At 42.5% G+C, this 72089-nt stretch overlaps 1 protein-coding gene and 2 long non-coding RNA genes across 4 annotated transcripts; 2 read left to right on the top strand and 1 right to left on the bottom strand.

Moving 5' to 3' along the window:
• Positions 1–38434: 38434 nt before the first annotated feature.
• On the top strand, positions 38435–41277 carry LOC309689742 (uncharacterized protein; the record flags this gene model as incomplete). The annotated part of the gene is made up of 2 exons (XM_082506363.1): positions 38435–39243; positions 40322–41277. The coding sequence occupies exon 2, from the start codon at positions 40570–40572 to the stop codon at positions 41275–41277; it is 708 nt and encodes a 235-aa protein (XP_082362489.1). The 5' UTR covers positions 38435–39243; positions 40322–40569.
• A 7219-nt stretch (positions 41278–48496) lies between these two features.
• On the top strand, positions 48497–52362 carry LOC309689641. 2 transcript variants are annotated; one of them, XR_014271478.1, is made up of 4 exons: positions 48497–48516; positions 50565–51175; positions 51822–51902; positions 52077–52362. It is a non-coding gene; the product is annotated as an uncharacterized lncRNA (long non-coding RNA). The 2 variants fall into 2 exon arrangements; XR_014271479.1 differs by lacking the exon at positions 48497–48516 and having other exon boundaries at positions 49749–51175.
• Positions 52363–57447: 5085 nt separating this feature from the next.
• LOC309689642 lies at positions 57448–59093 on the bottom strand. Its single transcript, XR_014271480.1, has 4 exons — positions 58701–59093; positions 57848–57956; positions 57604–57774; positions 57448–57524 (listed from the first exon to the last, which is right to left on the bottom strand). It is a non-coding gene; the product is annotated as an uncharacterized lncRNA (long non-coding RNA).
• Between the last annotated feature and the right edge of the window lie 12996 nt (positions 59094–72089).

Genomic DNA, 72089 nt, shown 5'->3' with positions numbered 1-72089 from the left:
CTCTGGCAGATAGCTCCATGCCCTCCTGGGTTTTAATTGCACCTTAGAACACACATGCATCAACACTACAATGAGCGGGTGGAGGGAGGTTTGGAGTCTTCTCTCACCCCCATTCTCTGCGACCTGCTGGAGCGGGGGGGCTAGGAGGAGTTGGCCGTCCGACTGCGGTCTGGGGTGTGGGGCCTCCCTGCTGCTACGGAGTCGGGGCGGTCTGCCTCTCCCCACCGCAGGGAAAAGGGTAACACCACCTGGGTCTGGGTGCAGTTTCCCCCTCCGAGGGCAAGGGTACCTAGACCCGGTTCGTAGAGTACGCTTGGGGAGTGTGATCGTGTGTCTTTATGTCTGTCTCCACATTGGTTGAGTGTGGAGTAAGTGCATATGAGAGCATGAGGGTGGGAATGGATGTTTGTGTCTGTGTGTGCCTGTATGTCTGTGTCTATATGTCAGGTTGGGTATCAGACGCCACCTCTCTGGGGACATCTCAGGCCCTCCAAGGTTTGGAGGCCTATCTCCACCCACCACCACTTCCCCTGCCAGTGGCGGACTCCCTCAGGTATCGGTGCGTTGGTGGTTCTTTGTGTCTAGGGGTGGGCGTCCGGGTACACACCGGCTCACTCCTTGGCGGCCGCTTATCGGGGCCTGGAGCCTGGGGCTCGCTGGGGCCACTTCGGAGGTGGGGTGCCCCCGGCCTCTCGGCCTGGGGCTCGGTCACTCAGGCACAGCTGGCTGCCGGCGGAGCTCACGGGCACGTCACTGCAACCCCCCCCTGGCTTCTGCTCCGCAGCTGCTGAGTGAGCCCTCATCTGGGACTCTCCTCAGCTCTTACTGGGACAGTGGCGCGGCTGCCCCTCTGTTGGTCTTCCTTGGTCTCTTGTGTTCTGGGGGCCTCTGGATGTCTGGAGTTTTGATCTCCTCCATACCTGCTTCATACCCTGGAGGACAGGGCTGTGGCTCCCCACACCCTCTAGCAGATCGTTACATGGAGAAACCTTTGGAATGCAAGCATGCTGATCCACACAGGTATGCACACAGGTGTACACACGGGTATTCACAGACACGGACTACAGCTTTCTTGGCTGCTGCCTCAAAGCACATTGTGTGCTGTCTATCTTGCGTGCTGCACAATATCGTTTATTATTTAGTATCTACTGATATCTACTGCTAGCTAGTTTATTGTGATGGTGCTGTTTTTTTTATTATGTTGCTCTTTGTTGTTTGCTTTCTCTTCTGTTTTTTTTCTCCATACAGGTGACTCAGGTGTTTTGTTTGTTTTTTTTTGTTTTTTTTCTTTCTTCCCCCCCCTTCTCACCGTCTCTTCTCCCCTTTGGTTTTCTCTCTCTCTCTCTCTCTTTCTTTCATTCTTTCTCCCTGTCCTATCCCCCAGTCATGTCTGTCCCGTTTGTAGCAACTGAAAATAAAATAAATTCATAATTATAATAAAGGTCAATCAAATGGACCAATATGGCAAGGCCATGATGATCCACTTGGTAAAATAAATCCGCTTGGCATCTTTCTTGGCCTTAAGACAACAATTCTGATGGCTAAAGATCCAAACGGGACACAAAAAAAGAAAAAAAAAAAGAAATGTGTTTTGGAGTTTGTACGTGCTTTTTGGAGTTTGTATATGCTTTAGAGCTTGTACGTGCTTTGTCTCTAGGGCCATATATAAACATATATAAATAAAACCACTTTTTTTACATTAGTAATTCCTTTTCTGCATAATTTTATATTATTGTTAATGATAAATTAATTAAAGCAACAAAACAACCCTAAAAGCCGGTTCGGAGCCGAAAGAGCTGGCTCTTTTTAGTGAGCCGAGCCGAGAGAGCTGGAAATCCCATCACTACAGGGAATGCAGAATTATTAGGCAAGTTGTATTTTTGAGGAATAATTTTATTATTGAACAACAACCATGTTCTCAATGAACCCAAAAAACTCATTAATATCAAAGCTGAATGTTTTTGGAAGTAGTTTTTAGTTTTAGCTATTTTAGGGGGATATCTGTGTGTGCAGGTGACTATTACTGTGCATAATTATTAGGCAACTTAACAAAAAACAAATATATACCCATTACAATTATTTATTTTTACCAGTGAAACCAATATAACATCTCCACATTCACAAATATACATTTCTGACATTCAAAAACAAAACAAAAACAAATCAGCGACCAATATAGCCACCTTTCTTTGCAAGGACACTCAAAAGCCTGCCATCCATGGATTCTGTCAGTGTTTTGATCTGTTCACCATCAACATTGCGTGCAGCAGCAACCACAGCCTCCCAGACACTATTCAGAGAGGTGTACTGTTTTCCCTCCTTGTAAATCTCAGATTTGATGATGGACCACAGGTTCTCAATGGGGTTCAGATCAGGTGAACAAGGTGGCCATGTCATTAGTTTTTCTTCTTTTATACCCTTTCTTGCCAGGCACGCTGTGGAGTACTTGGATGCGTGTGGTGGAGCATTGTCCTGCATGAAAATCATGTTTTTCTTGAAGGATGCAGACTTCTTCCTGTACCACTGCTTGAAGAAGGTGTCTTCCAGAAACTGGCAGTAGGACTGGGAGTTGAGCTTGACTCCATCCTCCACCCAAAAAGGCCCCACAAGCTCATCTTTGATGATACCAGCCCAAACCAGTACTCCACCTCCTCCTTGCTGGCGTCTGAGTCGGACTGGAGCTCTCTGCCCTTTACCAATTCAGCCACGGGCCCATCCATCTGGCCCATCAAGACTCACTCTCATTTCATCAGTCCATAAAACCTTAGAAAAATCAGTCTTGAGATATTTCTTGGCCCAATCTTGACGTTTCAGCTTGTGTGTCTTGTTCAGTGGTGGTCGTCTTTCAGCCTTTCTTACCTTGGCCATGTCTCTGAGTATTGCACACCTTGTGCTTTTGGGCACTCCAGTGATGTTGCAGCTCTGAAATATGGCCAAACTGGTGGCAAGTGGCATCTTGGCAGCTGCACGCTTGACTTTTCTCAGTTCATGGGCAGTTATTTTGCGCCTTGGTTTTTCCACATGCTTCTTGCGACGCTGTTGACTATTTTGAATGAAACGCTTGATTGTTCGATGATCACGCTTCAGAAGCTTTGCAATTTTGAGACTGCTGCATCCCTCTGCAAGATATCTCACTATTTTTTACTTTTCTGAGCCTGTCAAGTCCTTCTTTTGACCCATTTTGCCAAAGGAAAGGACGTTGCCTAATAATTATGCACACCTGATATAGGGTGTTGATGTCATTAGACCACACCCCTTCTCATTACAGAGATGCACATCACCTAATATGCTTAATTGGTAGTAGGCTTTCGAGCCTATACAGCTTGGAGTAAGACAACATGCATGAAGAGGATGATGTGGACAAAATACTCATTTGCCTAATAATTCTGCACTCCCTGTATTCCCTACAGTGACACTATCAACAGGACTTCTATCGTAATTAATAATTTCATCATTTTCAATGGTTTAGAGAAGATTATTGAAGATTTTTTAGGTAAGATGATTTACGACAGTTTAAAATTGTTGGGTAAGATAGTTTTTCTATTTTCACTGAGTTTTATTCAACTTCTTTGTGTTTTTGCAGCATTGTTCTATTTGCTGGTGTTTTCTTAGGTTGCAGTGTATTTGACCTCTAAGTTCCACCATAAGATACTGACACGATGTTCTGCGCAAGAGTTGAAAGAGGTTCTTGTCAGTGTACTTGGTATAATGTTTTCTTGCTCTCCAAGCAGGTTCTAGAAGCAAGTATTGGAGTCATTTATTACTCTAATGCAGAATCATGTAAAATCTATTAAACCTAAAGTTAAAGGCATTACAGATGTCCCAACACTAGAGGTGTATGTAAGCCTGGAGGGTATGATCAGACAAAGGACTTCCTTGTTGATGGATGAATGTTCAGTGTTGGGAGCGAATTCATTTTGGAATGGTTTTGACATTAATGTGTATGAAAGTGGAAGGTTCATGCCCTATAAATCAGGGCTGATAACGTTCTAGTGGGATAAAGTGAATATTTATATAAACCTTTTTCACGTTTTAACCTTCACGTCTGCTAGGTCCTCTAACTTTACTGCAACTTCTCTTTGGCACGCCCCCTTCCATTCGTTCCTTGCTGCATCTTCATTTTCCCCTCCATGCCTCTTCGGTCAGCATTCTTGCTCTGCACCAAAGTCAAACTTACAGATACAGTTGAGATAAAGCTCCGAACCATGGCCCACCATCTGTCCTTCTCTCATTAAAGTAGAGCATATGTTAATGTAGCCACTCTGCAGCGTTCATGTGCTGCTGCTAAATCAAGGACAAAATTGAATTGCTCCAGGAGATTGCATCTTCCCATATGCTTGGCATTTCCACAATGTAATGTCCCCTCACGCCTGTCTTTTCTCTTGATCATCTTCGCCTTTTGCTCTTAAATATTCCTGGGTAATTGAAAATAATACTTTTTTCCCCTCAGCTCTCATTTTCTTATCTTACTTACTTTCCACAATTGCTCTGCAGGCCATCTATCTTCAGAACGGTCTTATCCCTGATTTGCAATGACATCTGTGGTTTATTGGTGACACTTTAGTGGGAGAAGAGCATGCTTTTTGCCAGGAGCTGCTTATTATGAAAGTGAAAGAGTTTTCTCATGAGCCAAGACACTGCTCAATCCCACAAGCAAGCCTCAGCATCAGCAGTACTTCCAGCAATTGACACAAGCTTACAGCATGTGGGCCAAGCACAAAACTCATTGCAGTTTTACTTACTAGGCTTGCCATAATGTTCCAACATCTTGAGGACCAATTATATGCACATGAGCGCCTCTGTTTTTGACAACTTTCAGCCGCCTTCAAAAACAAGCCTCCGATGTTTTGCAGTGTGGGTTTTTTTCCTCAGTGGCATACACCTTGCTTTTGATAGGGCATATAGATATAAAGCATATTTTATATATATTCCCGAATTTCAGTGCCCCTCCCGAAAATCTCCCGGAGCCACCATTCTCCCGAATTTCTCGCGATTTTCCACCCGGGCAACAAAATTGAAAAACCATATCGCAGAATTCATAGCGCGGCCCAACCAATTCCAGTTTCCAACAATGGCGGCAGCTACTTAGTTTTAATATTACTCTTGTTTCTCTTTCTGCAGAGTTTCACTCCACCGAGGGAGCTCGTGACATACTACCCGGCTTTCTTTAGACCACGAAGGACGGGTCCTCAGGTGGAAGCAGCCTCTGAATTTGGACACCCCCGCTGTTTCCGGGCCGGTCAATAATAACGGTGACATTTAACGTATTTTATCCGATAAATAAACACTGTAAAATGTATTTATCACCCCCCCCCCAAAAGCCCTTTTGAATGTCTCCCTAATTCTGAGGTCTCAAGGTTGGCAAGTATGGCCACAACACCTCACTCTTGGAGCACTTTTTTATCACATGTATCGCAAACCACGTCTCAGCTGTTTGTGGAGGTAAAATACGTCCGCACAATTACGCTCAGCCATTGTTGTGAGTGCTGTTGAAATCTCCCAATTCTTTTAATCTTTGGGCTGAAGGAAGGACAATACTCGGTGCATAAATGCTCAATCAACAATCATTTATTTCCATACAATTCAACACTTAAGAGCATTAGAACGTCCGGACGGGAGAGATGCTTGCAGAGGGTTACCGCATGTCTCAAAATGGTGACGGGTCACTCAGCTTCTTATAGCCTCTAGTGGCCCCCACCTATTGTCTTTATTTCACGGTTCATCTCTCTGATGCATCAGTTTTTATTAAGTAGTATCAGGCCTGACCCCAAAAAACAAGGTTGCAACATAAATTGTCCCAAGATCGCAGAAAAAAATGTGAATCCTTTAAAAAAAAGCAAAACAAAACAAAAAAAAAAAACATGGAAATCGTTGTATCCTTCCATCCTCCAAGGTAACAGGTGGCCTTCAGATTAGGAGTATCCTTTGTAGACATCTCGAGTGACATCCAGTCCTTAGATGACACCCCTCAGTCCTTAGCAGCAGATTTCCACCACATAAAAAAAAAACAAAAACAAAAAACAGCCAGGATATTCCTCACAGAATACGATAACTCCTTTGGCCTAACACGTTACAGGACTGAAACTGTCATTATCCTGGGTCTTTTGACCCAACGTTTTAAGTTTGAGTATATTTTGTTCATTATCTAAGTTCATTTGTTTATTAGATTCCCCTTGTGTTTCCAACCCCTGTTAAGTCTCCCTTGTCTTTCATGTGCTTCATGTCTGTTTTTCTTATGTTGTCATATTTGCGTTTCATTATGTTTCCCATTTTATTTTGAAAGAGGTCCTGTGTTCCTGCATTTTGTTTTACTCTTCCCCTGTGGCATTGTTATGTTCATGTTGTGTCTACTGTGCTTTTCTGTTCCATGTTTCAGGTCCCTATGTTCTGTCTCCCCAGTCTGTTAAGTTTACATGTCTTGAGTTCCGTCAGTGTGTTTCCTGTTTTACTTTCACAGTCTGTCCTATGTTAATGTTTCTAGTTTTGCTTCCCTTGTCTCGTCCTGCCTAATTACTCCCAGCTGTGCTCTCCTCCTGTGGCTCATTCCCCCTCGTTATCCCTCAGTGTATTTAAGCCCCATGTTTCTTTGTCAGTGTTGTGTCCTCCTTCATAGCTGTGTGATTTTTTCCCTGTGGCTTCTTGTGCTTTAGTTTTCCCAGTTTAGTTTAGTTTAGTTTAGTATTGTTTTTCGTGTCCCACTCCACGCCAGCAATAAAGCTGTGTTTTTTGAGTTTACTTTTCGTCTCTGCGAGTTTGCGTTTGGGTCCTACTCTTGCCTGCACACAGCCGTATTGTGACAGAAACTCACACAACAGTTTTGTGCATCTACAAAACAAAATCATTGCTCAAAACCACAATTCATGGAGCTTTTCTACCCATTAAGAATGGGGCAATATACAGAGAAATTTGCATGTGCAGACAGATGCAGTAAAATAAAATTACCTGGCACTGAGCAGAGCTACTGTGCATTCATAGTACATGGGGAAACTCAATACTCAACAAAAAAGTAACATTTAAAATAAAATAAAAAACAAACTAAAACACCATTGGCAATAAAATAACCATGGGTTATATAGGCACTGATTTGACCAAATCATGAAGGCATGAAAAGAAATTTTAGACCCTGTATTTCTAACAGCCTTTACTGAAAGTGATCTCACATCCATATAGCCAGTGAATTACATGGCGATGCATCAAAGGCTCTAATACAGTGGCTTGCAAAAGTATTCGGCCCCCTTGAACTTATCCACATTTTGTCACATTACAGCCACAAACATGAATCAATTTTATTGGAATTCCACGTGAAAGACCAATACAAAGCGGTGTACATGTGAGAAGTGGAACGAAAATCATACATGATTCCAAACATTTTTTTACAAATAAATAACTGAAAAGTGGGATATGCATAATTATTCAGCCCCCTTTGGTCTGAGTGCAGTCAGTTGCCCATAGACATTTCCTGGGGTCCGTTCTTCGTACCTCGCTAAGTAAGTTAGCTGGATTTGATTGTTGACGATTTCGCGTGATCCTGGATCGTTCGGTTCCCCGAAGCTCATCCGGGACTTGCTGTCATAGCAACAGATCCCTAAGCGTAAACCTGCTCGGGAGCAGGTTTACTTTATGTAAACAAGATTAGATCGCGGCCACTCTGGTATGTCCGCTTCATTTATACGAAAGCAACAGCGATATTTTACCACTGTTTTACCATAAATAAATATTATCAATGTAACTAAAGATAATGCAGTACTTGATCCTTTTATTGATTTCATACAGATACATACAGGTCATTTCCTTAAAAAAGGGAAATGTACTATTAATCATTCTATTACATGTATTTGATTATTTCAGATGTAATTCATATTTTAGAGTAGTAATAGTAAATTACTTCATGTAAGCAAGATGAGAGACCACGGCTATAAAAGCGAAGGTGGATTTGGGAAGTCTGTCGCAGCCATGTCCTGTCCGTATACGCGAGCCACCCATTGCGGAAGGTGCGAGATTGATAAGGAGAGTTTTCAGAATTCAGCGTATATTGCGGGATAGACAGGATCCTTTAGCTCAGCGCGACAGTGTGCTCATAGAGAGATATCAATTTTCCCGTGAGGGTATTATTTACTTAACCAACTTGTTGACGAGGAGGTGCAGGACCACCACCTGTCTTTTTGTGCTCTGCTCTTTTCTTGGTTGCTGTTATAAACAAACAAACAGATCATTTCAGGGTCTCTTTTCAAGAGACTAAAAGCAATATAAGTGATAAATATTACCATTCTGTAGAATATTCTTATATTTCACTTTTACTTGTTCCCATGTTCTAGTGGGTCCTGTTGTGGCTCTAATGTGAAAGAGGATATAATGTAATATAATATAATAAATTTACCCTACCGCCTACTGGTGTTGGCCAGAGGGGCCGATGGCGCGATATGGCAGCCTCGCTTCTGTCAGTCTGTCCCAGGGCAGCTGTGGCTACAACCGTAGCTGCCTCCACCAGTGTGTGAATGTGAGAGTGAATGAATAGTGGTATTGTAAAGCGCTTTGGGTGCCTTGAATACCGCTATATAAATCCAATCCATTATTATTATTATTATTATTATTATTATTAAATTACTTACGAGTTTAATTTGTCAGCAACTTTCTGCCAGCCCTCTCTCCTTGCTTTTGCAGCCTTTGCAGTGTTCCCTTGCGTTTTAATTAAACTCTGAAACTCCTGAAATCCCTCAATCAAGAGTTCTTGCTCTGCTGCCGTAAAATACTGAGCGCGCTCCTTCGACATTTTCGCACTGCACAAAGTTGACCTTTATGGAAGTGTGGCAAGAAGAAAGCCATTTGTAGCACCCTCAAGGATTGACGTACGCACGATGTAGTTATAAAACAGGGTTTATTCTGGTCTTGGCAACCCGTGAGAACTGCTCACGGACAAAACAATAAAACAAAAACATCACATCAAAATGCGCTCTTGTACGTAGTGTCAATCAATCAAAAATCCTTAATTACAGAAAATAAACATTTAAAATACACAAACCTCGTGAGCTGACATCCAGGAGGTGCTAAATAGTCCCTTATGGCCTTATTGCCTTATCTTCCATCTTCTTTGTCAATTATTTCCACTCTTTAAACGATAATTTCTCCATGTGTGGAGCTAACTGAGTTGCAGCATGCGGACACCATGTGCGCTAGCAAAAGAAAAGTGGCTGGGTGGAGACCCAAACAGCAAAGCTGTACCCTACACAGTTCACCACCAGAGGGCGCAAAGGAACAAAATCCAGACATACAGCTTAACAAATATCAAATGCAACAAACATCAAATGCAACAAACATCAAATGCAAAAGACCGTTACACTCCCACCAATCACTTGTGATTAAAAAGAATAAAGTATTGCCTATGAACTAATGAACGGCTTTTGAATGAACTATCATGAATTATCCTTCAAGCAGAGTGCGGTGGAGAATCTTCTTCCGCTTCCATCAGAATCTTCTGAATGGGTCTTTCCAGGTGCACAGGTTTGGAGGTACGTTTCCCTGCTCTATCCAGGGTTGGATCACTCAGCAGCAATTTCACCTTCCTCACTTTTCCATCCTTTCCAGGATACACTTCAATGATCCTTGCCAACTTCCACTGGTTGCGTGGAGTTATCTCATCCTTCAGGAGGACAACATCATTGATCTTAGCATTTCTGTGCTCTTTGGTCCACTTCTGTCTGCCTTGAAGATTTAACAAATACTCCTTTTTCCACCTTGTCCAGAAAGTGTTGGCAAGTAGTTGAAGACGACGCCACCTCTTACGGAGATAAAGATCTTCTTTCACAAACCTTCCTGGAGGTGGAGAGATGATTGTGGACTTCATGGTTAGTATGTGATTCGGTGTCAAAGGTTCTGGGTTTGATGGATCACATAGGTGGTCAGTAGTCAATGGTCTGCTATTAATCACTGCCATGACTTCATACAGGAATGTCCTCAGAGAGGAGCTGTCGAGTTGTTTGGCTGACTGTTCCAGAATGGACATGAGAACACTTCTTATGGTGCGAATTTGTCTTTCCCAGACACCACCCATATGACTAGATGCTGGGGTGTTCATGAGAAACTCACAGTCCAGTTTCCCTATCTTGGCTTGATCCATTTCCTTAAATGCTCCAATAAACTCATTTCTAGTGGCGACAAAATTAGTGCCTTGATCGCATCTTATCTGGCGAACTGTACCTCTGATGGCCATGAATGCACGTAAGGAGTTGATGAGGGAATCTGTAGAGAGATCGTCAAGCATTTCAAGATGCACTGCTCTGGAGCACATGCAAGTGATTAGCAAGCCATAACGCTTTAGCTCCTTGCGGCCTTCTTTGACATAAAAAGGACCAAAGCAGTCCATCCCACAGTAGGTGAATGGCGGTGTGGTCTCCATCCGATCCTCTGGGAGGTCTGCCATCTTCTGCTGCTCTGTGCGCCTTCTGAACCTTCTGCATTTTACACATTTATAGATGTAAGATGACACAATCTTGCTGCATCCAAGAATCCAGAATCCGTTAGCTCGAAGTTCATTCATGGTGATCCCTCGTCCTTGATGGTATGTCTTCTCGTGATAATGTTTGACCAGTAATGCCGACACGTGACTGTCTCTTGGCAGGATCGCAGGATGCTTGACATTGGGGTGCAAAGCTGCATGTGTTAAGCGTCCGCCTACCCGAAGAATGCCTTGGTCATCAAGAAATGGACATAACTTGTGTAACTTGCTAACCTTGTCTTTCATCTGCATCACATCATGATGTTGCAAGGTTTTTATTTGCTGAGCAAAGGCTGTTTCTTGAACCATCTTTATGATTGTTAACTCTGCTTCCTTTCTCTCTTGTAGGCTACTGATGTCGTGTGATCTACTCTTGTGATCCTTTGCTTCTTTCACATAGCGCTTGAGCAACTGCCTTAATCATCCTAGACCAGTCGGAAAACTTGTGTAAGCGATCTAACAGTGACCTTTGTTCCTCCCCTTGTATCTTGTGGACTTGAACCTTCTTAACCTCCGGGTCACTGGTTGATAACTCTCCCACCTTAATTTCCCCACTGGGTATGACCTTCTGCCAAAGGAGGTCTGGGCCTTTGAACCAGTTTGATGCTACAAGTTGTTCTGCTGTAAGACCTCTTGAGGCGTGGTCTGCCGGATTATCTTCGGAAGTTACATACCTCCATTGGGTTGAATCTGTGCTTTGTTTGATGCGTTCCACTCGGTTTGCAACAAACACATGAAATCTTCTGGCTTCATTGCTGAGGTATCCGAGTACCACCTTCGAGTCAGTCCAATACCTTTCTTCTGAAATTTCCATTTCCAATTCCTTTTTCAGCATGTCACCAGTGCGCACAGCAACAACGGCCGCTGACAACTCGAGCCGAGGTATAGTTGTGACTTTGGTTGGTGGAACTCTTGATCTTCCCATCACCAATGAGCAGTGGACTTCACCAGTTGTGCTTACTGCTCTGAGGTAAGTGCACATTCCATATCCAGATGCACTTGCATCAGAAAAATGATGAAGTTCGTAGTGCCGTGCCTTGAAGTTCGAAGGAATGTAGCATCTGTGAACCTTTACGTCTGCAAGGTTTCCCAGATCACGCAACCAATACTCCCACTGAGGTCGAAGTCTGTCAGGTAAGTTATCATCCCAGCTGAGTTTATCTCGACACATTTGTTGCAAAATCTGCTTTCCCAGCAGAATGAAAGGTGACACAAACCCAAGTGGATCGAACACAGAGGCGACTGTGGCCAATACTCCTCTTCTGGTGAGTGGTTTGTCCTTAACAACTACTCTGAACTGAAATTGATCTGACGCCACACACCATTGTATGCCAAGTGCTCTTTCCATGTGTACTTCACCGAGTGCCATATCTAGCTCTTTGGGAGCTGCAGCGCATTCTTCTTTCGGAAGCGAAGCTAGAACTTTGGTGCTGTTTGAGATGAACTTGTGCAACCGAAGTTTGCCCATGCTGCAGAGTTTGCGTGCTTCATTAACCAGCTGTATTGCCTGATCTTCAGTGTCAACACTTGCTAGTCCGTCATCAACATAGAAGTTGGTTTTGATGAACTTGATGGTTTCTTCATTAAAACTTCCTTCCCCTTCAGCTGCAAGATGCTTGAGGCCATAGTTGGCACAACCTGGAGAAGATGCTGCTCCAAATAGGTGTACCTTCATCCTGTAGACAGTGAATGGAGTTTCAAGGTCACCGTTCTCCCACCACAAGAACCGTAGGTAATCTTGGTCACAAGCATGCACATGGAATTGGTGGAACATGCGTTTGATGTCACACATGAAAGCCACTGGGCCTCTTCGGAAGCGACACAAGACTCCGAGCAAGGTGTTTGTTAGCTCTGGACCAGTGAGGAGATGGTCATTTAAGGAAGCGCCTTGGAACTTGGCAGAGGCATCAAAGACGACAAATCTTTCCGGGTTTTTGTGGATGATACACACCATGGTGTGGGATGTACCAAACTGGTGTCTTGTCAATGTCTTGCTCTGGGACCTTTTCAGCATCTCCATGGGCTAGGATCTCATCCATGAATTTCTTATAGTCCATGTAGTACTGCTTGTTACTCTTGAGCCTTTTTTCTAAACATTTGAGGCGATGAATAGCACATATCTTGTTGTTTGTCAGGTTCGGCCTTTCGCTCTTAAATGGGAGTGGCATTTCAAAATGACCATCCTCCTTGTGCCTAATGCCGGCCTTCATCCTTATTAAAAATTTGAGATCTTCTTGAGAGACCTTTGTGTCTTCTGGTGCTTTCTCAACAAAGTCAGACTCCAACATCTTTAGGACCTCTGTGGGAGAGATCATTTCCTTTATTTGAGTTCTGTAGACATAGTGAACCTTGTTGGTGAGATTTGAAGAGGGATTAATGTCAGGCACCACTTCCTTCACAATGACTTGGTGACTTATTCCGAAGGCGTCTCCATAATCGAGACATGGATTGCCATAACCCACAATACTCCATCCCAGATCAGTTCTTTGCGCAAACGGCTGATTTTCCTTTTCAGACACAACCTCACGAGGAACAAGTGCTTGGGGGCAGTTGTACCCAATCAGCAGACCAACATCACAACTTTGTAGTGGAGCGATCTCACTTGCAATGCATTCAAGATGAGACCATGCCTTAGCTGTTGCAGGCGATGGAATGTGATCTCGGTTTGCGGGAATAAAGTCTCTGGCATACGTCACTGGTAGGGAAATGGTCTTATTTGAGTAGAACCCTCTGACTTGTAGACCTGAGAGCTTGCGACAGGACACAACTGTGTTTCTTGAAGACATAGTAGTGAGCTTTAGCTGAGTCGATTCACCTTTGATATGCAGAGCTTGTGCCGTTTCTTCAAGAATAAAGGTCGTATCGCTCTGTGTATCAAGGAGCGCGTACATAAGAATTTCATGCTCTGGCTCACCTTTGGTTGACACCCATACTGGAATAATGGAAGATGTGTGAGTGTCGTCAACATTCTGTGTGACTCTGTTAGAAGTTGCTTCACTTGTTGTTGGTGTGACACTGTTGTCTTGTGAGACATCTGCGTTTGTTTGTCTTGTCCTGTCACTGTTCTTGTGTGGATTTCTCCTTGTTCTTTCTTCCTTCGTGCGACTGTCATGAAGACATGTTGGATGTCTTTTATTACATGTGTCACAGGTTTCTCTCCCTTCACAATCCTTGGAGCGATGACCAGAGTTCAGACAGCCAAAACATAACTTCTTGTCTTGAACAAACTTTAGTCTCTCAACAATGCTCTCATTTATGAACCTTCTACACTTAAGTAGGCTGTGACCCGACCTTTCACAGTACACACAACTAGCACTAACAGTCCTTTCATTTGAGTTAGTTGCTAGCACCTTTGCTCCATTGCCTCTGTTCCTTGTTGTTTTTGCCCCTTCAGTTTCACTTGGCTTCAGAGCAAAGAGAGATGTTATGGGATTACAGGCAATTTTGGCTTCCCGTGAGATGAAATCTACAAATTGGCTGAAGCTTGGAAAGGTGTGAGTCTCTTCTTGCACTTCTGTAACCTTTCTGTTCCACCTTGAAGTAAGCCAATCTGGAAGTTTTGCGAGCATTTTTTGGTTTTCATTCCAGTCATTGAGCACTTCAAGCCCCTTCATTTGCGACATGGCTGTCTTACAGCAGCAAAGGAAGTCAGCAAATGCTTGAAGTTCCATACCGCCTTTAGAGCTTATCTTAGGCCATGCGTCAAGTTTGTCTCTGAAGGCCTTTGCTACAAGGAAGGGATTGCCATACCTCTCTTCGAGAACTGTCCATGCTGCATAGTATGCAGACTCTGTGCCAAGCGGGAAGTAGCCTTCTATTGCCTTCCTTGCAGGTCCACTTACATATTTCCTCAGATAATAAGTCTTCTCTTCAGTTGGTATATTTTTCCTGTCAATCAGAGTCTGAAAGGAAATTTTCCAATCATTATATCTGATAGGGTCGCCACTGAATATTGTTGGCTCTGGTACCGGAAGACGACTTGCATTAAGAGACACTGCAAATGCTTTGACCAGATCTTCTGTGTTCACCTCTCGGTGCGGTGTCACATTTCGTGGCGAGGAACACCGTTTCATATGCTGGTCATTGTTTTCAGACTTGACTTAATTTTTCTTATCAGATCTGTGGTGAAGTAGGTTGTATATTTCTTCATCTGAACATTCACTTTGTTCATACACCCGCTGTCGAGCCTTTGCTGCATTCAGCTTTTTTACAGTCTCAAGTCGCTCTATTTCTCTGCGCTTAGCTTCTAGAGCCTTTTGTCTTTGTGCTATTTCTGCTTCTTGCCTTTCAATTTCCTTCATATGGATTTCTTGTTCAAGCAGAACTTGGAGAGCAGCCTCATTTGCTGCAACTTCAGCAGCTGCATCTTATCTTTTAGCCGAGAGCCGGCTGGAGTGTCTAGAGGAAATCCTCGAATGAGAAGAGAGCTTAGTGTGGTGTGACTTAACACTCATCCTGTCTGAGGCTTCTAACTTAGGCATAGACTCAGTCTCCTTCCATTTTTCATCCCTTTGACTTTTCACATCTGAGGCTACGGATTTAGATGAAGACTCAGCGTCCTTCCAAAGTTCTTCATCTCTTTGAACCTCCGCACTACTTGGGCTTGGACACTTTCTTACAGATTCGATAATTGTCTTTGTTATGGCTTCACACGTATCCATCCTTCGTCTTGTGTCACTATCTGGAGATTCAATACGTCTCAAGTCATCATAGGCTGCATTCACATCCTTAGAAGCACTCAAAACCTTGGAAACATGTTCTTGTAGCAGATCCTTTGAGCATTGACCATCTATAGCTCCTTTGGCATCCTTAATGACAACCTTCCACTTCTCATAGCGCACACTGAAACGATGTGCAGCCTTCTTTATGTGCTCACCGTACAGTTCTTTGCCCTTTTCCGTCAATGTACAGACTCGTTGGCTCTGTCGTGCTCTTTGTGAGGTAGTAGAAACATCATCAGCTGTGCCTTCAACTGCTTGTAGTTGCTCATCTGCAGAGAGTTGTTCCACATCACCCTTTTCACTGACTTCTGGATTAGCCTCAAACTCTGCCATTGTTGGAGGGGTTTGGGTTTTTTGTATATCTTACTTAGCCTTAATGTAAAGGTGCAGCAGCTTAAATTTGATTTGGTAGTTGAGGAGCAAATTAATATTAATCTACATTTACTGTTACAACTTTAAGGCACAGTAATTACTATTACTCCTTAAACATCACTTAACGTGTATACTTAAGTCACATTACATATCTTGTCCAAGCCAGTAATACTGTTTCATACAGCAACTGCTGAAGCCCACCATATGCACAATACACAGGTTACTCATCACAACATTAACTTAACACTGTATGAATATCAGTCACTTGAACAGCAGAAATGTAAACAATGAGAAAGAAAGAAAAAAGATGAAATATTCCAGTCCTTTGTTCATTTATAAAAGGAAACTTATCTTAATTATTTTTACATTCCTTTTCCTTTTTATTTCTCTTTCTTGTGGTTAATTATATTCAGTCCTTTAACTGAGGCAACACTTATTTTCGGGGCACCTGACCTTCCTGTGGAGCTGCGTCCTTCATCTACCCGTGCAGAGCGGAGTTCTCACTGTAGCACCCTCAAGGATTGACGTACGCACGATGTAGTTATAAAACAGGGTTTATTCTGGTCTTGGCAACCCGTGAGAACTGCTCACGGACAAAACAATAAAACAAAAACATCACATCAAAATGCGCTCTTGTACGTAGTGTCAATCAATCAAAAATCCTTAATTACAGAAAATAAACATTTAAAATACACAAACCTCGTGAGCTGACATCCAGGAGGTGCTAAATAGTCCCTTATGGCCTTATTGCCTTATCTTCCATCTTCTTTGTCAATTATTTCCACTCTTTAAACGATAATTTCTCCATGTGTGGAGCTAACTGAGTTGCAGCATGCGGACACCATGTGCGCTAGCAAAAGAAAAGTGGCTGGGTGGAGACCCAAACAGCAAAGCTGTACCCTACACAGTTCACCACCAGAGGGCGCAAAGGAACAAAATCCAGACATACAGCTTAACAAATATCAAATGCAACAAACATCAAATGCAACAAACATCAAATGCAAAAGACCGTTACACCATTGTTAACAGAAAACCATAAGAAGTCCCGTTTGCCATAAACCATGTGGAAGAAGGTGCTCTGGTCACATGAGACCAAAATTGAACTTGCAAAATGCATGCATCATCTGTTGAGGGGAAGCTGGCTAATGTTAATAAAACATCCCAGAGGAAAAACTAAAACTATTTCAAACCAGAGCCCTGAACCAAAGATAGCAAGCCCAGTGGCTGAATTGTGTGATAAAGTAAGTTAAGGCAAGTTATATGCTGGTGGAACAATGGTACACTTGCAAATCTATTGCAAATCTCATTTTAGGTACTGATCTCATAACGCTGCTGTCAGAGAATACAAGCAAAATAAATAAACAGACTAGCATTTATACAGCACCATTCTTCTTTTAACACTTTCTGTTGGTTTCTCATATAACAAATAATAAAGTACTTCATCTACAGTGGGGCAAAAAAGTATTTAGTCAGCCACCGATTGTGCAAGTTCCCCCACCTAAAATGATGACAGAGGTCAGTAATTTGCACCAGAGGTACACTTCAACTGTGAGAGACAGAATGTGGAAAAAAAAAATCCATGAATCCACATGGTAGGATTTGTAAAGAATTTATTCGTAAATCAGGGTGGAAAATAAGTATTTGGCCAATAACAAAAATACAACTCAATACTTTGTAACATAACCTTTGTTGGCAATAACAGAGGTCAAACGTTTACTATAGGTCTTTACCAGGTTTGCACACAAAGTAGCTGGTATTTTGGCCCATTCCTCCATGCAGATCTTCTCGAGAGCAGTGATGTTTTGGGGCTGTCGCCGAGCAACACGGACTTTCAACTCCCGCCACAGATTTTCTATGGGGTTGAGGTCTGGAGACTGGCTAGGCCACTCCAGGACTTTCAAATGCTTCTTACGGAGCCACTCCTTTGTTGCCCGGGCGGTGTGTTTTGGATCATTGTCATGTTGGAAGACCCAGCCTCGTTTCATCTTCAAAGTTCTCACTGATGGAAGGAGGTTTTGGCTCAAAATCTCACGATACATGGCCCCATTCATTCTGTCCTTAACACGGATCAGTCGTCCTGTCCCCTTGGCAGAAAAACAGCCCCATAGCATGATGTTTCCACCCCCATGCTTCACAGTAGGTATGGTGTTCTTGGGATGCAACTCAGTATTCTTCTTCCTCCAAACACGACGAGTTGAGTTTATACCAAAAAGTTCTACTTTGGTTTCATCTGACCACATGACATTCTCCCAATCCTCTGCTGTATCATCCATGTGCTCTCTGGCAAACTTCAGACGGGCCTGGACATGCACTGGCTTCAGCAGCGGAACACGTCTGGCACTGCGGGATTTGATTCCCTGCCGTTGTAGTGTGTTACTGATGGTGACCTTTGTTACTTTGGTCCCAGCTCTCTGCAGGTCATTCACCAGGTCCCCCCGTGTGGTTCTGGGATCTTTGCTCACCGTTCTCATGATCATTTTGACCCCATGGGATCAGATCTTGCGTGGAGCCCCAGATCGAGGGAGATTATCAGTGGTCTTGTATGTCTTCCATTTTCTGATGATTGCTCCCACAGTTGATTTTTCACACCAAGCTGCTTGCCTATTGTAGATTCACTCTTCCCAGTCTGGTGCAGGTCTACAATACTTTTCCTGGTGTCCTTCGAAAGCTCTTTGGTCTTGGCCATGGCGGAGTTTGGAGTCTGACTGTTTGAGGCTGTGGACAGGTGTCTTTTATACAGATGATGAGTTCAAACAGGTGCCATTCATACAGGTAACGAGTGGGGGACAGAAAAGCTTCTTACAGAGGACGTTACAGGTCTGTGAGAGCCAGAGATTTTCCTTGTTTGAGGTGACCAAATACTTATTTTCCACCCTAATTTACGAATAAATTCTTTACAAATCCTACCATGTGAATTCATGGATTTTTTTTTTCACATTCTGTCTCTCACAGTTGAAGTGTACCTCTGGTGCAAATTACTGACCTCTGTCATCATTTTAGGTGGGGGAACTTGCACAATCGGTGGCTGACTAAATACTTTTTTGCCCCACTGTAACAAGCTTCTCGGGGTTCGGTATCTTGCATAGTGATAGTTTGACACACGGACTAGAGAAGCTGGGGATTGAGCTTACAGTTAATATGTGACCTGCTCTATCTCCTGAGCCACAGCCTCACCCATGTGAGGATATGGAAATGCAGAAGAGGTTGTGCATAATGCAGATAATCCTTGAAATTTTATCTTGAGTCCCACTTGCTTGCTCAAGGTTAATTTCTGAGCTTTCTATCTATGACCTTCCTGTGTACAGCATGGGAGCCTCTTGTGATATGACACGTTCTAAATACAATTACTAATGGGCAGGATCTGCAATACACTACTGCAATGTTTGATTTGAGCTTTCCTAACTCAGTACTTTTTTTAGTTTAAGAGCAGCAAGGTACGCTGTCAGAGAAAGAAACTGCTTCATCAACACTGCAGCAGCTCTTTACTCCCTCAATTTTCTAAACTCAAGTGTCCTCAGAGCTGAAGTATACCATCCACACACAGAGAAACTTCCATTAATATCTGCAAACAATGTCAGCAGACACACACACACGCACAGTTACATTTTAAAAATGCTGTTTACTTCAACCAAAGTCAGGTGCTGGACGAGAGCGATGTGAAGTCAGGGCAGCATCGTGTTTTTGTGCAGCACTGACAGAGATAGACACATAGAGATGTGATTATACACACTCACTGTCAGTCTTGAGAGTCACACATGCCTAATAGCACACACGTGCGCTGAAGTAAGAACTGATTGGAATGCATTGAGGCTGCTGTCCTGATTTCGTATTTTGAGGTAAGAGACAAACAACTGCAAAGTCCCAGTGAGGTGCGTCAAAACAATGATTTTATTCAAACACATATATGTGGGAAGCCGAGCACGATCACTCACATAGCATCGATCTTCCCAGAACAATGTGTAATGTTCTTCTTTATTGTGAATTCCACTGTGGATTAGTATGCTGTCCTTCGGCACAGTTGCACACAGCTGGTGACACCCAAGCTTTCCAATGCATTTTCAAACAGGTCTGTCTGTCTGTCTGCCTTCACAAGCTAAGGCTTATATTCCCTCAATCAGCACTTTTTTCTCTTTCTGAATAAAAACATGACCCAGTTTCGGGTTTCTGTTCTGAAAAAACAAAAGCATCAATAGTGTAGTGGAGGAACAGAGGTAAAGATTTGACGGGTTGCATTAGAGAAGCATTGTAAACCATCTCCTGTAAGAGAAAGAGCTTGACCCATTGGTTTTTGGACTGCTGCATTAGCATTTTAATCATCACAATTTTAATTAAAAAGCCAAAACTAGCAGTTAGCATAGTTGTTTATAATTATCCTAGACAGCTGTATTTATGGTGTTATGTAAGAGGCTAATATATTCACAATATTCATGCCATATTTACTCAATATTTTGTAAATGTGGAACTGTCTCTTTAGCAAAAATGCAAGAGAAATCATCTAACTGTACCTTTTATAATTATGTTAGGCCAACAAGTGAAATTCTGCGTTAGCTGTGCATTACTTGACTTACTCAATACCAAAGGTACTGTCTTGTACTGCTTACAGTAATTCTCCTTGGGACAGTATCAAAATTACACTGAAAGTGTAAAAGTAATAGGCGCAAAACTCAAAACATAGCACGCCTAGAAAACTTCTAATATGATTAAGACTTCCCACTCTGTTAACTTCTGGTTTAACAAGAGGCATATGGGAGGAAGCCCAGATTGATTAGACCTCTATGGACCTGAAGCCCCAAAATTAACATCTGGTTTGTGAATATTTTGTCTTTGTTATCATTAATTACACTTCTAACATCTGCTTATCATTTATCAATAAGTGCCTCTGACGGAGTGTTGTGAATCCTTACCCAACCCAACATTGTATGGGAAAAATAGGAATCTTTGTGAGAAGACTTGAGAGTCGAAAGAAAATAAAATATGTAAAAGCTGCTCTAAATATTATTAGATATTTTAACAGTCTTTTATCTACATTCACTTTTATACTACTACTAATAATAATATTAATAATAATAAAAATAAAAATTATTATTATTCACTTTTATTCTTTCAGTGCTATCTTGCAAGTGACCTGTGCATAAGCCCTCAATTGCAGCCACGTTCTGGACAATGAAATTACCTGGATTTACAGTGGCCTCTTTGATCAGCTTGGATATTTCCCCTCTCCCACTGTGACACACTAATGTGTGATCCCATCAGAAGTAGTACTTAAAAGAAAGAGAGATTTGTCACCGAAGTGAACTATGTTTAATGAGGTAGTTGCACCCCCCAGCCTCCGGGTGGCGCATTGTTCAGTGAGACAGAATAGCGAGGTCATAGGTCCTCCTCTCCAATATGGCAGAAGCGAGGCAAAGAGAAACTTCACCAGTCGTCTCTGTCTCATCATTTCCCTGTTTTGCAGGTTTGTAACCGGTAAAACTATAGTAAAACGGTTGTAAAATATTGATAAGAAACATAGCTAAATGTGGGGGTATAAATCAGCGGGTAAACGCTGTTATTGGTTACGTTTTATGAAGTAGAAGGACTGAAAAAATGCCAAAGCCCAGCCAGCCGCGGGCGCCATTTTGGTTTCCTTTCGTCACTTATTTCGGGTCGTTTAGCTGAATAAGCTCCTTTTTGTGTCCTGATATTGTTCATCTGCTGTTGGCAGTGAAAAACGACAGTTTACTGGTTCTGAAAAGTGATTTTGAGAATGTTAAAGCTAAAGCTAAGCCTGTCGACATACACATGACTCTTTCATGTATTTGTGAGCCACTAAGCTAAATTGGTTTAAGACCAAGCACTGGTATGTTGGTTAAAACAATCAGAATACATAGGTATTTGGGTTAAGAGTTAAAGAGAGGTAAAATGTATTTGAACATGCATTTCATATTGTTTTGAATTGTCATTCAGAGAGAATAACCGAGTAAATGATTTGAAGGTCACTACACGTGAAGTATTCTTGTTTCCCATGTAAAGATCGTGGTATTGCAGCTTGAACACACAGACGGTTTTACTGTTATTTCTGTTGTATATAGAGAATGGTGATGCTGCAAATTAAAAATACATGTGATTATATAAATAAATATGGCAGAAGCGAGGCAAAGAGAAACTTCACCAGTCGTCTCTGTCTCATCATTTCCCTGTTTTGCAGGAACATTTAATCTGTTTTACCGGCCCATACTCTGGGTCGGTTACACCACCATTTATATAATATACCCCGTTGAGTAACACTGACTTTCTGCCACTAAAATATAAAGTTTACTCTCCGATTCAACTTCTGTAAAAATGTCTCAAATTCACACACCCCTGTTCTCTGCTGGCCATCGGTGCGGGGGGGGGGGGGGCTGGGAGGAGGTGTTGGCCGTCTGATTGGGATCTGGGATGCGGGGCCTCCTTGCTCCTGTGGAGCCTGGGGCGGTCCGCTTGCCTCCACCCCGGGGGAAAGGGTAACATCTCCTGGGTCTAGGTGCTGCTTCCCCCTCCAGGGGCGAGGGAACCTGGACCTGGGGTATAGAGTTTGTTTGGGGAGTGTGATTGTGTGTACAGTGTCCATGTATGTCTATCCCTACGTTGGGTGAGTGCTGAGTATTTGTATATGTGTGCATGAGGGTGGGAATGCATGTTTGTGTCTGTGTGTGCCTGTTTGTCTGTGTTTATATGTCAGGTCGGGTCTTACACTCCACCTTTCTGGGTACTCGCAGGCCCTCCAAAGGCCTATCTCCCCTCACCGCACTCCCTGCCGGTAACTGATGCCCTCAGGGGTCGGTGCGTTGGTGGTTCTTGGTGTCTGGGGCTGGGCGCTCAGGTATGTACCAGCTCACTCCCGGTGACTACTTGGCGGGGGCCTGGCGCCTGTTGCTTGGTCAGGCCTCTTCCGGGGCAAAGGGGGCCCTCGGGCCTCCAGCCTCTGGGCCTGCGGCTCGGTTCACTCTGGCACAGCTGGCTGCCGGCACAGCCCCCTCTGGCTTCTGCTCCGTGGCTACTGGGTGACCCCTCATCTGGGGCTCTCCTCAGCTCTTCTCAGGAGGGTGACACGATGCCCCTCCAGTGGTCCTCCTTGGGCTCTCGCTCACATGGCTCTCTACATCCTCTAGCTGACCATTACATGGGGAAACCTTTTGAATACAAGTGCGCTGATCCACACATGTGTGCACACGAGTGTCCACTGTTCATAGACATAAACTATACCTTTATTGGCTGCTATTTCCAAGCACAATGTGCGCTGTCAGTCCTGCTTGCTACACAACAACATTCAACATTTAATATATACTGCTGTTTACACTTAGCTAGATTAATGTGATAGTGTTGTGTTTAGTATGTTGCTCTGTTTTTTTGTTTGTTTGTTTTTTTGCTTGTTTTCTCTTCTTTTTCTCTCAACAGGTGATCCAGGAGATTTTTTTTTCTTTTTTTTCTCTTCTTTCTCTTTTTAAGTGCCCTCTCTCACTGTCCCTCTTCCTTTCTGTTTTTTCTTTTCCTTTAAATTTTTTTTCCTTCTTTTCCTATCCCTCAGTCATGTCTGTCCCGTCTGTAACAACTGAAAATATAATAAAATAAATAATAACAACAAATGTTGATCAAATGGATCAATACGGCAAGGCCATGATGATCCATTTGGCAAAGTAAATCCATTGGGTATCCTTGTTGGTCTTCAGACAACAATTCTGACAGCTGAAGAACCAAATGGGACAGGCAAAAATGTTTTTTTTAAAATGTCTGAAATTACCATGTGCCTCGCATATCTTGAGAATATCACCTAATGAATTCTAAAGAAGGAAAATTAATTCTCTGAGTGTCCTCACTTGAAGGTATTCCCCTTACACTTTCCTCACCCTTTGATGGGGGGAAATCAGAGCCTGTGTCCGTTTAAGGGCTGGAGTGCTGTATGAGAGGTACTTCTGCCTGAGAGGCACAAGAGGATATTGTAACTAGGTGATGCTTTTGTATTAAAAAAAATAAAACCGAGAAAGAGACGATGATGAGGGCTTAATATCTTAAGAGTGTGGTATTGCCACTACTAAACTTTGGTTCTGGGACAGACGTTTGTACAGTATCCAGTAGTTCTGTTACCTTTAATTAGGTCTATCACTACTATCCAAGCAGTTTTTTAGAACTGTATGAAACAACACATCATCATCTTTAAGACGACCAACAGTCTCCTCTAAAAAGGACAGAGTCACAGGCTCAAATCTGTCAAAGACAGCAGAGCAGGAAACAGAGACTGAGAGGTCATGAGCACAAGGACAGATTTGAGCCCTTGTGGAGGAGACCTTCTCAATAAAAAAGTGTAAAAAATTTTCACAGGCTTCTAATGAGGGCACGATACAGTCAGTATATGGTGCACTAAGAACAGAGTTAATAGTTTTAAATAAAACACACGGGTTGTGGCAGTTTGACAAAATAATGTCAGATAAGTGTTTTCTTTTGGCATCTTTTACAGTTCTTTGATATTGACACCAACAGTCCTTCAGCATCTGGAATGACACTTGTAGTTTGTCCTTCTTCCACTTGCGCTCAGCTCGACGGCAGTCGCATCTGACAGCTCAGGTCATGTCGTTCAGCCAGGGCTCAGATTTAGTTTTAGGCATTAATGATTTAATACTATCAATTGCAGCAGATAATTCCTCGACTGAGCTATCTTTCTCCAAAATAGCCCTAAGGTCTTCTGGTATAATGGGTATATTTATCTTATCTAAAAACATTTTTAGTTCTGAGTGGTCATTGGGTATTTCTGAACTGTAAAGATCTTCATAATATTTCCTGAAGGATTCATTTATATCTGCCAGATCCACAATAATTTCTCCTAGCTCATTTTGCAGTGAGATAATAACCCTTTCACTCTGGAGCTGCTTGAGACGCCATGCAAGAACTTTCCCAGGTTTTTCACCCTGATCGTAGAAGGACTGTTTAAGTCGCAGCCAACTAGCCAAAGCTTTAAAGGCAGAAAGTTAATTGTATTGGGCCCGAAGCAGCACTAAATTTTGGTGTATTTCAGGGGACCTTGTTTGATAGTATTCATTTTCTAATTCCTTTATTTTTGTCTCTAACTGTTTTGCCTTTTGGAAAGTCAGTCTTGGTTTAGAGCTAGTGATGCTAATTATTTGGCCCCTAATAAAAGCCTTAAAAGCCTCCCATCTTATGCTTGCAGAAGTTTCTGTTTTATTCATTTCAAAATAGAGGCTAATTTGTTCATCCAAAAGTGAGACAAAACCAGGGTCCGCCAACCATTTTTGTTTGCAACGCCAAATCCTAGCATCTTTCACAAGCTTTGAGTCCTGATATACCAATGAATTAGGAGCATGATCTGAGATTAGAATCGCCTCATAGGAGCATTCTTTGATTTTATGTCTCAACTCTGCAGATATCAAAAAGAAGTCAATTCTTGAATATGACTTGTGTGCACCAGAATAACATGAGAACTTTAGAACGTCCGTATTTTCTTCCCTCCAGATATCTATTAAGTTCAATTCCTTCATAAAGTGCTGTATAGTTACCCTACTACGGGTGTGAGACTCTTCGGTTCCCGAGCTCCTATCTTTCACCGGATCTAGTACACAGTTAGAATTGCCTGCCACCACACATTTACCAGGAAAAGAGGACAACATAAGGAATAAGTTTTGAAAAAAGACAGGGTCGTCTGTATTAGGAGCATAGATGTTTGCCAAGATAATTTGTTCATTTAGTAACAATGAACAAATTACTTTGTTCTCTTTGCAAGCTCCTTTGACTTCATTTAGTAAGTTCCCTTGAATGACAAGGTAACGTCCAAATTTATCTTTGGTGACTTTGTTTACCTGGAGTGGTATGGATTCGTGCACCAAAATGGTGACCCCTCTCGCTTGAGAGTTAAACGATGCAGACAAGACCTTGCCTCTCCACCTCCTCTTAATTTTCAAGTCCTCATTATGCATCAAATGTATTTCCTGAAGAAACACAATGTTAGACTGCAAAAATTTTATTCTCTTCATGACTTGTTTAACTTTCTTCAGATTTCTTAACCCTCTGCAGTTCCATGATGTGATTTTGATTTTTATCTCACTAGCAGGGTTTTAATAGTTTTGCAATTTTCATTTGTTTTTATTTTTATTTAGTTTTTACTTCAGATTTTCAATTTTATATCAGTTTTAATTAGTTTTTACCAATTGTTTGCGTGTTTAGTTTAGTTTTTATTTTTTTGAAAATCCTTAGTTTCCGTTTTCATTTTGATTAGTTTCAGTTATAGTTTTAGTTGTGTTTGCAATAATTAAGTGTAACAAAATCCCAGTTTCATCATATCAGTCATTCTCTTCTGCTTATCCTTGGGTATGTTGCTATTCCAGCTACCATACCCTGCACCCTGGACAGGTCGCCTGTCTGTCGCAGGGCTAACACACAGAGACAGACAACTCATATTCCCACCTATGGGTTCTTTAAATAAATAAATAAATAAAGGCAGATGAACAACCATTGATACCAGGCAACTATAAAATGTATATCTTGGCCCCAATGAGACTATTAACTCTTGCAGCACCGGGTGTTCATAATTTTGGTTCAAGTGAATTGATAAACTTTTTGAAGGCAATTGACTCACACAGTTATGTAGATCCCCGTCCTGTTGTCTCGGGATGCATCACGCTGCCTTGCCTGGGGTTAGCTTCTGTTTTCTGGGGATGAGGGTTGAGTGTGCTCCCTTACCTTCTCAAGGTAAGCTAGGTTAGACTTCTTGTGTGAGCTTTTCAAGTGCACTTTAAGGTTTGTGGGATTTTTTTTCCCTTTAGAAATGTCCCTCATAATTTGTCTCTTTCCACTACAAGACACTTCCTTTATCCAAAACAAAGTCATATTCAAAGTAATCCCAAATTGGACATGATTCTGCACGTGGACGGAGCAGCAACACAGAAGACTCGACTAACGTACTTGCCACCTGCTAGCATAATTAGACGGCAAGAAAAAAATCTGGAAACTAAACTTCATTTTCACCTATGACTATTGTATGACACGCACACATCAATGAAAACTAAACACATTTTTGCTATAAATTCAGTTAATTTTAGTTAGTTTTGTGAACACTCATTACAGTTTTAGTTAGTTTTCCTTTTTTTGTTTTTATTTTTATTTCCGTTAACGAAAATGTTTTTTCACTTCTGGTTTTCGTTATTTCGTTAGTTTTCGTTAACGATAATAACCTTGCTCACTAGACATTTCTTGTAGATTGTGTAGTTATATTCCCCAAACAAGTGAAAATATATGTCAAAAAAAAATACAAAAAGAAAAAGACAGAGATCTAACATAAATACTACTACTAACAACAGAAACTGCCCAAATACCCTCACCGTCACCCATATCCAGGCCTTTTAACCTGGATTTCCTTCCCCAGATGTTTAAAGCTTCCAGGAAGCAATTAACAGTCCCACCCAAGGATGACACTGTATAGCTGAACTAGTGAAACCGAACAATCCAACTTTTAACTATAACATTACCCATACCCTCCTATGCCACCAAGATTAGATATTAAATTTTTATCTATTTATAAACACCCCTCTTTGCCATAGGTGAAAACACGTTTCACATTTCCGAATCAAGATTTCTAAGCAAAACTAACCAGAAGTGGTCTGCTGGTTTGATTAAGCCCCATTTACTTAAAGTTGACCAATTTACATTTGTTGCAGAAATACATTCGGCCTCTTAATCTTTTTGTATTTTATTTATTTATTTGTTTGTCTTAAATTAGAAGACAGATATGGGTATCTCAAGAGCTTTAATCCTGCACTAAGCCCAGAATAGAGTGTAGCATGACTTTAACTAATAGAAAATTCAGTGTAATACGCGCTATTAGGCACAAGCATACATTTAACCTTATAGCTTGATCTACCCGAGCCGGCTGGGCTCGATCCTGCTCTTATTCTCAGGTCAAATGTTACCTTATGCTTTGTAAACTTAGATCGTATCCTAACCATCAGTCCGATCCCTCTTTTGACTTGATCCGTTGGATGAAGCCCTCCGCCTCGACATGGTTGTTAAAGATGAGGGACTCTTCCTTATATGTCACTATCAGCCGGGCTGGGGGAATGATGCCATACCGGAGTCCCATTGCGCGGAGTTGGCACCTCACCTTGTTGAACTCCTGTTTCTTGTGGACACCTGCCACCACGTCCTGGTAGAACCTCACTATCTGGTTCTTGTATCATACTGTGGTGGACCACTAGAGGGCTCCACTCACACCCAGTGTATAGGAAGTGTGTTCCTGTGTTTTGTGCGCAGTTGATGTTGGAGACGAATAAAGAAGGAGTGAGAACTGAGAGCTCTGTGTCGTTGATGCTTACCTCCACATTGGTGACCCCTGACTCGAGCATGCAACGCGCCGTAGATAACGGAGACTCCGCTATGGATGCATCAGCGGCCGCCGGACCTCCGCCTCCTGTTGCAGCTACGTTCGCTGTGGCGCTGAAACTGCCGGACTTTTGGCTCCATGACCCCCCGTCATGCTTTGTACACGTGGAGGCTCAGTTCGCCCTTCGCGGCATCTCGCCTGACGACACGAAGTATCACCATGTGGTGGCCTCGCTCGACCCGCTGGCCACCCGTCGCGCGATGGTGCTCCTCCGGGACCCACCCGCCCAAGGGAAATACGCCGCCCTCAAAGAGCTGCTTCTTCGGCGCTATGCCCTCTCCGACGCTGAACGAGCCAAAAAGCTCCTCAACCTGTCAGGTTTGGGTGGCGGTACCGCGCTCGAGCTCATGGAGAACATGCTATCGTTGCTCGGGCTGGATGACGGTGGTTTCCTCTTCGTGCACCTCTTCCTCCGCCAACTACCGGCCGCCGTGAGAGACAGTCAGCGACGTGATTGGACTTACCAGCCACATGCTGAATGTCTGTGGTAAACTCTGAAATGGCCGCCAACTGGCGCTGCTGGCGTGCGCTCCATGGATCAGAGACCTTGGACATCGCAAACGTCAAAGGTTTGTGGTCAGTGCGCAGTAAAGTTGCGACCCTCTAGGAAAAAACGAAAATGTCGTGTCGCGAGGTGCAGGGCCAGCAACTCCCTATCAAAAACACTGTACTTGCGTTCAGCATCCCAGAGCATACGACTGAAAAAGGCGAGCGGTTGCCAGAGACCTGAAACCTGCTGTTCCAACACCCCACCCACTGCCACGTCAGAGGCGTCGGTGGTCAACGCGATCTCCGCCGACGGAAGCGGGTGGGCCAGCTGCTCAGCGAGCCAGCACGAGTCCCATCTGCGCCAGGTTTTCCAGCGTTTGGCAGCGCACGGCCTGATCATCAACCCTTCCAAGTGCCAGTTTGGGTTGCCTGTTCTGGATTTCCTCGGGCACCGCATTTCCACTGAAGGTGTGGTTCCGTTGCCCGACAGAGTCCAGGCCGTTTCAGCTTTCCCGCGTCCCACGTCGGTTAAAGCGTTGCAGGAGTTCTTGGGGATGATAAATTTTTACAACCGCTTTCTCCCCAGAGCTGCCCAACTGCTAAAGCCACTCTATGCTGCCTTAAAAGGTAAAACAGCCAAAGATCCGGTTGACTGGCTGCTGGAACGCGTCCGTGCGTTTTCCGCAGCCAAGTCTGCGCTGGCTGACGCCGCCCTGCTGGCCCACCCGCTTCTGTCGGTGGAGATTGCGTTGACCACCGACGCCTCTGACGTGGCAGTGGGTGGGGTGTTGGAACAGCGGGTTTCAGGTCTCCGGCAACCGCTCGCCTATTTCAGTCGTACGCTCCGGGATGCTGAACGCAAATACAGTGTTTTTGACAGGGAGTTGCTGGCCCTGCACCTTGCGACACAACATTTTCATTTTTTCCTCGAGGGTCGCAACTTTACTGCGTACGTTGACCACAAACCTTTGACGTTTGCGATGTCCAAGGTCTCTGACACATGGAGCGCACGCTAGCAGCGCCAGTTGGCGGCCATTTCAGAGTTTACCACAGACATTCAGCATGTGGCTGGTAAGTCCAATCACGTCGCTGACTGTCTCTCACGTGTGTTGGTTTCTCCGGTGTATGTCGGCATCGACTATGCTGCCATGGCCGCCGAGCAACGTGCTGACCCGGACGTCCTTGCCCTTCAGTCAACAAAAACGGGCTTCGTGCTGGAGGACACCCCGGTGTGGGACGGCGGTCTGCACCTTCTTTGCGACGTTTCCACTGGCCGCCCCCGCCCGGTGGTTCCCCTTTCATGGCGTCGTCGTGTTTTTGACTCGGTGCATGCCCTCTCTCATCCCGGCGTCCGGGCCTCGGTCAAGCTGGTCAGCGCCAGGTTTGTTTGGCCAGGCCTTCGCAAGACGGTGAAAGAATGGGCGGCGGTTTGTATCCCATGCCAACGCTCGAAAATCCACCGGCACACACAGGCACCCCTCGAACCTTTCGTGTCCCGGGTAGGCGTTTTGATCACGTTCATGTGGACCTGGTTGGTCCCTTGCCGCAGTCACAGGGTTTCACGCACCTTTTGACTGTGGTGGACCGCACAACCAGGTGGCCGGAGGCGGTACCCCTGGCGTCCACGACAGCGGCGACGGTGGCCAGGGCATTTTTGTCAACGTGGGTTTCACGTTTCGGCCCCCCTGCTGACATTACCTCGGACAGGGGCCTCCAGTTTGTTTCCGAGCTTTGGTCTGCTATGGCTGATGGCCTGGGAGTCAAGGTCCACCGCACCACAGCATACCACCCGCAAGCTAATGGGATGTGCGAACGGTTTCACCGGTCACTTAAGGCCGCGCTCCGGGCTTCCTTGACAAGTGGCGACTGGGTCGACCGTCTTCCGTGGGTTTTGCTGGGGTTGCGTAGCGCGGTTAAAGAAGACCTCGGGGTTTCCCCGGCTGAACTGGTCCTCGGCCAGCCTCTCCGGGTCCCCGGCGAATTCTTACCTGGGAGCCCTCCCCCATGTTTCGATACCTCTTTGTTGCCTTTTCGCCCCCCAAGAGACTCATTTCCTGTTCCTGGTCCTGTGCACCACTGCCTGCCTGACACTTTTGTTCCGAGTTCGTTGGACTGTGCTCATTTCGTTTTCATCAGGCACGATGCCCATAGGACTCCGCTGCGTATGACGGGCCATACAGGGTTCTTAAACCAGGCAACAAACATTTCATTTTGGACTTTGGCGGTCGGCAGGAAGTTGTCTCTGTTGACAGACTTAAGCCTGCACATGTTATGCAAGAGGATCAGGTGGTCCCGGCCCAGGCCCCTCTTCGCGGCCGCCCACCTGCCACCGGGCTGATGGATTCTGTTTTTCCCCCAGGAGCGACCCAAAATCAACGGAGTCCGAGTCGTCTGCAGCTTTTTCTGACCGCCAGTGCCAGCCTCGCTCCCGGGCTGGGTTGCCCTCTGTCAGTTCCCCACCCCCCCAGTTCAGCCGTTCCGGCCGTTTGCTTAAGCCCCGGGTCCTGGATTAGTTCTGCTGGGTGTGTGGTGGACCACTAGAGGGCTCCACTCACACCCAGTGTATAGGAAGTGTGTTCCTGTGTTTTGTGGCGCGATATGCGCAGTTGATGTTGGAGACGAATAAAGAAGGAGTGAGAACTGAGAGCTCTGTGTCGTTGATGCTTACCTCCACAGTACTTCTCTTTTAGACTTAGCCACTCTCATCACCAATTCTTTATCTTTGAAGCTGAGAAATTTCATTATCAGCGTACGGGGTGCAGGATTGTTGTGGTTTCTCTGCCCAACTCTGTGAGCCCTCTCCACCGTTAGTTTTGTACGCCCCAGCTGCAACTCCAGTGCATCTTGGCAGCCAACTCTCCAGAAAGGCACAGACGTCCTCGGCCTCCACTCCCTCCATTTGGTTGACCATCCTCAAATTGGAGCACCTTGATCTTGTCTCCAGGTCCAGCAGTTTGTCCTCCAAATCTTTATTTTTATTTTCAAGGACTTGTACTTTTGTTTCGGAGGGAGGCGACGTTATCCTCAATGTTGAAATCCTAGTTTCTGCTTCTGTGACGCGCTCTACGCAGTCAGTAATGTCTTTCCTCACACTCTCAACAGCGGACAATATGCCATCAAACCTGGTGGAAAACTCTGTTTTCATGTTGTTGATAGCGGTCAGGATCATGGCCGATGTGGGGCAGGACTCTCCTGCCGCCATATCCCTGCTTCTGTCCGGCGTATTAATCTCTGGAGTTCCGCTAGCGTTTGCCACACCGGAGTCCATGGCCTCACTGCTAACTGGTGAATCCTTGCTAGCCATCGACTTCGTAAAGTAGAATAGTAGAATAGTAGAATAGAATAGAACCATAAGTGGTCTCCTAATTAATGACATCAGTGATCATCTACCTGTTTTTATAGTGTATAACAGCAATTACAGGAAGGTTAAACAGCAAAACACAATAAAATACAAATGAGTGAGAACAGAAGAGTCAATAAACGCATTCAAAAGTGATTTACTCAAGCAAGAATGGGAGATGCTGTATAAGGAAAAAAATATTGATAAAGCTTATGAGATTTTTTAAGGAAAATTTAAACTGTTATATAATAGTCATTGCCCAGTAAAGAAATATAGTAAAAAACAAAAATATGCAGAGTGCCCATGGATTACAAAAGGATTGCAAAATGCATGTAAGAAGAAAAATACCTTATACAGAGAATTTATAATGAACAGAAGTACAGAAGCTGAAAATAAATACAAGAAATATAAAAATAAATTAACGAGTATTTTAAGGTCATGTAAAAAGGAATACTATGAAAAATTACTGATTATGAATAAAAATAATATTAAAGGGATCTGGAAAACATTAAATACCATCATCAAAAAGGGCTCGGGGCAGGCAGACTATCCTTCGTATTTCGCAAATAATGATAGAAATATTACTAATATGAGAGATGTGGTAAATGAGTTCAATAAATTCTTTGTAAGTGTTGGGCCAGACTTGGCTGAAACAATTCCTGATATAACAGATTCTGTAGAGAAAGAAACTAGACTCGTTGACCGCAATCCTCATTCAATGTTCTTAACGGTGGTGGAAGAAATGGAAATCATTGATATTGTTGGGAAATCACAAACAAAAAACTCTACAGACTCTGACGACATTGATATAGAAATCGTTAAGAGAGTGATAGAGGGCATTTCCAAACCCTTAACACACATTTGCAATTTGTCCTTACAAACTGGTACATTCCCAAAACAAATGAAAACAGCTAAAGTAACACCACTGTTTAAAAATGGTGACAGACACCAATTCACAAATTATAGGCCTGTCTCTCTACTTTCTCAATTTTCAAAAATACTGGAAAAAGTCTTTAGTAATAGACTTGACAAATTTATAGATAAACACAAAATAATAATGGATAGTCAGTATGGTTTCAGATCAAATAGATCAACATCATTGGCATTAATGGAACTGATCGAAAATATCACCAACAATATAGATAAAAGACAATGTATAGTTAGTGTATTCATTGACCTAAAAAAAGCTTTTGACACAATTAATTATGACATATTACTTAATAAACTGGAGTACTACGGCATTAGAGGAGTGGTGTTAGAATGGGTAAAGAGTTATTTGAGAGACAGGCAGCAATTTGTGAAAATTGGGGAATATCAATCAGAGTGTATGGACATTGTTTGCGGAGTTCCGCAGGGGTCAGTATTGGGACCAAAGCTGTTTATCCTCTATATCAATGATATATGCAGAACATCAGATATACTACAGTTTATTCTATTTGCAGATGATACAAATATTTTTTGTGCTGGAGAGAACTTACAGCAGCTTTTGGAAATTGTCACACAAGAAATGATTAAACTGAAAACATGGTTTGATAGAAATAAGCTATCATTAAATTTGCCTATTAAAATATTTTAGGAGTTTTTTTACTCAGAAGTACCACTGCAGGACTTGGTTGTGCATTAGCAACAAAAAGTTTAATCTGAGCCTGAGAGGGTTAAAACTAACTTCTAGTAGTGGCTCCATAAAAATATATATTGTGGATTGCCACTACTTTCACTCCAATTATTTTCTCTGCCAAAGGTCTTATCACTGTGTAGCTACACATCAAAACATCCAGCAGTGTTTGACAGCTGTGGTCAGACTTAGTCATTCAATTTACAGCTTTACTTTTCCACAAAGAAACTCTAATTAATGGGGAAATTGATCTTTCCTCAGTGTTTCCATCACTGTCTCTTTCATTTTCATTTATTTGAAAACTCCACCTCCCCTATTCTTCACTATTCTCATCTCTGCCTTAGGCTATCTAAACATTTCTCTTCTCACTGCTGTTGATACAGCAGTGTGGGGATTTTTTTCCCCTTTTTTCCTTTATTCAGGATTATTTTATCCTGTAAAAGTGATTGGTAGGCCACTTCTTTGTTCCACATATGTGTGGTTGCAGGATTCTTAACATGCAGTCAAACGAAGACTGCTGTATAGCATATAATCATGCTCAGCTAAATAGCTGATAGGCATTTTGTTCTCCATTTGGGAGTAATATTGTTCAAGGCCTTGGTTCTTTCTTTTCATAATCACAGTATGAATGTGTGTGGGAGGAAAGTGGGAGGAAGGAGGTCTCCTCTTTCTCCCTCAGCCTCAGCCTGTCTTCTTGTTTGCTTGATGCATCTCTTAATATACTGCTTTCCAGCCCTGCTATTTGTGCTTGGATGGAATTCTTATTTTATCCTATCATTACCATTTGCTTGTATTTAAAGCTAGATTTTTGGATGTTAGCAAACTCTTTTTCTAACAAAGGAAGAGCTTAACCCATAAATATTAAAGGCAAGTCTTAAAACTGAAACAATAGAATCCATGCCTCATTTCCACAAACCATTTCCACTGCGTAATGTTATTAACACATCTTACCTGCTGTGAAAAAAAGTCAGTGCACGAGCACCTAACCAAGCAGCCAGCCTTTACAAACATTTGTGAAAGAATGAGTTGTTCTCAGTTCCAACATGGTACTGTGATTTTGTGAAATTTCTTTCCTCCTAGATATTTCAGGATCAGGTAGGAGGTATTATTGCAAAGCTGAAACATTTAAGAACCACAGAAAAGAATCAGCTGCAAATGGATAGACCACAGTCATCAAGTGCACGGTGTGTAAAAGTGTGTGACGCTCTGCTGACTCAGTAACTGTAGAGTTTAACACCTCCATTAGCATTAACATCAGCACAAAGACAGTGCACAAGAAGCTTTATGGCATTGCCAAGTATATTTAGCATACCCAAATGTACATCTTCTAACAGAAGGAGTCAAAAGTGGAATTTATGGCCCCACAAAGATAGCTTCTTCATTATTTGCTCCAGTCTGCCTGGAGAGCTCTGTTGCCAAATGGAGAAAGTGCTCAAGGTAAGTGGTACAACTGGTCTGTGGGTCACTCCTGCTTGTGCTGTTGTTGGTCAATGAGCTTCCTTGTGAAGCGAAATATTAAAAACAATCAAAAGTGTCTACTGCAGTCACTGTCTGTGCTTTTTGTGTGTTTTTTAAATATGCATTTAAAGTTGTTCTCACAGCTTTCCCATTCAAGGTATAATTTGTTATGTGCTAAGTATTTACCTGCTTTTAAGACCTGCTAATGACCAGATGATTTTTATGATATTTGCTATACAGTGGGGCAAAAAAGTATTTAGTCAGCCACCGATTGTGCAAGTTCCCCCACCTAAAATGATGACAGAGGTCAGTAATTTGCACCAGAGGTACACTTCAACTGTGAGAGACAGAATGTGAAAAAAAAATCCATGAATCCACATGGTAGGATTTGTAAAGAATTTATTCGTAAATCAGGGTGGAAAATAAGTATTTGGTCAATAACAAAAATACAACTCAATACTTTGTAACATAACCTTTGTTGGCAATAACAGAGGTCAAACGTTTACTATAGGTCTTTACCAGGTTTGCACACACAGTAGCTGGTATTTTGGCCCATTCCTCCATGCAGATCTTCTCGAGAGCAGTGATGTTTTGGGGCTGTCGCCGAGCAACACGGACTTTCAACTCCCGCCACAGATTTTCTATGGGGTTGAGGTCTGGAGACTGGCTAGGCCACTCCAGGACTTTCAAATGCTTCTTACGGAGCCACTCCTTTGTTGCCCGGGCGGTGTGTTTTGGATCATTGTCATGTTGGAAGACCCAGCCTCGTTTCATCTTCAAAGTTCTCACTGATGGAAGGGGGTTTTGGCTCAAAATCTCACGATACATGGCCCCATTCATTCTGTCCTTAACACGGATCAGTCGTCCTGTCCCCTTGGCAGAAAAACAGCCCCATAGCATGATGTTTCCACCTCCATGCTTCACAGTAGGTATGGTGTTCTTGGGATGCAACTCAGTATTCTTCTTCCTCCAAACACGACGAGTTGAGTTTATACAAAAAAGTTCTACTTTGGTTTCATCTGACCACATGACATTCTCCCAATCCTCTGCTGTATCATCCATGTGCTCTCTGGCAAACTTCAGACGGACCTGGACATGCACTGGCTTCAGCAGCGGAACACGTCTGGCACTGCGGGATTTGATTCCCTGATGTTGACCTTTGTTACTTTGGTCCCAGCTCTCTGCAGGTCATTCACCAGGTCCCCCCGTGTGGTTCTGGGATCTTTGCTCACCGTTCTCATGATCATTTTGATCCCACGGGATGAGATCTTGCGTGGAGCCCCAGATCGTGGGAGATTATCAGTGGTCTTGTATGTCTTCCATTTTCTGATGATTGCTCCCACAGTTGATTTTTTCACACCAAGCTGCTTGCCTATTGTAGATTCACTCTTCCCAGTCTGGTGCAGGTCTACAATACTTTTCCTGGTGTCCTTCGAAAGCTCTTTGGTCTTGGCCATGGCGGAGTTTGGAGTCTGACTGTTTGAGGCTGTGGACAGGTGTCTTTTATACAGATGATGAGTTCAAACAGGTGCCATTCATACAGGTAACGAGTGGGGGACAGAAAAGCTTCTTACAGAAGACGTTACAGGTCTGTGAGAGACAGAGATTTTCCTTGTTTGAGGTGACCAAATACTTATTTTCCACCCTGATTTACGAATAAATTCTTTACAAATCCTACCATGTGGATTCATGGATTTTTTTTTTCACATTCTGTCTCTCACAGTTGAAGTGTACCTCTGGTGCAAATTACTGACCTCTGTCATCATTTTAGGTGGGGGAACTTGCACAATCGGTGGCTGACTAAATACTTTTTTGCCCCACTGTATGTATGCTATTTTTTTCAAGTCTAAATTGTAAGACTTGGTACTTTTCTTTTCCCTTAACTGGATAGAATGCAGAGAACATGGTTAAATCAGCAGCAGCAGCAACCATATGCTCATACTCTACCTTTTCATTTTGTTGTAACAAAATGCACACAGTCCCATAAATAGCTCACTGTGCATATTATACAAGCTTGTGCTGCAGCCTCTAGCCTGGTTATAAATCACACAATTATGGTGAAAGCGTGGAATAAAAACATCAAATGAATGCTAAGTCTGACAAAACATTCCATGAAGCGTATACTGACAGAAAGCATGAGGAATGTCAATAAGCAATTTGTGTACTTGAATGAAAAGATTTTCAGGGTGCTGGCTGGGATGATAAGTGGGATGTTCAAATGGCTTTCTGAATATGGAGATACAGCTCTTGATGTGTTGATGTCCCATAGACAATATGCAATATGTTATTTTATAACTGTAAGGAATGCCTTTACACCAGTTCTATCACTTCCATTTTACATTTCTGACTTTTCGTTTGTGTATTTTGTTCTTTTGTGGGTTTTTTTTTTTTTTTTTTTTTTAAGTTTTAAAGTATTCATCAAAACGCATTCAACTGTGGAGAATAGGAGCATCAGGGCTTTGTGAAATCTCTGGGGCCCCATGGATAAGGATGCCAAGCCCTAAGGCTCATCCCAGCTGGATCAGTAATTGCATAAAAATTTCAGTGTGGAGAGATGCAGAGAGCTTCTTTTGAGTGGTGAATACATACGGATATACCTTACATTATACAGTGCATTTTTATGCATCAGTTCGTATCCCGTGATGTCAGGTTTGCACAAGTTAAAATGACAATTTTTGGTGACAGAAAAGACACAGAAAAAAATTTAGAATTTATTAGGAGTAGACAAATCCAGCTGTTGCCTGATACCTTAACTGGCTGGTAGCTGTAATGTCCTATTGAACATGGAGATGTAAGATTAGTATCAAGTGTATCATTTAAACACTGAATAATTACACTCTTACCCAAGAACGTGGATTTGTGCTCTTTACACAAGACATAGCTCTGATTATGACTCATGGGATATATTGATAATATACAACCCAACCAAAACCTGGTTCACAGGTGATAAATAATGTTTTAGTGGTGTTAAGAGGTTAAGGGATTGACCTTTCGAGAGACACCCGGAATGGCTAACCGAAGGTCGGACGGTCCTGATCCCCAAGGACCCCAAGAAGGGACCGGTCCCATCCAACTACCAACCAATAACCTGCCTCAGTACTACATTGAAGCTCCTGTCAGGCATCATATCGGCTAAGATGAACAGGCACATGGGTCAATACATGAGCGGGGCACAGAAAGGGATTGGCAAGAATACCAGAGGCACAAAACACCAGCTACTGGTAGACAGAACAGTCAGCCAAGACTGCAAGACCAGGCTGACCAAACTGTGCACTGCCTGGATTGATTACAAGAAGGCCTATGAGTCAGTGCCCCACAGCTGGATACTGGAATGCCTAGAATTGTACAAGATCAACAGGACACAAAAAGCCTTCATCAGGAACTCAATGGGGATGTGGCGTACAACACTAGAGGCCAACTCCAAGCCCATAGCACAAGTCACCATCAAGTGCGGGATCTACCAAGGAGATGCTCTGTCCCCACTGCTGCTCTGCATAGGCCTGAACCCCCTCAGTGAGATCATTAACAAGACTGCCTACGGATATCGACTACGGAACGGAGCAGTTGTCAGCCACCTCCTGTACATGGATGACATCAAGCTGTATGCCAAGAGTGAACGAGACATCGATTCACTGATCCACACTACCAGGATATACAGCAATGACATCAGGATTTCATTCGGGCTGGAGAAGTGTAGTCTGATGATAACAAAGAGAGGGAAGGTAGTCAGAACTGTGGGGATCGAGCTACGAGAAGGCAAAATTGCAGACATAGAGGTAGGGCTGCTCAATTAATCGAATTTTAATCACAATTACGATCTGGGCTTTCAACGATCATTAAAAATGACTGAGCCGATTATTAGCCCCTTCCTCATGCTTTACTCTCGCGCTGCTCCGTGTGGCAAATCCAGCGCACCTCTCTGCACTTCGAACATGCGTCACAACAATTAAGAGCAGCGGTCCCCAACCCCCGGGCCTTGGACCGGTACCGGTCTGTGAGTCGTTTGGTACCGGGCCGCGAGAGTTGAGGCACAGGTGTGAAATGTATGGTTTTCAGGGTTTTTATCAGTTTTCAGCGTTATTTTGTTATCGTTTTGATTGTTAACTCGGTTTTCCTGGGTCTTTTCACGTGTGTTATGAATAAATCTTTTTTTCTGTACCGGTACTAGTTTTATTTTGTTGCATTTATCCGCAACACCTTAAAGGCCGGTCTGTGAAAATATTGTCGGGCATAAACCAGTCCGTGACGGAAAAAAGGTTGGAGACCGCTGATTAAGAGGACCTGAGGGAAGCTCGGAAAGCTAAGCATAAGTTATTTGGAGAGGAGAGTGACTGCCGTTGGTTGAAAAGAGAGGTAAAAAAAAAACTTCAGTGGTGTTGCACACTATTTTATATTATTTTTTAAAGTCATTATTCATTATTCAATACATTGTTATTGTTAACCCTTTAAGCCGGTCAGAGCAGCACGCTCCGTTTTGTATAACTATTTTTAAATCCCTGTATAACCTGAACCGTGTAAGCTAGCGCAATTTTTTTTTTTGCATATGAAACCAGAGGAGTTGTACTTACATCTCATGCCATCACCTTGTCCTAGGTCACGGTTTCCTTCCACATATAGCTTTGCAAAAATTGCATAAAAAGCGCTTGCAGGAACAAAAATATAATATTAAAGAAACACGTTTTGCCGATCCGATCAGCTGTTCGTAACACTTCCCACAGTGAAACAGACTCAGCGCGAACTATCGCATGTCCGCCATTTCCTGCCCGAAACCGGAAGGGACGTCATTTTCGCGGAAAATGTCGTTTTTTACTTGTAGGCCTTAAAAGCCTATACTGGTGTTTTTATAAGTCATGTTTGACTTTTCTGAATAGTTTCTGGGATGCTTAGAACTCGAATTGCACTGGTGGAAACAGTTTATTTTGCTGCACATGCTGTTTTCGTTGCAAATTTGCATCATAGGATTGTTTTTTTGTTTTTCCTGCAGTATATAAAAATTGGTGTATCTCCAAAATAAAACTATGAAGCCCCTCAAAATAAATTTCCTGTTGTTGTAAACTATTTTTTGCAACTTTTTTGTATTTAAAGTTTTGAGGGATAAACCTCTTAAATTTCTCCAAGTAGAAATATATATATATATATATATAAAAAAAAAGATTTTCAATTTTTTTTGTAGTTTATTGCACTTTTTTGCAATTAATGTAGTTACTATGGACTTAATGCATACATATTATTAAAATATGGGCTATAACAGTTGTATAGCAATTTGAAATGCTCCCACAAATGGCATTACAACATGTAAAAAAATAATATAAGCTCTGGCGGACTTGGTTCTATACTAGGTCTTAAAGGGTTAAATAAATATCGTCAAATAATCGAGATCTCAATTTCAGTGAAAATAATCGTGATTATCATTTTTGCCATAATCGAGCAGCCCTACATAGAGGACACCTGGGGATCCCGCAGGCGAATGGGAACCATGAAGAGGCAGCTAGGAAAGCTGCAACCACCAAGTACCTGCAGAGGGTCAGGCAAGTCCTGAGGAGTCAGCTGAACGGTAAGAACAAGATCCGGGCCATCAACACCTACGCCCTGCCCGTGATCAGGTATTCAGCTGGTATAATAAGTTGGCCAAAGGAGGAGATAGAAGCCACTGACATAAAGACAAGAAAGCGCCTTACTATGCATGGAGGGTTTCACCCCAAGTCCAGCACCCTGAGGCTGTACGGTAAGCGGAAGGAAGGGGCCCGGGGACTGGTGAGTGTCAGCACCACAATCCAGGATGAGACAACGAACATCCAAGAATACATTGGGAAGATGGCCCCAACTGACCGAGTGCTCAGTGAATACCTCAGGCAGCAGAAACCCAAGAAAGAGGAGGGAGACGAGGAACCATCATGGAAGGACAGGCCCCTGCACGGTATGTACCACCGGCAGATAGAGGAGGTGGCTGATATCCAGAAATCCTACCAGTGGCTGGACAAAGCTGGACTTAAAGACAGCACAGAGGCACTAATCATGGCAGCGCAAGAACAAGCTCTGAGTACAAGATCCATAGAGGCTGGGGTCTATCACACCAGGCAAGACCCCAGGTGCAGGCTGTGTAAAGATGCCCCAGAGACAATCCAGCACATAACAGCAGGGTGCAAGATGCTAGCAGGCAAGGCATACATGGAACGCCATAACCAAGTGGGCGGCATAGTATACAGAAACATCTGTGCCGAATACGGCCTGGAAGTTCCGAGGTCAAAATGGGAGATGCCCCCAAGGGTGGTGGAGAATGACCGAGCTAAGATCCTGTGGGACTTCCAGATACAGACGGACAAAATGGTGGTGGCTAACCAACCGGACATAGTGGTGGTAGACAAACAGAAGAAGACTAGAGTCTAGAAATGAATATTGCTGTACTTTTAAATTAAAAGTTTTAGGTTTGAATAAAATGGATTCTGGCCTTGTCTTACCTTTTTTTAACTAAGGATTACATTGGGTTTTGAAGTCTGGATGAATGAGGTTTTATTTAAAATATAATTGATTGTGGTTTGTCAGTGTTAACTTCCACTGTTAATGGAGAATGGTCTTGGTCCAGCCATCTGCTAGAAGCAGATATACCTTGTCTGTTGTCCTCAGGCTGCAGCAGAACCAATTTCTTTATTGGCTCTACTACTCAGATGCAAGGGAGAAGGAAACCAGATAAATGAATTCCTCTCAGCTACAAGCTGATATTAACACTCATGCTATCCTTTGTATCAAGGGCCATGCAAAAAACAATAGAGAGGCAATGAAAGACAGTGACTAAGAAAGTGGGATGTGTTGAGGGAAGACAGATAGGTAAAAGAGACTGTTTCTCAGTTTGCATGTTTGTTTATGTCTTTGATGCTTTGTAAATAAAAGCTAATGGCCAAAATACAACTCCAAAAGAAAAAAACAAGAGTTTAATTGGAATATAAGAAATCACTGAACAGGCAGATGAGTATTGAACTCATGAAGTTATTATATGGAGGAAAAGAGATGCTTATTTGTTTGTTTGTTTTTTTTTGGGGGGGGGGGGGGGGGGGGGTTAAGACATTTTAATATCGGGTATTAAAATCTCTTAAAAAAACCAAAAAAACCAAAAAAGAAAACCAAGCATCAAACCTCTGGAGCTGTCAAGTACATCTACTTCAAATTAACTGAAAACTGCAGTTTCTCAAATGGCCACTTGATTAACCTTATAACCTTTTTTCTTTTTCCTCTTTTAATTAAATTGAAACTCTATCAATTTTGCAAATATTGTCCAATGTTCTGATTCAGGTCATTCACTCCTATGTATTGCCAGCAGAGATGGGCAGTAATGCGTTAAAAGTAATGCGTTACTGTAATCCGATTACCCCTTTCAAGTAACAAGTAAAGTAAGAATAACTATTGCAAAAAAAAAAGTCATTAGATTACTGTTACTTTCCAGTAAGCAGGCTGCGTTACTGCGTTACTAAACGGTGATTTTGTTTGTGAGAGTGTCTCATGGCAATGACGTACAAGTGTGCGACGTCCGTGGTTGCAACAGAGGTGTGTAAGTCAACAATGGATGACAAAAAAGTGACAAAAACATTAGCATCTGCTGTACACTCTGCATGGGAAGAAAACTTTCTACAGCAAAAAATTTACCTTCAAATCTGAGCAAGCACCTAGCACTCTGCCATGGGAATGTGAAATTCACAGAGAAACACTGACATGACCGCTATTGCATCAGGCAAACCTCCACCGGCCCCGCTCCTGCTAAGCAGGTGAAAATAGATTTAAGAGCGACAAAACTTAGTGCTGCTGAATCTTTGATTTGAATTCTTTTGAGTGTAAACACAAAAACTATGCAGAAAATAACATATTAAACAAATTTCTTCCAGTCAGAGAATGTTGCATATAATTTATTTTTTGCTTGATGCAATGTGCATAAAGTTAAAAGATTCAAACTAATAAAACAAGTTTTTAAAAGAGATTTTTTCGTTTAATTCAATTTTATATGATGGATTATGCAGAAAAAACAGAATTGGGCTGAAAGGTCTATTGCTTTATTGTGTATTCAGGTTGTGTATCATGTTTTTAAAAAGTAACAAAGTAATAAAGTAACTAATTACTTTTTAAAATAAGTAATCAGTAAAGTAACGGGATTACTTTCTTGTAAAAGTAGTAAATTGCTATTTTCAAGTAACTTGACCAACACTGATTGTCAGTGAGAGTTATTCCATAAGAAAAACTCTATGTGAAAGGGTTGTCTCAAACAAAGAAGAAAAACCTATTTAGAAATCAGCTCAGAGATAAGTGCCTGGGGGTTTAAGCTGTAAGTCAAAAATTCTATTGAAATCTATCAATACCTCTATTTAAATTACTACAGCACATTCCCTGGCTTTTTAAAATGTTCACACTTATGACAAGCACAATGTAGATGTGTGTTCTTACCTATTTTGTTGACAATAGTATGATCAAACAGTTGGCTTACTTTAATTTTTTTTTTTTTTTAAATAAGGTAAACAGACTGGTTCTTGTATAGCACTTTTCTTGGGGTTGTATCTTGCCCAAGGATATTTAGCATGCAGACTGGAGCAGCCATGCATCACCACCAACCTTCTGATTTGTACATGACCTGCTCTAACTCCTGAGCTACTGAGCTATTGCCACCCCAAAAACTATACCCCTTCAAAAATTCCAGCCTAAAACCCAAAAAGAAACAACTATAGAGAAAGAATAGTTGTAAACCCTCTAGCCAAGATATCATAAAATTCATTAAATATGTGGCTATTAATATCTAATCAAATAAAAAGGGGAAAAAAAGGGAACAATATTTCATTGGCATCAAAGTTTCGATGTGTTGTCAAACTCAAATGATTGGAACAAGTAAAAAGGCAGCAGGTTTATACAAATCTGACACAGTAACAGTCAGCCGCAGGTGATCCGTACTGTATTATTGTGATCTCTGCAGATAGAGAGGAAGACAGATTTGTTTCTCTGTTGGATCAATGGCTAAGCCTCCCATGGCACTCTCTGCCTCATTTATTTTCTCGACTTTGATTTCATTGTTGGAACTGAGTGGAGGGTGTCTCCTTATGAATGCTTGGAGCTCAGCAGTTCCAGCACTCATCCATCTCTGTTGGATTCTTTATTAGTTGTCTTCTTATCTATCTTAGTGAAAATGTCATGATATTGCAGTTTGGCTGTCACAGCACAGCTTCTAAATCCAATCGTACCCTTTAGATTTATTGGGAATCTAGATTACTGTATTGACCTTGTCTATCTCTGGCACAAGGTATAGAAAGGGACTCTCCTTTGTGTAGGTATATTCGTATAGGTCTTTCTATAAAAAAAACCCAACAACAACAACTTTGTGCTACTAGGTGCTATAAATAGGTAAATTGCCATAGCAAAAAAAAGCAAGAAGAATGGCTTTATGGAAATAGAAATTTGGTGGCAACCCCTTTCTATCATGCTGCTAGTCTTTTGAGTTTAGTGAAAAACCATTTTTGACTAAGTGTCTGTCACTGTAATGTAAAGTACTCAGGACACAAACTGGAAAGACTACTGACTTATGGGACCTCATTTTTATACAGGGAGTGCAGAATTATTAGGCAAATGAGTATTTTGTCCACATCATCCTCTTCATGCATGTTGTCTTACTCCAAGCTGTATAGGCTCGAAAGCCTACTACCAATTAAGCATATTAGGTGATGTGCATCTCTGTAATGAGAAGGGGTGTGGTCTAATGACATCAACACCCTATATCAGGTGTGCATAATTATTAGGCAACGTCCTTTCCTTTGGCAAAATGGGTCAAAAGAAGGACTTGACAAGCTCAGAAAAGTCAAAGATAGTGAGATATCTTGCAGAGGGATGCAGCAGTCTCAAAATTGCAAAGCTTCTGAAGCGTGATCAACAGGTGTGCAAGAAGCGTGTGGAAAAACCAAGGCGCAAAATAACTGCCCATGAACTGAGAAAAGTCAAGCGTGCAGCTGCCAAGATGCCACTTGCCACCAGTTTGGCCATATTTCAGAGCTGCAACATCACTGGAGTGCCCAAAAGCACAAGGTGTGCAATACTCAGAGACATGGCCAAGGTAAGAAAGGCTGAAAGACGACCACCACTGAACAAGACACACAAGCTGAAACGTCAAGATTGGGCCAAGAAATATCTCAAGACTGATTTTTCTAAGGTTTTATGGACTGATGAAATGAGAGTGAGTCTTGATGGGCCAGATGGATGGGCCCGTGGCTGGATTGGTAAAGGGCAGAGAGCTCCAGTCCGACTCAGACGCCAGCAAGGAGGAGGTGGAGTACTGGTTTGGGCTGGTATCATCAAAGATGAGCTTGTGGGGCCTTTTTGGGTGGAGGATGGAGTCAAGCTCAACTCCCAGTCCTACTGCCAGTTTCTGGAAGACACCTTCTTCAAGCAGTGGTACAGGAAGAAGTCTGCATCCTTCAAGAAAAACATGATTTTCATGCAGGACAATGCTCCACCACACGCGTCCAAGTACTCCACAGCGTGGCTGGCAAGAAAGGGTATAAAAGAAGAAAAACTAATGACATGGCCTCCTTGTTCACCTGATCTGAACCCCATTGAGAACCTGTGGTCCATCATCAAATGTGAGATTTACAAGGAGGGAAAACAGTACACCTCTCTGAACAGTGTCTGGGAGGCTGTGGTTGCTGCTGCACGCAATGTTGATGGTGAACAGATCAAAACACTGACAGAATCCATGGATGTTTGTTTTTGTTTTGTTTTTGAATGTCAGAAATGTATATTTGTGAATGTGGAGATATTATATTGGTTTCACTGGTAAAAATAAATAATTGTAATGGGTATATATTTGTTTATTGTTAAGTTGCCTAATAATTATGCACAGTAATAGTCACCTGCACACACAGATATCCCCCTAAAATAGCTAAAACTAAAAACAAACTAAAAACTACTTCCAAAAACATTCAGCTTTGATATTAATGAGTTTTTTGGGTTCAATGAGAACATGGTTGTTGTTCAATAATAAAATTATTCCTCAAAAATACAACTTGCCTAATAATTCTGCACTCCCTGTATATTCCTAGGAAAATGGAAAATAGGTGCAGTGAATTATTGAAATGTATCTGCAAACATACATTGAAGTCAAAGGTCAGTCAAAAACTGTGTCTGTACAATTCTAACAAGCTAGAAAGTCACAATTTGGTATGACCTCTTCTAAGCTCCTTTGGACTCTGGTTGGCTGCCTTTTCTATCCAAGTGTTCTCTTTCTGCATTGTGCCATGCTGAAAAATGAAAGCAGTGCCAATCACATGCCTCTCAGATGGTATTGAATGGTGGAACAAAATCTAACGATACAATTCTGCCTTCATAATTCCATCAAGTTTGACAAAATCCCCAACACCGCTGGCTGAAATGTAACCCCAGACCACGATAGAGCTTCCACCATGTTTTGCAGATGGCTGCAGACACTTACTGTTGTAGCCGTCTCCTGAAATACTCATAACATACATTTATGAGTAGCAAAAATACATTTGAGGCAAAAATTTCAAATGTTTCTGTCACACAGTGGAAATTTGTATTTATCTTGTATATTGTTTTATTCTGATTTTTAGTGTTTATTTATGAGTGTTGTTTTATTTGCATGGTTTTATTCTGTTTCTATTGCATGGTTTTTAGTGTTTTATGTGACATGGTTTTTATCCACTGTGGACTGGCTGCACATGGGACAAATTAGCTGATAGGGACCACCTGCTGAGGCAGGGGTGTGTCCAGAGGTGGCCTATCAGCTGTGTAAAGACCTTTTAAAAACAGGCTAGCTGAGCACTGAAGAGAGAGGCCCCAGACTGGAAGGTTAATGCGAGATGGCCAGTGTGATGCGGTGACCAAGTCCTGACCTCATGGAACGGCAACAGTAAGAGACAACGCGTGTGATTGGCAGCAGGGCAGAGGTTTACCTGCATTTGTGAGTAGGGTCTCTACTGTTGTTTACTGGGTGCAGTTGGATTGGGGGAGGGTCACCATGGCCATGAGCCAGGGCCGCTTCTGGGACCATTGTTCTGGCAGAACGCAAGCCGGGCTGGGAAGTGATGGGCCAGCGGAAGGACAAGAAGATGGGTGGCTCTTTCTTGTCTGCCGAAGACGGGGCTGGCGTGGACTCTGCTCTAAAGGAGGAATTCCTGGCCTGCGGATGGACCCATAATGAACATGTGGCCTAATTATAGTAGGGGGGGGTTAGTGAATGTAGAAAATGGTAGTTTTACGGGTTTTAGAATTGTTTTTAGTAGAGAGCAAACATTTTATTACGTACATTTTAAGGGTGTTTTATTTGTGCTCCCTGGCCTAGTAATAAACTGTTTCTGATCAGACCTGCTTCCTTTCTGTGCCCGTGGTATCTGACTCGCTTGCTCCCCCTTGTATTTTAAAGAATCTTTCTTTTTAGCGTGACATTCTGGCGCGACCGCTTTAGTGTCCGCCACGCGTTACATTTCCATATTTCAAAGCTGCTGTAGCTCTTCCTTAAGAATGGTTTCTTCATAGCCACCCTTCCACTATTTCTGATGAGGTTTCAGTGAAGAGTAGATGATACTTTTTCATAGATTCAAGTAAAGAAACTGGAACAAATGTATTTTTGTAACAAGCAGCTTTGTTTAACTAAGTTTAACTAAGTGCTTTGTTTTTCACTAACCTTTATGTTACGTGTAGAGACAACACTGCTTAATCCCTAAAGTTAGGTACATTTTTATGCTTGAATAATTCAGAGGTCAGTGTAGCTGAAGTGTCTTAACAAATAAAACATTCATCTGAAAATGGGCTCGTACAAAGAGTAAAAAAGGAATTGATGTCCAAAGCAAACCTTTAAAATACCCTCGGAATTCCTGGAGAACTATTGCTCAAGACCACTTTAAAAACTTAAATGAAGATCTAAAGAACTGGTTGGGATTCCAAACTTTTGCATAGTACTCTATAGCAAACTTTTCTCTCAGTTATCTTGGCTGTGTCAGGTTGATTAACAAGATCTATCTACAATATCCATTCTAACTTTAGAAAGTGACATCTTCGAGGAAGACTCTTTAACCTTTTATGAATGACTACAAAGGATGATTGTAATTATGTATGTCCTCATCACTGCACATTATGTAAGCGCTACCTCCCAGCTGTCCCACACAAGGTCATTGCGTGGGATTAAGCTTTAGCCACCAAAGACATTACAGCAGGCCTCACTATGGACAAACAAAATATGCTGGATGGAACACATGCAAAGTATTTTAAAGAGGACCTATGATATGTTTTCCACCTTCACATGCTACACTGATGCTCATATTAAAAATGCCTACAGTTTTTTAAAAATTAGGTCAGTGTATTTACATGTATTCCCTGTGAGCCAAAACCTTTGGTTTCTGGCAGCTCGAACACTTGGTGATCATCTCTGGCACACAGCTCTGGCTGTGAGCTCAGCAGTCCCACCCACCTGCTCTGTCTGAGTCAGAAAGTTTGTTGACCATTTTGAAGCTGAGTACTTAGCAAGGTTTGGAAGCTGACCAATAATACTCTTGCTTGTGAAATATAAAACTAGACTGAGTCTTTTTTTATATCATCAACAGCAAAAGCCACTTGTTTACACCATGCACCAGAGAAGTCTTCAGTTAACAGGTAAGCTGGATTTTTATCTAGGCTAATGCTAAAAGACGGGCTGTTCCTTATATAAAGGGCATGGTTTAGGAATGTTGGGGAGTCTGCTTTAGCAGACTGAAATACATTAGCTACATTCTAATGTATTTCAATCAGTGTTTTTTTTTTTTTTTTTTTTTTTTTTTTTTTCAAATTGAGCACCAATCTTCACTGACCCTCTATAGTCTCTGGTTGGCCCATCATTGCTAATCTGTGTCTTGTATCAAAATACAGACAAACTGAATTGAGAATACAGTTTTAATGAAAATAATTAATATATTAACAATGTACCTAAGCTAGGCTGCTCATTTTCATTCTTCTTCTCATTCTTCTTCTCATTCTTTGTGTGTGTGTGTGTGTGTGTGTGTGTGTGTGTGTGTGTAAAATTTTGATCTAAGTGGCATAAGTGAGATACTATATGTTCACAGCTTGTACAGACTAAAATTTTGCTCACTAGTACCTGAATCATGCTGCCACTGTTGGCTAAATTTAAATCAATAAAATAATACATATGAAAAGGGCCAGTTTACACCAGTCTTCTACTATGACTGAATTATTATGATGATAACAAATTGCCTCCAGTAGCAATAATTAGCTTACTACATTAATAATTTTCTATAAAGGAAATAAGGTAATATTGGGTTGCATAGGTGAGTTAGCTAGGTTTCTGCTAGCAGCCAAAACAGATGAGCATCGCTATCTTTCTTCAACTGAAACTGAAACATTTCTAAAGAGCTAGAACTAAGCTGAGACTTAACTAATAAGAATGATCAAGCCTGTAAGTCGAAAAATAATTATGTAACCACAGGGGAATTCATTTATTGTTTGCTTCATTAAAATAAAAATAATAAATGAATAAAATAAAATGAGGCATACCATTCAGGGCAATGTTCCCTCTAATTTTTCATTTGTCTGAGCGAACACCCAAACTCCCTGAGTGGTTCCTTGGACCACTGTGAGCAACAGCAGACGTGTGCACTGTGGCCACGCCAGCATCGAATCCATCCAAGTTACATGGTTTATTAAAATAATCAAATTACAGCATTTACATTTATGTTAGACTACTTTTAATTAACTGCTTTAGCCCACTTACAATTAAAAAAATATATATATATTGTTCATGACCTTTGTAATATGCTAACCCTATTGGAAGTAAAAATAACTTGAACTCCAGTTTTGAAAACACAACTTTCTCTTTCTTTTTTCTTTTTTATAAATCTCTGACTTGTATTGTGAGTATGAGTCTGTGGTCTGGGAGAGAGCTCTGTAACTCTGTCTGCAAAACACAATATATAATGACCAATGTTGGGCAATTAATTATATAGTTACTTCTTCAAAAAAGTAACTGAGTTTAGCAAACAACAACGTTTTTTGCAGCTGTTTACCTAAAAATGCAGCCAAGGCGTTTTTTTAAATAAACATTTAAAACTAACAATCAGGTGTTCTGCATCAAATTTGATGCCACTCCAAAAATAATTTCTGGCCACTATGAGATAAAGGAGAACATCACAAGCCTGATACCTGCAGGCCTGACAACAGGACACGTATCACTCCTGTAACACCTGTAGCACTCAGTACATGCTTCGAAGTTTGTACGTACTATTACGTTTTTAAGTGTTTTGGAGTTTTTACATGTTTTGGAGTTTGTGTGTGCTTTGTCTCTAGGGGCCACCGTAAATATACTTTTATTTATTCACTCCACATAAAATGTAATAAATAAATCATATATTACAAAAACCAACTATTCACAGTTCAACTTTTAACTATTTAAATTTTCAGCTTTTTCCTTTTACAAATTTAAAGTGAAACAACACAAAACACTGCAAACCACAACACAATTAAATATAAATTAAAATATGAAAACAAAAAGAACATGCATATTCTCTGTCATATGGGACAGCATGAATAAACCTTCTGAATCCTTTATCATCCGCAACTTAAAATAGTTGTGGATGATCTCTGTACCTTTCTAATGTGACGTTGTTGTCCCTGGCTCTCTTTATCTGTCTCTCTCTCCCGCTCTGTTCCAGTGCTACTGCGAGTGTAACTACCGCCCCTCCCCCCTCTTCCCAGCGCAAAGCACAAGGCTCGCTTGCGGAGTGAAGCAGAAAAAAAGTGCGAGAGAGAGGGTGAGAAAGAACAAAAAACAAAACCCACAGCTCGTGATAAGGAGCCGGCTCTAACGGTGTGTTCACACCGAACGCGATGGACGCGAATAGAGCGTCAGGTTTACATGTAAAGTCAATGGAAAGGCGCGATGACACGCGATTGCAGGTCCCGCGAAAATTCGGAAGCAGATTTGCGTCTGGTGCGTTTGACGCACGAATAAAACCACGCGCGTGAGTTTTTGTGTTGCATTTTGTGCATATGCGCGTTTCGCGTCTACCGCTCGAGTTGGAAAAATCTGAACTCCAGCGTCAAATCGCGCCGCGACAACCAATCAGGAGCCTGGTGACGTGGCTGTGACCTAGGTCAAAGGGGAAGATCCAGCCAAAGCCCTTCATACTTCAATGGAGGGGAAGGCTAATCAATGCGGTAGCAAACAGCCCGGAGCTGTACGACACCAGCTGCTTTCTGTATCGAGACAGGAATATAAAGGACCGAGCTTGGAGGAAGATATGTGAAGAGATTGGGCAACCTGGTAAGTTCATTCATTTCTCTTTTGAAAGTTTTTACTGACCCGGGGAAGCCGCACAAAAGCTAGCAAGCCACCGCTATTTTCCCACTGACGTACAAATACCGTTCTGCTTTTATCCATGTTGTCATTTAGGAATATATTTTATTGTTTATTAATAAACAGCACACAGTGGTCCCGCTCATGCTTCGCTTTTTCGCTGATTTGTTATTGCACAGTACAGCATTGCATTCTGCAGCCTGATTGACAAATCTCCTTCGTGTCGTGTCTCCTGCGCTTGCCAAATTTATCATGTTTGGTTTTGATAGCCATCACGTCCAATAGAAAAAAAAGCACAAAAACACCCATAACTATGACCCTCATTCGGAAATAGACACCTGCACTGCGAGGGAAAAAGGCGAGGGAAAGTGGCGGGCAGATGAAGACAAAACGCGGCATAATAATACTTTTACGTTTTGCAATCTACAAAGGTTTGCACTTTGAGAATCAATTGTGAGAACTGTGACCAATGTTCATGTGTGTGGGGAAAAAAGTGTATAAAGTGCGTGGCGAGGGGCTAGTTATTCTGAGAACCCCTGCAATAAATGAGGAACCACTGTCTACTCTATGATTATTATATTCAACCTGTTAACATTTAATACTGTATTGATAGAACCAACTGATTCTGCAGCAGAGCATCCCCTGTTGCTTCTCCTGGCTCCCCAGTCCCTGAGCTCCTGCTGCTGCACCACAGGTATGTAATTGTAGCATCAGCAGTACAGCAAGCACTGATAGCTTTTTACTCGGTGGGATCCCCTTGTGATCACCTTTACTAAATGTCTACAACCAATCTGATTATATCCTGCTTGGTTTTTTTCGATGTTGAAATGAAAATCTAGTAGCAGCCTTCTCATTTCTTTGTGTTTAGTGCTGTTTTACGGGCCCACAGAGGAGGACAGCTCTGAGGCAGATGAGGGACGGGTCCCAGGACGGTCCATCTGCGCTGGAGCTGGCCATCCTGGAGTCCCTGAAGAGGCCACACCAGTCTCCAATGGAGCATTTCCTCCTCAGCCTTGTTCCTGCTCTGGAGAGCAGCTGGGTCCTTTTTATTCCTGTCTCTCTGTAAATACTTATATTTTATATATTTATGTTTAATGTTTTCTGTTTGAGAATTTTAATATTATTTAAAATAAATTTTTATAATGACTAATGTCTCAGTTCTACTACACAGCAAATGTTAGCACACATGTAGAATTTATTTCATATTGTACTAATGACAAATATACTAATACAGTGGGATGCAAAAGTTTGGGCAACATTGTTAATAGCCATCATTTTCCTGTATAAATCGTTATTACAATAAAAAAGACGGTTAAATATATCATACAGGAGACACACAGTGATATTTGAGAAGTGAAAAGAAGTTCACTGGATTTACAGAAAGTGTGCAATAATTGTTTAAACAAAATCAAGCAGGTGCATAAATTTGGGCACCACAAAAAAAGAAATGGAATAAATATTTAGTGTACATCAATGTGTGTGTCTCCTATATGATATATGCGGTTCCTCTGGGCGTGCTTCCCATCCAGAGCTCCACAGCAGAGAGGGAAGTTCCAGCGCTCCTGGAATCCCTCTGTGATGGACCGCCAGTCTTCAGTTGAAGGCACAGCCATGAAATCGTCCACTAGACAGTCCCAGATGGCCATCACTACCTGGGGGATGATCTGGCTCACCGTGGACACACCAACTCGAAAACTGAACGCGATGGTCCTGAAGGAGTCCCCGGTGGCAAGGAACCTGGACAAAATTGTTCAAAATTAGTATTATGTGTACTGCAGTTACAAAATACATTATTCAAATTCCAAAATACTTTTGTAATGTCTGATTTAAATCACAAAACTTAAATCTTACATAAAACATTTTGTAATTATAAGGATAATTTAAAAAATGTATATTAGATAATATCTAAAACAGTTGTGTTTTGTTTTAACTTTAACATATCATAATTTGGTTGGTAGCAACTTTTACAACTACAGTGTGAAAATCACTCATAATTCCTAAACATGTCAATCAGGTAGGAATGAAGTAAGACATTAATAGAAATAACGAGCTGTAGCCCTTTCCTTGCTTAAATCATTAATATTTTTGAAAAATTAATCTGTGATAAGACAGCTTATTAAGATAGAACCATGTAACTAAAGATGAACCATACTGTTCAGTTTTATCTAACTCTCAGTTTTAATAAAGGCTGGTGACCCCTGTTATAGAGTCTGACAGCTGCAGGGATTATATACAAATATTCAACTATACCAGAATTAAACCAGGTCTAAATAAAAAGGAGTGAGTATCACTACAAAGGTTAACTCAGTGGTCCTAATGCTACAGTTTGATATCAGCAAACACCGAGCGCATACATTGATGTGACACCACAGCCATGCTATCATCGCAAACACTGATAACAGCATAAATCGAATTAAATCTGGACTTGATGAGACCTTCTGAGTATCACTAGAAACATTATAAAGAGTCGTCTCCGTACCACAGTTTTCTATCAGTAAACACCGAGAGCATTCACTGTTAGCAGTGTATAAATGGATGGTTTAGCATATTAGCACAGGTATCAATAAAGGACTACCGTATTAAATACTTTTACTAACCTCAGGCAGACAGACAGGCGCTCTGCAGGTGGGATTGAGCGCCTGCTGGGACCGACGAGGGAAAGCAGGTCCTCAAACTGGCCGACGGTGATATCGCTGGAATCGGCCGTCATCCAGGCGCAGCTCCTGGAGCAAATGGTGAAACTCACCAAACTGCTCACGCCTCTGGACGACCTGATGGACCCAGGTACGGCAAGGACGTCTTTTACGCCGCTGCTCTGCTCTCCACAGTACATAGAGAAGGGAGACTCTCTCTTCAAGCGCTAGCTTGACAGCCGCCATCTTGCAAAGATACCGGTCTGGCACAACTTCCTCCCACATTCCTCCCACATTTCCGGTTCACGCGCGGCGATGGATTTTTCTTGGACACGCGTTGAGACGCGAATGTGCACGCGTCAAATTAGTGGCGTTTTGTTCGCGTCCATCGCGTTCGGTGTGAACACACCGTAAGAGCCATTTCGTTCGCGACTGACACATCACTAGTGGCTATAGCAGCGCTTCCACAGATTCAGTAACATTAGCAAGTGGTGGAGGCCAGCAGGTGGATGAGGGAAAGGGGAGGCAGGAGGAGGAGAGACCCGAGGTGGCCTCCAGTCCGAGTGTCAGGTGAACTGAATTTCAGGTAAGAAGTTATGACCTGCAGTCTATCTGGGTCAGATATAAACCAAGTTTAGGTGTAGTTTATTTTCGTTATGCTGACTTTTTCGTACTGGTACTAACTAGCATGACGGAGTTTCTATAGAGCTGGGTGGGTGCTATGATGTTACTGATCTTGAACTTTATTTTGTTCATAAGGTTATTTATTAGAGTTGCCAACTCTAATAAATAACCTTAAAAATCCCCAAAAAAACGGAATCATCTGGTATTCAGAGAAAATATTACATGTTTCATATTGAGGTGAAAAGGAATGCAGTTTGTCCCTTACTTCAGCTAAAATGAAAAAGACGCAAAGCTGGAGTTATTCTGTGTCTTTGCTACACAGCTGCCTCTTCTTCTCTCATTCTCTCCCCCTCCCTCTCCTGTTTCTACTTCAATCATGAAACAGATTAATGATCAGCTGATCGGCTTTTCTGTCGCAAGTCCCATCTCTCTTGTTTGTTTATCGCCCACTTTGCGCCAGAAAGAAGAAACCAACGGAGGTCGCGTTAAACAACAGCAGCACGTTTAAGATTGATCAGCTGTTGTTAGAATGTATTTAATATTATTATTAGCATGAGTCCATCACTCAGAGAAACAATGATCTGCTGTTTTTGAAGTCTGCCACAATCAGTGGGACAGATATACATACGGCCAAAAAGAAGAGATGTTTTTTATGTATGTCTGTGAAGGTTCTCAGTCATCCAGGTCATCGTAGTCAAAGGAGCTTGCAAATAAAAGCGTCTGGACTTCTTTAAGTTGCTTGAAGACGTTTCACCTCTCATCCAAGAAGCTTCTTCAGTTCTAAGGTCAAATGGTGGAGAGTCCCAGATATAAACCTAGTGGGTGTAACCCCCCACAGAGGGACAAAAGGACCCCCTGATTTTTATGTATGCATAGATTTTTTATTTATTCATCTGTTGTCATCGGTGTATATAGATTTATTTGTTAATCACACGCTGCACTGCCATGCTACTCTGTCTTTTCACTTCCATTTCTGTGTTTGCACACGTGCAGTGTGAGAGGCTGCGTTGACACCATCACGAGGGCAACAGGATTTCAAACAGGTTTGATTTTCTTGCGACCATATGATTGATGATCGGGAGCTGGTTGTGAGGTGTTATTCGCTTCTCGTTACCCCATGTATACTACAGGATGCACAACACACGATTAAAGCGAAACTCGGGCCAATCCCCAAAATGGTCGCACGACTGAAAAATCGGCTCAAAATGGGCCAAAAATCACACAGTATATGCCCAGCTTATATGCAAACCTAATGACCAACTACAGCTGTGCTTGGCATCAAGGTTTTGTCCACCAATTACTAAGTCATAAAATACTGATTTCACTCAATGACATGCCAATCAATGTATTACTTTTATTTAATGTGTTTTGGTGGGGTTTTCCAGATTTTTGTTGAGCTGTCTCTCTCCTTTTAAATGAAACTACCATAAGAATGAGAGACTGTTCATTTCTTTGTAAGTGAACAAACTTACAGATTCTTTTAAATTCCACAACTGATCAAACAATAATTTCCTCCACTGTATCCCAACAGGTATGGGGCGAGATGCAAGGTATATAGAAGGCATTCAAATACTTTCAAATTTTAGCAAATTCATTCTTTTCTCTCAACATTCTTTTTCTTTCCACACTTTTTGCAGCGAGAGCCTTTCAAATCTGACCGGTCGATATTATTCAAACAACAGCAAGATTGCAAAGAAGAACCCGGATCCCTTCCTTCCAAATCCTGCACTACATGTGTTTCATTTAATAATACAATGAAATGATCTGATTTTCAGACCGGTGATTTAAAATACAATACTACAATGTACAGTAGTGCAGAGCTTCACAGGAAGAGAGCCTTGAAGTGTTCAAAGTCAGGTAAAAACATTATCAGGGAAGCTTTAATTACACCTGGCACTCCTGACCCGCTCTATTTGGATTCTGACTCTTTATTTGTACGTACCTGAAAGAATTAATACCTATGACTGCTACTATGAAGGTGGCTATAGCTCAGGTGGTAGAGCAGGTCACCTACTAACCAGAAGGTTGGTGGTTTGCTCTTCGTCTGCTCTAGTCTGCATGACAAATAGCCTTGGGCATAGAGCTGGGCGATAGAACGATAACGATATGTATAGCGAAATAACTTTTTCTCGATAGAAAAATGTAACTATTGCGATAGGCCTCACCGCTCTTGTCCTCTTAAAAAAAAAAGAAGAACAGCCAATCCAAATTAACTAGCGCAGAGCCAAACCAATCACAGCTGCAGCGTCACGTCACGTGACTTGTTACGTACAGCACAAGTGCCACACATGTGTATTTGTTTGGGAAGCAGCCAGCCACCGTGCAGCCCGGGTAATGGAGGAAATGAGTGTATGAGAGCATGACCGAAGGTTACCAAAGAGAAAACAGATGATGGTTCCAATGCCGGAGAGATTGTCGAACGGAAGAGCCATAGAAGTTCTGTAGTGTGAAGGTATTTCGGCTATTTCAAGTCTGACAAAAAACAGAGTAGCGTGCACTGTAAATTGTGCCGAAAGCAAGTCTGGAAATACAATAAAGCGGTGCATGCTCAATCTCTGACTGGAAGCGCTAATTCGTTATTCGGCTTTTGTCAGACTAAAGTAACTGTTAAGACTGTTTGAAAATCTAAGCTATACAACAAGGAGAGATTGAGAATTTCCTTTTAGTTCTCAGTTTATTTGATATTGACAAAAGTTAGTCAATTTTGTCCGTTCTTCTGTAAAACAAACTAAGATTTATTTTTAGAATTAATATTTTGTTTCTAAGTGGAATTGACACAATTTAGTAGTCTGTTTTGTTTGTTCTTGTCACGGCTCAACGGCACGAGGGAACAGGGATGGACACAGGTGCAGAAACCAACCCGGAAGCGAGGTGACAGAAAACAAACGATTTATTTCCGCCCACAGGTAAACAAAGGTGAAACACATAGCGACGCCACCACACTAGTGGCGCGTAGGATTCGTCGGTGATAATGAGGGCGACCTAGACACCTCTAGGAGACGGCTGAACAGCGGGGACAGCGGGGAGGTAGAAACAGGACTAGGTAGGGGCCGGGGGCACTGGAACAAGAGGAGATCACGATCAGAGGGATCCAGCAGACAACCAATAATCCTCCGCAGTTGAATTGATTTGCCTTACTTGGTTTCAGATGGAGGGGACAGGTGGAGCGGAAAACCCGGAAGTGGTCGAGGCGTGGGGAGGCAGGCAGGTGAGCGGTGGGCCGGCAGGCCACGTTGTGTAAGCAGCTGGCGGCCCAGGTCCAGGAGGACGGGAGCGAGGGGAACAAGATCTCCACTCCGGGTGCTATCGCTGAGGACAAGAAAAGACAGGTGAGTCATCACACGGCGTTAAGACAAGGTTTAGGATGCTCCACTGAACTAACATGGGAATAGCAGATACTCAGGCGATGAGTGGTTGAGAGCGCAGGTCTGATATACCGCTGGCACGATTGCTCACAGGTGGTCAGCCAGGGAGGGGCAACCGGACTCCGCCTAAAGGAGGAGGAGCCGCTGTATGAGACCTGCAGGTGCCCAACCAGACCATGACAGTTCTATTTTGAAACTTAAACGCTTTAGCGGCTGCCTTTTGTGTAGTTTACAATATTTGCCTTTATTTATTGGGAAAAGTCTCATGTTCCTTAAGTACATCTGCCCTGTTGAACTTATTATGGAAAATAAAAATTTTAATCAAAACAAGCTGCTGATTATTTCACATTTTACTTGTGAGCAACGGCACATTTAAATCTTACAAATATAGTTATTTGGCTTATATCGTGATATATATCATTATTGCCTGAAATAAAAAAACATATCGTGATATGAAAAAATCTTATATCGCCCAGGTCTACTTGGGCATGATACCAACCCCGTGTTACTCTCTGATGCATCCATTGGTGTGTGAATGTTAGTTTGGAAGCACATGTTCATAGCCTGTACATACTTATAGTCACAGATGGGCAGTAACGCGTTACTGTAATCTGATTACTTTTTTCAAGTAACGAGTAAAGTAAGGGATTACTATTGCAAAATCGGTAATTAGATTACCGTTACTTTCCCGTAGAGACGCTGCGTTACTGCGTTAATAAAACCGTGATTTTTTTGCGAGAATGTCTCATGACAGTGACGTAAGCGAGTGCGCCGTTGGTGACAACAGCTGTGTGCAGATCAACAATGGATCATATATCGATTGTGGGAGAGAGTATGAGCGTGCAGCGTTTAAAGCGTGGAAGTACTGACCTTATTTTGAGTTTGATTCCATAAAAAGTGACAAAAACATTAGCGTCCGTTGTGCGTGGGAAGAAAACTTTTTACAGCAAAAAAACCCCCTAAACTTCCAAGCAAGCACCGAGTGCGCAACGACGTAATGGGAAATTCACAGAGAAACTCGCAGATTCTTCAACTGACCGCAGCACACCTGCACCAGGGTAAACCTCCGCCTACCCCAGTCCTGCTTTACAGGTGAAAATAAAGCAACAGGACCGCTGAGTCTTTGACTTTATTTATTTTTTGCTGTGTTTTACTTGCATCTATTTGAAAGAGTGAGTGTAAGCACAAAAAATATTTTATTTTATGTGCTGGAATGTGCAGAAAATAGGTTTAAATGTTAAACTAATTTATTCAAGTCAGAGAATGTTGCATATAATTACATTTTTGCTTGATGCATAAAGTTGAAAGATTAAAACTGATAAAACAAGTTTAAAAAAGAGACTTTTCCATTTGATTACATTTTGTATGATGGATTATGCAGAAAAAGTAGAATTGGGCTGAAAGATCTAACGCTTTATCACCTCTTCAGGTTGTAAATCGTGTTTTTAAAAAGTAACTAAGTAATTAATTACTTTTGAAAATAAGTAATCAGTAAAGTAACGGGATTGCTTTTTTCAAGTAACCTGACCAACACTGCTTATAGTTATAGAATATTCATAACATACCTTCATATCATGTACATTATAACATACCATAATAGACCCATTTCTGTAATATACTTACATATCTATATTATTGCTAATATATTTGTAATATATCTATATCATGGCTAAAGCACGTCTGGATGGATGCAAACTGCATTTTGTTGACTTTGTACCTGTGACATGTGCAATGACAATAAAGTTGAATTCTATTCTAATTCTATTCTGTTCTCAGAAACAATAGAAAAGGGTGAATGCATTAGTCAGGTGAACCGGTTCACCTGAGTGCTCAAGAGTAGAAAAGCACTATACAAGAACCAGTTCATTTACTACTGGCAGCTTTAGCCTCTTGGGCAGTGAAGCGTGTAATCTTCGAATAAAGCAAAGTGCAACCATGCATGCAGCACATGTTTTATTTGAACCTGTAGCTGTGAGTGAATTACACATACAGTATATATATATATATATATATATATATATATATATCCATAGGTCCCTCATCCTATTCATGTAGCCCCTTCCGCCGGGTGATCGATGTAGCGGTTCCGAATGACAGCAATATCAGGAAGAAGGAACACGAGAAGCTGGAGAAATACCAAGGGCTCAGAGAAGAGCTCGAGAGGATGTGGAGGGTGAAGGTAATGGTGGTCCCCGTGGTAATCGGAGCACTAGGTGCGGTGACTCCCAAGCTAGGCGAGTGGCTCCAGCAGATCCCGGGAACAACATCGGAGATCTCTGTCCAGAAGAGCGCAGTCCTGGGAACAGCTAAGATACTGCGCAGGACCCTCAAGCTCCCAGGCCTCTGGTAGAGGACCCGAGCTTGAAGGATAGACCGCCCGCAGGGGCGTGCTGGGTGTTTTTATATATATATATATATATATATATATATATATATATATATATATATATATATATATATATATATATATATATCAATGCCCCACAGCTGGATACTGGAATGCCTAGAATTGTACAAGATCAATGGGACCCTAAGAGCCTTCATCAGGAACTCAATGGGGATGTGGCGTACAACACTAGAGGCCAACTCCAAGCCCATAGCACAAGTCACCATCAAGTGCGGGATCTACCAAGGAGATGCTCTGTCCCCACTGCTGTTCTGCATAGGCCTGAACCCCCTCAGTGAGATCATTAACAAGACTGGCTACGGATACCAACTACGGAACGGAGCAGTTGTCAGCCACCTCCTGTACATGGATGACATCAAGCTGTATGCCAAGAGTGAACGAGACATCGATTCACTGATCCACACTACCAGGCTATACAGCAATGACATTGGAATGTCGTTCGGACTGGAGAAGTGTAGTCGGATGGTAACAAAGAGAGGGAAGGTAGTCAGAACTGAGGGGATTGAACTACCAGAAGGAAACATTGCAGACATAGAGGACAGTTACAAGTACTTGGGGATCCCGCAGGCGAATGGGAACCATGAAGAGGCCGCTAGAAAAGCTGCAACCACCAAGTACCTGCAGAGGGTCAGGCAAGTCCTGAGGAGTCAGCTGAATGGTAAGAACAAGATCCGGGCCATCAACACGTACGCCCTGCCCGTGATCAGGTACCCTGCTGGGGTAATAGGCTGGCCAAAGGAGGAGATAGAAGCCACTGACATAAAGACAAGAAAGCTCCTTACCATGCATGGAGGGTTTCACCCCAAGTCCAGCACCCTGAGGCTGTACGGTAAGCGGAAGGAAGGGGGCCGGGGACTGGTGAGTGTCAGCACCACAGTCCAGGATGAGACAAGGAACATCCAAGAATACATTGGGAAGATGGCCCCAACTGACCGAGTGCTCAGTGAATACCTCAGGCAGCAGAAACCCAAGAAAGAGGAGGGAGACGAGGAACCATCTTGGAAGGACAGGCCCCTGCACGGTATGTACCACCGGCAGATAGAGGAGGTGGCTGATATCCAGAAATCCTACCAGTGGCTGGACAAAGCTGGACTGAAAGACAGCACAGAGGCACTAATCATGGCAGCACAAGAACAAGCTCTGAGCACAAGATCCATAGAGGCTGGGGTCTATCACACCAGGCAAGACCCCAGGTGCAGGCTGTGTAAAGATGCCCCAGAGACAATCCAGCACATAACAGCAGGGTGCAAGATGCTAGCAGGCAAGGCATACATGGAACGCCATAACCAAGTGGCCGGCATAGTGTACAGGAACATCTGTGCCGAGTATAACCTGGAAGTCCCGAGGTCAAAATGGGAGATGCCCCCAAGGGTGGTGGAGAATGACCGAGCTAAGATCCTGTGGGACTTCAGATACAGACGGACAAAATGGTGGTGGCTAACCAACCAGCCATAGTGGTGGTAGACAAACAGAAGAAGACGGCCGTAGTGATCAATGTAGCGGTTCCGAATGACAGCAATATCAGGAAGAAGGAACACGAGAAGCTGGAGAAATACCAAGGGCTCAGAGAAGAGCTCGAGAGGATGTGGAGGGTGAAGGTAACGGTGGTCCCCGTGGTAATTGGAGCACTAGGTGCGGTGACTCCCAAGCTAGGCGAGTGGCTCCAGCAGATCCCGGGAACAACATCGGAGATCTCTGTCCAGAAGAGCGCAGTCCTGGGAACAGCTAAGATACTGCGCAGGACCCTCAAGCTCCCAGGCCTCTGGTAGAGGACCCGAGCTTGAAGGATAAACCGCCCGCAGGGGCGTGCTGGGTGTTTTTATATATATATATATATATATATATATATATATATATATATATATGGGGGGGGTTGGTCTTTTTTTGTGGGGGGTGGTGGTTGTAAGAGCTTCTCTTAAATGTTATAATGATTAAAAAAAATGTAAAAACACATTCAGAGGTTTCATTCACTCTTATTAATTCCTGCTTTTATGTGATGGAAACACCAAAGGGGAAAATAATTATGAATATCCAGCATAGATGCCAAAAAGCATCAAACTGTGTCAATTAATTTGTTGTTGAAATATGTGAAATGAATCATGATTCACTGTTCCTTTGTGAATGCGAAATGAATATTTGCTGCATGATTGTAGGAAGAGAAAGGTGGTGAAATTATGTTGATATGGCTGAATTTTTAATGGGGCATCAGTGCAGCATATCGGTTTTTCAGCTCTCGGGGGAACAGGTGCAATCAGCTGCGACTGCTTCCACATGAGAAATATGAAAATTAAGCATAGTTTAAATTGGGAGTATCCCTGATTAGACGTGTAAATGAGAGCTCATAGTTTTAAAAGCCACGTGCACGCAGCCAGCTGCTAATTAAAGTCACCTTCTATAGATCCAATTTTCTGCAGTTCAGTTATTCCTCATCAAGCCCCAATGAAGGCACTAAGGTCATTGCTGTGGATGTTAAAACACTATATGAACTGATGTGTGTGTGTGTGTGTGTGTGTGTGTGTGTGTGTGTGTGTGTGTGTGTGTGTGTGTGTGTGTGTGAATTATTTCAAGTCTCCTCCTCATGACAATATTAATATCAAGTTAAATTCAATTTGTAAAGCCTAGAGTTGTTTATCATGTGATATTAGGCTCTTGACGCTTTCTCTGACATGTTTTTTTTGTCTTTTCTGTTCTTGCTTGTATTTTTGAGATCATTATTTGTGGAGGCCCTGAATAATGACACTTTTTTCTTATAATGCTGCCTCTATTCAACCTCACAGTGGATTTTAAATCAAGAAAAAAGAAATAAAAAAGCTAAGAAGAAGAAAATCAAAAGGTGAATGAAATGCAGACTTTGAGCTTTAATTCAAGGAGTTTGATAAAAACCATTACATTAAGCTTTTAGGAGTTTGAATACATTTTATACGTTTCCGATGTTCAGAAACTCAAAATTAATTAAAGCTGCAAGCAGCGTTATGAGGGCCCTCGCACCCCCGGCGCGTCGAGCCACGCCCAACACCTAAAACCAGCACGTCCAATCTGATGTCACATTGATGTAATTCATGCATTTAACCACCAGCTAACAATTCATCTCATTCAATCATGATTATAGATGTCCCACTAGGTGGCGCTCTAACCATTACTGACAAATGGCATAACAAACATTTGCGAGCTCGAGTCTCATCACGCCTATGGAGGGAGAGATTGGACATTGTGTTTTTGAGTGACAGCAGATTACTGCTTTTTGGCGAGTGATTGAAACTCTACGTGCCGCCATGACCACCCTGTTTCCCTGAATGTAAAAAGCTTCGCAATTTAACATCACAAAGGTCTTTAGATTCCACACACAGGAGATTGCATCAATCTGATGAAATCCCTTGGAGGAGTACGTCAAAGCACGGTGCCTGAAAAGAGGGGAAAATGTTGCCAAAATTGCACATTAATTTTAAAATGGCTGACTTCCTGTTGGATTTGGGATATTGCTCCAAGAGACTTTTTTGTACATCTTAATATCTTCCATGAGCTTACCAAGTTTCAGACTCATAGATAAAACACAGAGCAGGGGCTGATATTTTGGAATTTTGTAGGGGGCGCCGTGGAGCCATTTTGCGCTATTCAAGGAAAATGGTCACATAACAAGAAAGCCTTGGTCACATTGGAGGTGTGGGCCAAATTTAAAGCCTCTATAAACTTTCCAAGCCCCTCAAAAGCCACTTCATCTTTCATGGTGGACCGCGTTGCCACCAGGGTGCGCCGTTCAGTTTAAAGTCACAATTTTTGCACTAAACCATCATGAAGGACTGATGGTGATATTCACCGCTTTTGAGGTGGCCACAATGAACCTGTGAAAATCAGTACAACAAAGTGTAAGACATGACATTTCCTGTTGCCACTAGGTGGCGCTGTACGTATTCCCGACAATGGGCACATCAATCTGTTCAGGGTGGGTCTGACATCATGCCTGTAAAGTCTGGTACTGAACAGACTGGATTTCATTGAGTTATACTAATTTGTTTCTTCATGGCGTGACAGCAAAGTTCGCCATGCGGCTGAGGTCACACCCTTTTGCGAAAACTCACAGTTTTCACTGTACCCCAAGACCAACTCCTTAAGGCTTTCCTGGAGAAATTTGAGGCTGCAGATGTCACCCATCACTATACTGTACCCCAAAGTGTAAAACATGACATTTCCTGTTCCCACTAGGTGGCGCTGTCCCTGATGTCAAATATGGCAGTTGAAATATGTTCAGGGGTGGAGCCTTATCATATGTGTTCACTTTGGTCAAGGTCAGAAAATGTATGACAAAATGAGAGGCAATAAGATTTTCATGGCGAGTCATCGAAATTCGCCATGGCGCCACGGCCTCACCGTATTGTGAAAACTCAAAAGCTCCGCAATTTAACATGGCACAAGGGTGTAGTTGACACTGTCCAAATTTGAAGGTTATGAAATGAAACCCCAAGGAGGAGTTCGCAAAAGTTCGAGGCATGGAAATGGCAAAATTAGAGCCAAAATGTCACCTTCTCTTCCAAATGGCGGACTTCCTGTTGGGTTTGCGTCAATGGGCCCACAGACTTTTTTGTTCGTCTTGGCATGATACACATGTGTGCCAAATTTCATACATGTAGCTGAAACGATGTGGTCGTAGGGCTGCATTTAACAAGGCATAGGTGGCGCTGTAGAGCCATTTCCCAGTGCTCATATGTAAAACCATTAAAATACAAAATTTTTCACCAGACCTGGCATGTGTGCAAAATTTCATGAGTTTTTGAGCATGTTTGGGCCCTCAAAAAGGCCCTTGTTTGGGGTGAATAATAATAATAATAATAAATTAAAGCTGCAAGCAGCGTTATGAGGGCCCTCGCACCCCCGGCGCGTCGAGCCACGCCCAACACCTAAAACCAGCACGTCCGATCTGATGTCACATTGATGGAATTCATGCATTTAACCACCAGCTAACATTTCAACTCATTCATTCATGATTAGTTAGTCGTTCCACTAGGTGGTGCTCTAACCATTATGTACAAATGGCATAACAAACACTTCCAAGCTCGAGTCTCATCACACCTGAGACGTTTGGGAGAGATTGGACATTGTGTTTTTGAGTGACAGCAGATTACTGCTTTTTGGCGAGTGATTCAAACTCTAAGTGCCGCCATAACCACCCCGTTTCCCTGGACGTAAAAAGCTTCGCAATTTAACATCACAAAGGTCTTTAGATTCCACACACTGGAGAATGGTTCAATATGATGAAATCCCTTGGAGGAGTTCGTCAAAGTATGAAGCCTGAAAAGAGGGGAAAATGTCGCCAAAATTGCACATTAATTTTAAAATGGCTGACTTCCTGTTGGATTTGGGATATTGCTCCAAGAGACTTTTTTGTACATCTTGATATCTCCTATAAGCCTACCAGGTTTCAGATTCATACATAAAACACAGAGCTGGGGCTGTGGTTTTGAAATTTTGTAGGGGGCGCTGTGGAGCCATTTTGGGATATTCAATGAAAATGATCACATAACAACAAAGCCTTCGTCACATTGGAGGTGTGTGCCAAATTTCAAGCCTCTATAAACTTGCCAAGACCCTCAAAAGCCACTTCATCTTTCATCGTGAACAGCGTTGCCACCAGGGTGCGCCGTTCAGTTTAAAGTCACAATTTTTGCACTGAAGCATCACGAGGGACTGATGGTGATATTCACCGCTTTTGAGGTGGCCACGATGAACCTGTGAAAATCAGTACAACAAAATTAAAGCCATGACATTTCCTGTTGCCACTAGGTGGCGCTGTCCGTATTTCCGACAATGGGCACATCAATCTGTTCAGGGCGCGTCTGACATCATGCCTGTAAAGTCTGGTACTGATCAGACTGGATTTCATTGAGTTATACTAATTTGTTTCTTCATGGCGTGACATCAAAGTTCGCCATGCTGCTGGGGTCACACCCTTTCGCGAAAAGTCACAGTTTTCACTGTAACCCAAGACCAACTCCTTAAGGCTTTCCTGGAGAAATTTGAGGCTGCAGATGTCACCCATCACTATACTGTACCCCAAAGTGTAAAACATGACATTTCCTGTTCCCACTAGGTGGCGCTGTCCTTGATGTCAAATATGGCAGTTGAAATATGTTCAGGGGTGGAGCCTTATCATATGTGTTCACTTTGGTCAAGGTCAGAAAATGTATGACAAAATGAGAGGCAATAAGATTTTCATGGCGAGTCATCGAAATTCGCCATGGCGCCACGGCCTCATAGTATTGTGAAAACTCAAAAGCTCCGCAATTTAACATGGCACAAGGGTGTAGTTGACACTGTCCAAATTTGAAGTTTATAGGACCAAATCCCAAGGAGGAGTTCGTTAAAGTACAAGGCATGGAAACGGTAAAATCAGACCCAAAATGTCACCTTCAATCCAAAATGGCGGACTTCCTGTTGGGTTTAGGACATTGCCATAATAGACTTTTTTGTTCGACTCTGAACGTTATATAGGTGTACTGACTTTCAAACTTGTAGGCAATACCCATACCGGGGGCTCGCGTTTTTCATTTTTCTAGGTGGCGCTACTGAGCTAATTTTCCCTGGCCATGTCTGAGAACATTAAAATACGTAAATTTTCACCAGACCTGACGCGTGTGCAAAATTTCATGAGTTTTCGAGCATGTTTAGGCCCTCAAAAGGCCGATTCATTTGCCGGAATAATAATAATAATAATAATAATTAAAGCTGCAAGCAGCGTTATGAGGGCCCTCGCACCCCCGGCACGTCGAGCCACACCCAACACCTAAAACCAGCACGTCCGATCTGATGTCACATTGATGGAATTCATGCATTTAACCACCAGCTAACATTTCAACTCATTCATTCATGATTAGTTAGTCGTTCCACTAGGTGGCGCTCTAACCATTATGTACAAATGGCATAACAAACACTTCCAAGCTCGAGTCTCATCACACCTGAGACGTTTGGGAGAGATTGGACATTGTGTTTTTGAGTGACAGCAGATTACTGCTTTTTGGCGAGTGATTCAAACTCTAAGTGCCGCCATAACCACCCCGTTTCCCTGGACGTAAAAAGCTTCGCAATTTAACAACACAAAGGTCTTTGGATTCCACACACTGAAGAATGCTTCAATATGATGAAATCCCTTGGAGGAGTTCGTCAAAGTATGAGGCCTGAAAAGAGGGGAAAATGTCATCAAAATTGCACATTAATTTTAAAATGGCTGACTTCCTGTTGGATTTGGGATATTGCTCCAAGAGACTTTTTTGTACATCTTGATATCTTACACAAGCTTACCAAGTGTCAGACTCATAGATGAAACACAGAGCAGGGGCTGATGTTTTGAAATATTGTAGGGGGCGCTGTGGAGCCATTTTGCGCTATTCAAGGAAAATGGTTACATAACAACAATGCCTTCATCCATTTAGAGGTGTGTGCCAAATTTCAAGCCTCTATAAACTTTCCAAGCCCCTCAAAAGCCACTTCATCTTTCATGATGAACCGCGTTGCCACCAGGGTGCGCCGTTCAGTTTAAAGTCACAATTTTTGCACTGAAGCATCACGAGGGACTGATGGTGATATTCACCGCTTTTGAGGTGGCCACGATCAACCTGTGAAAATCAGTACAACAAAGTTAAAGCCATGACATTTCCTGTTGCCACTAGGTGGCGCTGTCCGTATTTCCGACAATGGGCACATCAATCTGTTCAGGGCGGGTCTGACATCATGCCTGTAAAGTCTGGTACTGATCAGACTGGATTTCATTGAGTTATACTAATTTGTTTCTTCATGGCGTGACATCAAAGTTCGCCATGCTGCTGGGGTCACACCCTTTCGCGAAAACTCACAGTTTTCACTGTAACCCAAGACCAACTCCTTAAGGCTTTCCTGGAGAAATTTGAGGCTGCAGATGTCACCCATCACTATACTGTACCCCAAAGTGTAAAACATGACATTTCCTGTTCCCACTAGGTGGCGCTGTCCCTGGTGTCAAATATGGCAGTTGAAATATGTTCAGGGGTGGAGCCTTATCATATGTGTTCACTTTGGTCAAGGTCAGAACTTCTATGACAAAATGAGAGGCAATAAGATTTTCATGGCGAGTCATCGAAATTCGCCATGGCGCCACGGCCTCATAGTATTGTGAAAACTCAAAAGCTCCGCAATTTAACATGGCACAAGGGTGTAGTTGACACTGTCCAAATTTGAAGGTTATGAAATGAAACCCCAAGGAGGAGTTCGCAAAAGTTCGAGGCATGGAAATGGCAAAATTAGAGCCAAAATGTCACCTTCTCTTCCAAATGGCGGACTTCCTGTTGGGTTTGCATCAATGGGCCCACAGACTTTTTTGTTCGTCTTGGCATGATACACATGTGTGCCAAATTTCATACATGTAGCTCAAACGATGTGGTCGTAGGGCTGCATTTAACAAGGCATAGGTGGCGCTGTAGAGCCATTTCCCAGTGCTCATATGTAAAACCATTAAAATACAAAATTTTTCACCAGACCTGGCATGTGTGCAAAATTTCATGAGTTTTTGAGCATGTTTAGGCCCTCAAAAAGGCCCTTGTTTGGGGTGAATAATAATAATAATAATAATTAAAGCTGCAAGCAGCGTTATGAGGGCCCTCGCACCCCCGGCGCGTCGAGCCACGCCCAACACCTAAAACCAGCACGTCCGATCTGATGTCACATTGATGGAATTCATGCATTTAACCACCAGCTAACATTTCAACTCATTCATTCATGATTAGTTAGTCGTTCCACTAGGTGGGGCTCTAACCATTATGTAAAAATGGCATAACAAACATTTCCGAGCTCGAGTCTCATCACGCCTATGAGCTTTGGGAGAGATTGGACATTGTGTTTTTGAGTGACAGCAGATTACTGCTTTTTGGCGAGTGATTGAAACTCTACGTGCCGCCATGACCACCCCGTTTCCCTGAACGTAAAAAGCTTCGCAATTTAACATCACAAAGGTCTTTAGATTCCACACACTGGAGAATGGTTCAATATGATGAAATCCCTTGGAGGAGTTCGTCAAAGTATGAAGCCTGAAAAGAGGGGAAAATGTTGCCAAAATTACACATTAATTTTAAAATGGCTGACTTCCTGTTGGATTTGGGATATTGCTCCAAGAGACTTTTTTGTACATCTTGATATTTTCCATAAGCTTACCAGGTTTCAGACTCATAGATGAAACACAGAGCAGGGGCTGTTGTTTTGAAATTTTGTAGGGGGCGCTGTGGAGCAATTTCGCGCTATTCAATGAAAATGATCACATGACAACAAAGCCTTCATCCATTTGGAGGTGTGTGCCAAATTCCAAGCCTCTATAAACTTTCCAAGCCCCTCAAAAGCCACTTCATCTTTCATGGTGAACCGCGTTACCACCAGAGTGCGCCGTTCACTTTAAAGTCACAATTTTTGCACTGAAGCATCACGAGGGACTGATGTTGATATTCACCGCTTTTGAGGTGGCCACGATGAACCTGTGAAAATCAGTACAACAAAATTAAAGCCATGACATTTCCTGTTGCCACTAGGTGGCGCTGTCCGTATTTCCGACAATGGGCACATCAATCTGTTCAGGGTGGGTCTGACATCATGCCTGTAAAGTCTGGTACTGATCAGACTGGATTTCATTGAGTTATACTAATTTCTTTCTTCATGGCGTGACATCAAAGTTCGCCATGCTGCTGGGGTCACACCCTTTTGCGAAAAGTCACAGTTTTCACTGTAACCCAAGACCAACTCCTTAAGGCTTTCCTGGAGAAATTTGAGGCTGCAGATGTCACCCATCACAATACTGTACCCCAAAGTGTAAAACATGACATTTCCTGTTCCCACTAGGTGGCGCTGTCCCTGATGTAAAATATGGCAGTTGTAATATGTTCAGGGGTGGAGCCTTATCATATGTGTTCACTTTGGTCAAGGTCAGAAAATGTATGACAGAATGAGAGGCAATAAGATTTTCATGGCGAGTCATCGAAATTCGCCGTGGCGCCACGGCCTCATGGTATTGTGAAAACTCAAAAGCTCCGCAATTTAACATGGCATAAGGGTGTAGTTGGCACTGACCAAATATGAAGGTTATGAAATCAAACCCCAAGGAGGAGTTCGTTAAAGTTCGAGGCATGGAAACGGTAAAATCAGAGCCAAAATGTCACATTCAATCCAAAATGGCGGACTTCCTGTTGGGTTTAGGACATTGCCATAATAGACTTTTTTGTTCGACTCTGAACGTTATATAGGTGTACCGACTTTCAAACATGTAGGTGATACCCATACCGGGGGCTCGCATTTTTCATTTTTCTAGGTGGCGCTACTGAGCTAATTTTCCCTGGCCATGTCTGAGAACATTAAAATACGTAAATTTTCACCAGACCTGACGCGTGTGCAAAATTTCATGAGTTTTCGAGCATGTTTAGGTCCTCAAAAGGCCGATTCATTTGCCGAAATAATAATAATAATAATAATAATAAACGGAGCAATTACAATAGGGCCTTCGCACTGTCAGTGCTCGGGCCCTAATAATAATAATAATAAACAGAGCAATTACAATAGGGCCTTCGCACTGTCAGTGCTCGGGCCCTAATTAAAGCTGCAAGCAGCGTTATGAGGGCCCTCGCACCCCCGGCGTGTCGAGCCATGCCCAACACCTGAAACCAGCACCTCCGATCTGATGTCACATTGATGGAATTCATGCATTTAACCACCAGCTAACATTTCAACTCATTCATTCATGATTAGTTAGTCGTTCCACTAGGTGGCGCTCTAACCATTATGTACAAATGGCATAACAAACACTTCCAAGCTCGAGTCTCATCACACCTGAGACGTTTGGGAGAGATTGGACATTGTGTTTTTGAGTGACAGCAGATTACTGCTTTTTGGCGAGTGATTCAAACTCTAAGTGCCGCCATAACCACCCCGTTTCCCTGGACGTAAAAAGCTTCGCAATTTAACATCACAAAGGTCTTTAGATTCCACAAACTGCAGATCGGTCCAATCTGATGAAATCCCTTGGAGGAGTTCGTCAAAGAACGATGCCTGAAAAGAGGGGAAAATGTTGCCAAAATTGCACATTAATTTTAAAATGGCTGACTTCCTGTGTGATTTGGGATATTGCTCCAAGAGACTTTTTTGTACATCTTGATATCTCCTATAAGCTTACCAGGTTTCAGACTCATACATAAAACACAGAGCAGGGGCTGTGATTTTGAAATTTTGTAGGGGGCGCTGTGGAGCCATTTTGGGATATTCAATGAAAATGATCACATAACAACAAAGCCTTAACCACATTGGAGGTTTGCGCCAAATTTCAAGACTTTTTAAACTTTCCAAGCCCCTCAAAAGCCACTTCATCTTTCATGGTGAACCGCGTTGCCACCAGGGTGCGCCGTTCAGTTTAAAGTCACAATTTTTGCACTGAAGCATCACAAGGGACTGATGGTGATATTCACCGCTTTTGAGGTGGCCACGATGAACCTGTGAAAATCAGTACAACAAAATTAAAGCCATGACATTTCCTGTTCCCACTAGGTGGCGCTGTCCGTATTCCCGACAATGGGCACATCAATCTGTTCAGGGCGGGTCTGACATCATGCCTGTAAAGTCTGGTACTGATCAGACTGGATTTCATTGAGTTATACTAATTTGTTTCTTCATGGCGTGACATCAAAGTTCACCATGCTGCTGTGGTCACACCCTTTTGCGAAAAGTCACAGTTTTCACTGTAACCCAAGACCAACTCCTTAAGGCTTTTCTGGAGAAATTTGAGGCTGCAGATGTCACCCATCACTATACTGTACCCCAAAGTGTAAAACATGACATTTCCTGTTCCCACTAGGTGGCGC

The sequence above is a fragment of the Aulonocara stuartgranti genome (assembly GCF_965226115.1).
Source record: "Aulonocara stuartgranti genome assembly, chromosome: 15".
In the NCBI taxonomy this organism is placed as follows: Eukaryota; Metazoa; Chordata; class Actinopteri; order Cichliformes; family Cichlidae; genus Aulonocara; species Aulonocara stuartgranti.
The sequence above is the reverse complement of the archived record's forward strand: the minus strand, read 5'-3'. Positions and strand labels throughout refer to the sequence as shown.